The sequence below is a fragment of the Monodelphis domestica genome, chromosome 6 (assembly GCF_027887165.1).
Source record: "Monodelphis domestica isolate mMonDom1 chromosome 6, mMonDom1.pri, whole genome shotgun sequence".
NCBI classification, from domain to species: domain Eukaryota; kingdom Metazoa; phylum Chordata; class Mammalia; order Didelphimorphia; family Didelphidae; genus Monodelphis; species Monodelphis domestica.
The window spans coordinates 143,494,892-143,566,980 of NC_077232.1; the positions used below are offsets into that span (position 1 = coordinate 143,494,892).

The following is a 72,089-nucleotide window of genomic DNA, read 5'->3' on the forward strand; positions in this document are numbered from 1 at the left end:
CACATTGGTGAGCCAGACTACAGGAGGAGATTCTTTCCTTGGATCCTATGGTGGTGAATGGAGTGATTCCTTCCTTGGTCCTTTGGTGAGGAGATCCTCTCTGCTCATTGACACTTTGGTGGGACATTCCCTTCAGCATGAATTCTGGTGAGATTCTTGGCAGTCTTAGCCTTGTGTGCACTGAAAGTTCTCTGCGGATTCTTCAGGGTCTCCTGGCTCTTCGAATTTCTGCTCCCTAATTAGGACTTTAGACTCTAGTGAGATTCACTTTGGGATTCAAATGTGAGGTCTGGAGACATTAGGATTAAACTCAGGGTATTGGTAGCTAAGCAGTATTTTTTGTCTCTTTATCTACATTTTTCTACTTTCAGTCTTTCCACCTCTTTGTAAATAAAGCTTCTAAAAGTCACTTTGATTTAAGCTGTAATATTTTTAAATCAGTGGTGATCACAATGTAACTTTAGAACTTTCATATTAGCATAAAAATCTAAATTTAAATCTTTATACTACCCAGAATTATTTTTTCCTTGAGGAATGGCTGCATGCAATGAAGAAGAGGAGTAGTAGTAGTCTCTCAGTAACTGAGGATGACAATTGTCTTTGTGCGCTTTCATCTGTGATGTAGATGAGTGTGCACAAAAACACTTGTGCGTGAAGGAGATTTAAGTGGAAAAGTTGATGCACAGAGACAGTCCCACTCTCTTGGCATTGGAAGCCTGGGTCCAGCGGCATGAAAAATCGTTACACCTGGAGACTTCCTCAGCTGCATTGGATGGCCATGTTGTCATTTGTGCTCCAACATGCCCTAAGCACTCCACAGTGCCTTGCTGTATCGCCATCTCAGCCGTTGAACCTTCTTATTGGTTTCTTCCGACTGTTCCGCCAAATCAGTCTTCACATGCTGGGTGAGCAAAGCCTTAGTTCACCAGGGGTCTATGACCCGATGGCTACCCTCACAAGGTTTAGCCGACCTGTCGAAGCCGTTGCCCAGGGTGTGGCCGCTGCCTCATGCTAGCAGCTACTGAGAGCCACAAGTGAGAGCTGTGTGTCGGTTGGGGGTCAGAGGCTGGAGAGCTGCCCTAAAAAGGCACAACAAGCCCTCCATACCAGAGATACTACCCCTCCCTGAGCACCCCATACACCCCAATGAAGAAGAGTAAGTCACGAAATTCTCTAATGTGTGTGATTTGTAAGTAAAAGTTCCATGCAGTTTTTTTAGAAACCTGGACATTCATCTTAGAATCAATATAAGTATTGTTTCTGAGGCAGAAGGCTGGTAAGAGCTCGGGAATGGGCATTAAGTAGTATGCCCAAGGTAACACAGCTGAGGCCCAATTTGCTCTACACTGGATCTCAATCCACTAAGCCATTCAGCTGCTCCCAAGTTCCATGAGATTTGTGGACCACCTAGTCAAAAATCAAGGCATACCCTTTCAAAATCATTGCCTTACCAAAAGTATTCTAAACCTTGATGCAATATGTAAATGTGATTTGTGAGAAGACATGCAACCAGCTTTCAAGTACCTCACACACCCATTAAGAGACAAAAGACATAGGCACACAAAATCAATCAATCAGCCAATAAACATTTATTAAGCACCTACTATGTGACAGACACTATGTTAAATGCTGGGGATACAAAGAGGTAAAAGACAGTCCCAGCCCACAAGGTGAAAATGACATCAAGTGGTAGGAGGCAGTAGGTGTCAATGAGTGAGAAAAGAGGGTAGGATAGGATGAGGATAGGGAATTACTGAGAAGTAATTTCCTGTAACTTATAGCCTTAAAGAATTGCCTACAGCACTGAGAGGTTAGTTACCCATGTTCACACTTTGAACCCAGGTTTTCCTGACTCCAAGTCTGAATCACTCCCTACTGAACTATATTGCCTCTGCAGAATTTCTTATATTCAAGCTTTTAAAAAATGATTTTCTGAAAAAGAGCTAAAACAATTGTACAATAAATCAAGCCATTCTCCAATTGATAAATGGGCAAGGGATATGAATAGGCAATTTTCAGTCAAAGAAATCAAAACTATTAATAAGCACATGAAACAGTGCTCTAAATTTCTTAGAATCAGAGAGATGCAAATCAAAACAACTCTGATGTATCACCTCACACCTAGCAGATTGGCTAACATGATAGCAAAGTAAAGTAATGAATGCTGGAGGGGATGTGGCAAAAGTTGGGACATTAAGGCATTGCTGGTGGAGTTGTGAATTGATCCAACCATTCTGGAGGGCAATTTGGAACTATGCCCAAAGGGTGATAAAGACTGTCTGCCCTTTGATCCAGCCATAGCACTGCTGGGTTTATACCCCAACGAGATAATAAGGAAAAAGACATGCAGAAAAATATTCATAGCTGCGTTCTTTGTGGTGGCAAAAAATTGGAATTGGAAAATGAGGGGATGCCCTTCAATTGGGGAATGGCTGAACAAATTGTGGTATATGTTGGTGATGGAATACTATTGTGCTCAAAGGAATAATAAAGTGGAGGAATTCCATGGGGATTGTAACAACCTCCAGGAATTGATGCAGAGTGAGAGGAGCAGAACCAGGAAAACATTGTACACAGAGACTGATACACTGTGGTACAATCGAATGTAATGGACTTCTCCATTAGTGGCAATGCAGTGACCTTGAACAGCTTGGAGGAATCTATGAGAAAAACCACTATCCACATTCAGAGGAAACACTGTGGAAGTAGAAACACCGAAGAAAAACAACTGCTTGAATACATGGATGGAAGGGATATGGTTGGGGATGTAGACTCTAAATGAACATCCTAGTGCAAACATCAACAACATGGAAATAGGAACCTATTTGATCAAGGAACCAAGAAATACCCAATGAAATTGTGCATTGGCTATCGGAAGGGTGGGGAGAGAAATAATGTGATCATTGTAAGCAAGGAATAATGTTCTATATTGACTAAATAAACTAATTCAAATGGGAAAAAATAAAAAAAAAATGATTTTCTGGATTGTGGATAAGCAAGGGGAGCCGAGGTGACTTTCCATAATTAAGAACTAGTTATTTGGCCACATGGGAAATTCCCCAGCTTTCCTCTGTGGTGATATTCAGACCCCAAGTGAGCTGGTCCATTTTTGAGGAATAAGCAATCTTGGATATGATACAATGGAAAGAAACCCTGGGGCATGTGCCAACTTGCAAGATTGTTTCCTGGGCTCCTACTGCGCAGGGCTGTGAACTGTAAAACTGAACCGCATAGAAGTTGGCTTGGAAGGATTAGATACACAAATGAAAATGCCAGGAATAGTGAGACAAGATGGAAGGGTTTGAGCCAAAGGAGCCATGCTCAGGCAAGCGAGAAAAGAGGGTGGATCATTCTTCTGACTAGGTAGTCCTGGGCTAAGTTTGATTACTAGAGGAAGCAGCCCTGCCTCTGGGAAACAAAAAGGCACTAATGAATGCAAAACAGCTGCTCTCCTAAAGAATCTGAGGAAACTTCACATGTTCTGTGGAGAGCATGGACACAGTGGCCCACTGAGAACAGACCTCATTAAATTTTACCCTGGCCTTGCGGCAGGTGGATTGGGCTCACTCCCAGCAGTACTATGAGGGGGTCAAAAAACAAATCATTAAAACATTTAATAATGAGAAGAGCAAGATTGATATCAATGTGACTATATATAAAACTCTGAGATGCAGCTAAAAGGGAAAAAAACATTTCTAAGAATACACATGGAAACAGAAAAAGAAAAGATTAATTAGAGGATTATGTGATGTTTAAAAATTTAAAAGCAAACAATTCCAAAATAAGCACAAACATATGGAATATTAGAGAACACACGCTAAAAATACTAAAAAGCCATAAGTAAAGAAGAACCCAAATTGATTTTTGCAGATGATCTGATGGTACCCTAAAAAGTCAACTAAATATTAACAGTTAAAATTCCAGCAAAGTCTTAGGATATAAAATAAATCATCAATTATCAGTACTTCTATATCCTACCAACCAGTAGAAAGAGAGAGACATAAGAATGTCATGCAAAATAATTACAGAATGTATAACAGTACTTGGGAGAACATCTACTAACGCACATGTGGGAATTACAGAAGGACAACTATGCATCACTCTATAGAAATACAACCCTAAATAATGGGAGAAATTACTAATTACTCATCAATAAGCTGCACTGAAATAATAAAAAAGACACTATTAAGTTAATTTACTAATTTAGTGAAATCAATCAAACTAATGAGGCATTGTTTTATAGAGCTAGAAAAAAATAATCATGAAATTCATCTGGAGGAGCAGAAGCCAAGAATCTCAAGGGCAATAATGGGAGGAAAGTGGAAAATATGGAAGCCTAGCAATTCCAAATCTCAAACTATACTACAAAGCAGAAATCAAAACTGTACTGGTTAAAAATTAAGAAAAATCAATCAGTTGAATATATTAAAGCCACAATATACAGAAGCACATGAAAACGGTAGCAGGGTATTTACAAAACCCAAAGACAGAAGTTACCAGACAGAGTAAGAACTCATTATATGACAAAAATTGATAGAAAAAATGAAAAGTAGTCTGGCAGAAATTAAGCATAAATTAATATCTCATGCCATATGCCAATATAAGCTCCAAATGTAAACGTGTCTTAGACACAAAGGATGACATCATAATCAAAGACGAGCAAGAAAGAAATTATGCTTTGTAGCTATGGATAAAGGAGGAGTTCGTGTCCAAAAAAAGAAATAGAAAGGGTCACAGAAGAAAAAATGAACAATTATGACTATATAAAATTAATGTATTTTGTAGAAAACCAAATCTAGTGTAATTAAAATGAAAAGGTAAGTGGGGAAAATATTTATAGAAAGTTTTTTCTGATAAAGTTTCTGAGACAGAGAGGAACCTGATTCAAATTTGTAAGTTATTCTCCAAGTGATAAAATTGTCAAAGAATATGAACCTATAATTTCCAAGGGAAGAAGTTAATGTTAAAGAGTCAGGAAGACCTGGGTTCAAATCTGACCTCTGATACTTCCCAGCTGTGTGAACCTGGCCAAGTCACTTAACCCCAGTTGCCTAGTCCTTACTATTCTTCTGCCTTAGAATCAAAACTGTCAGAAGATAATGTGTTTTTTTAAAAGAAACAATTAAAGAAACTACTATGTGTAATTTTATGCCAATGAAACTAAGAACTTAAAAGAAAGAGGATTATCTACAAAAATATAAAATACCCAAATGAACAGAATATGAAATAGATTTAAATTAAAAACTAAATAAGTATAAAATTCAAATTTCAAAGACTAGCTATATGAATGTCTTGAAAATAGAGCAGAGTATTAGGAAGTATATAAAACCACTATCATTTACATTTTATTGGCAAATGAAGCATCTGAAATTCACTTCAGAAACAATTTTAGTGCTATTTCCCTTTTCTTTTTCTTCTCTCTTTCAATGTCAGTATAACTGTTGTTTGGACTCTCCTCTGTTCAGAGGTACAGGGAGGAATGTTTAACAACTGACTTTCTAGGTGAAAAAAATATTTGCAAGATGAACTTTTAAGTTTAATTTTTACTATTAATATTTTCTCCATCACTTTCTTAAATCTAGACTATCAACAAAACAATAAATCAATGCCAGAATTGAAGCATTTACCAATTTCTGAAATTTAAATTCTCACACTAAGTGATTTTCACAATCCACTATGAAGTAACTTCAGCACACCACACTGCCCCTATGCCAGTAGCTGATGGGAAATTTCTTTATCCAGTGATGAGAAAGCAAGTATAAGCAAGAATTTACCTAAACATACTCCTACTCTTTAAAATCTGATATGTTGTTATCATTAAAGCCATATCATACAGGACAAAAGAAAATAGAGAAAAAGATCAATGGAACATAACAGAAATATCAGTCATCCACACTACACCAAGGACACCTGAGATGGGTAGTGACTTTTAAAAAGACATTGGAATTCCTTTCTTGTATTTTTACCCATTTTGTTAAATATTTTCCAATTGCCTTTTAATCTGACTCAGGTCACACTGGAGAGTGTTGTAGGAGTAATCCTCGGTGTTGGACATCTCTGATCCTGACAGCACTCACCCTATGGTATTTCAGTGGCTTAGTTATCACTAGCCCTCTAAAGGGTCCTCAAATGCTAATGTAAATGAATAAAACTTGGGGCACTACACTAGCAGCTTCCTCATCAACCCATCAATAGCTACTCCTTGGTTGTGGGCATCCACCAGTTGTGTGTGCTCACATACAGTGCTATCACCTGAATCTAGACCATATCTCTCCATCTTATCAGCACAAGAGACTTTTGTCAACGCTCTGCACAGATCCACCTAGGTAAGAAAGGGGCAGATGTTTGCACAGAACTGCCAGACCTATGTATTCACAGTGGGGATGGGTATTTATGCAGCATATTTATGCAGCTGAGGCACTTTGTAACCAACGCTGGAGTGCAGCATTCTCATTGGCCACCTCAAGATACTATAAATACAGTGCTACAGAGTGAAAAGTCAGATGGGACATCCTCTGCAGGAAGAGGCCAGTGAGGGGCATTTCCTCCCACTCTGGAACCCCTCCCTTCTGGGAAAGGAAACCAAAACAGGGTGTGTCCTCTCTATAAGCCCTTGGTGCTTCTCCTGTTATCTGTGGATATTAGGGAAACAGCAGCAAGACTTGGGTCCACCTCCTAAGCAGGTCTGTGATTCAATTCCAGGGGAAGTTTCCTATCTGATCCTAGATGGTCATAGATTTCAAGCTGCTAGAGACTTTAGGAGCCTTCTCTTCCTCATCAGTGCCTTTATTTCATGGACAGGTGAAGAGACTATGCCAGACTAGGGGAGGCAATAAAGCAAATATAATGCCCCAAATTGGGGAATTCTATTACAAAGTTCCTGTTCAACAAGAAAAGGGAGAAGTTACTGGTACAAAGAATAATAATATGGGACATCAAGTAACTTAAGAATGAGAATTCTAAGGGGCTTGTTATTGTTTTATTTGAAAAAACCTATTATTCTTTTGTTTTTATACCACAAACAACTCCCAGGGAGTCATCTCTTAATACAAAAAAGAAAAAAACCCAACAGTTCAGCAATCCTAATCAATGCATGAAAAAGTTTGACACTTTTTACCAGTGATAGCAAACCTATGACAGAGGTGCCAAAGATGGCACACACAGCGCTCTATATAGGCATGGCCCTCCCCCCCCCAAAAAAAATTGTTACTAGAAAGGTTTCAGAGGGACTTGAGTGGAATTGCTCTCCTCCCCCTTTCCACCATGCCTGAGGGCATTTTCTCATATCTCCCACCCACTGAGTAGCCCAATGGTATGGTGGGCAGCTCACAGATAGGAAAACTGGAGGGAAGCAGAGCACTTAGACCACTCTCCTCCCTCTCACTACACTTGTTGAGGACATTCCTCACTTCACCTACCCCTCCTCCTAGCAACCCAAAGGAAGTGCTTACTCCCTCCTCTGTGTGGGATAAGGGGGGTTGGGGAAGCAGGGCTCACCCAGCACTCGGGGTGGAGGAGAGGCATGGCACTCAGTCTGGGAGATGGGGTGGGAGCAGAACATGGCACTCCATTTTCAAAAGGTTCACAATCACCGATCTATACAATGTTACATCCATAGCCCTTGACCTCTCTTTGGGAGATGCCCTCTCATATCTCTTCTTGGGGGTCAAGTTTGAATATTATGATTTGAAACCATATTTTTTATTCCCACTTTATCTGGGTTCAGAATGAGGAAGAAAGGGAGTATATAGGACAGTACAAAGGTGAATGTGAAAGAGATGGCTACCTCCAAATGGAGGTAGATTGTTTGGGGAAGGCCTAGATGGATGGGAGATGAGAAACACCCACCTAGGGACCTCCCCAAGGTCAGTAAAGCACAAACCCCTTGGGCTTCAGAAATCAAATTTATTTTTATAATTGGAGTAAGGGAAAAGGTGGGTAGGGTTCTAACGCTACTGATCTAGACCCAACCCAACTTCCATGCACCTTGCAAAAGGTTGCTCTTCATTTTCTTCTGTAGGCCCTGCCTATCCACTCCCTGCTCTTACCTAAAACCCCAAATACTATCTGACTATCTGCTAATCTAACTACCTAGATTGTCTCCAAGAAGACTGAGAAGACAGGACTCAGTGATGGCCTGAATCCCCTCTCAAGCCTGGGGTTGGCTTCCTAGGTAACCCAGAGTCCCAGGTGATAAAACCCTTGGGATTACCTTAGCCAACTTAAACTTTGACTAGTAGCTCTTAGACAGGTAGATCTCTGTACTCCATGGAAAAGACAGTCTCCTCCAATGGCAATTCTCCAACCCAAGAATCCCTAAATCTTTCCACAAGATTAGGTTTTCCCAGGGGATACCAGAGCAAAATTCCTCCTTCCAGCTCAGTAGAAAGCCAGAATCAGGAGTGACAGTTAAAAATAGTCAACTCCCAAGATCCTCTTCTCCTTCCAGAATCTTTCCCCAGGGCTTGTATCTAAATTCTCCTCCTTTCCTCTTAAAGACAATCTATGAAATTCTCCTTATCCCTTCTCACTTGTCCCGACAAATGTGGATAATGTTGTCAACCTCATGGGGATATTTTTTACATCAGTGAGTTAATTTTGAATATTTAAAAATAATTTTAAGACCTCTAACATAGTCAGAAGATGGCATAGAGGAATCCTTTCTAAATCAAAGTTATAATTGTCAAAATTCAGAAGAGGATCATAGCTGGAAGAGGAACCTCAGAAGACATTTAGTCCATCTCCCTCTCTGTTCAGCCTATAAATTTTACAGATAAGGAAGTTGACACATGAGGAAGTTAATGAATTTGTTCAGAGTTACAGATATAATTCTTAGACACTGGATTTGAACTCCTTTCCTCTCATGCCAGAAAGTGACCATTCCACTCTACTATCCTGCCTCCAATGAACTTTGACAAATTTTACTGAGAAAATTCATCTGGCCTCAGTGCTATTTTTAAATCCTTGGAAGCTATGACTCTTCTAATTTCAACTCTTCAAATTTCCCTTACACTCTGGGGTCACTTAGGATGTGGATAGCCTGAGATTCGTCATCAGTTCAGAAGTTTCAGAGGCCGGTGGATGACATTTCCCATTCTAGGTGACCAACTTCTGCTCTTCAAACCTTTGCCTGCAGATGAGAACATAGCCCTTGGGCCTTCCCCTCAGGAAGGAAGTTGGCTGTTGATCGGGACCTTTTCAAAATAAAAACCCAAATGTTTGATTTTCTTTCATCTAGGCCCTGTGCTTCCCCCAGAGATCCTAGATACTTTTCACAACTACACCACTTAGGATCAGATATTTGCAACTCAAGAAAAATTTACTTTGCACTTAGATTTGACTTTCTGAAAGGGAATTATGTCCTGCTTGAACCAAAGTGCTATATATTTTTTAAAATCTAATTTTGTAAGAAATATTTTAAGTGAAGAATCCTGAATTGAAAACAAAAAAAAAAAGAGAGTAGCTTTAAGAACATTATTTAGTTTGGGGAACAAAACAATACTTGTGAAAAGCACCTAGTATTTATAAACATACTCAAAAGTTCTTTTAGTGTCTTTTTGACTATTGTTGTTCAGTCACATTGATGACCCTATTTGGGGGTTTCTTGGCAGAGATAAATACTACAGTGGTTTGCTGTCTCTTTCAGGTCCTTTTACAGATGAGGAAACTGGGACAAACAGGGTGATGTGCCTTGCCTAGGGGGTCTTACAAGCAGTAAGGGTCTGAAGCCAAATTTGAACTCAGGTCTTCCTGACTCCAAGCTTTATCCTCTGAGCTACCTTGTTCAGGTATGTTGGTGATCCCATTAGGGGATTTCTTGGCAAAGATACAGGAGTGGTTTACCATTTTTCACCCAGGGTCACATAGCCAAAAAGTGTTTGAGGTCAGACTTGAACTCAGGAAAATGAGGTTTCTTGACTCCAAGCCCAGCACTCTATCCACTGAGCCAGCTAACCACCCCTTTGATATGTTTTTTTAAGCCTTTCCCTTCTGTCTTAGAATTGATATTGAGTATTGATTACAAGGCAAAAGAGCTGTAAGTGCCTCTCTGAAGTCAAATTTGAACCCAGGACCTCCCATCTCTAGGCCTGGTTCTCTATCCCCTGAAGCACTTAGCTGCCCCCTCCTTGCCTATTAAAAGTTGTCTTTGAACCAAGGTTTAGGAAGGAGACATTAAAGACATTCTCTTTAATCATGTCAGGTGGGCTCCTTCTTTTCCACTCTCAGAGCAGCAGCCAGAGGCTTGCCCAGCTTTCTAATGGGTCTCTTTGCCTGGAATCTTTCCCCTGCCTAACCCATACTTTGTCCCATTGTGCATGCCATCTTCCCAATTCACTGCTCTCCTGTTTCAGTGATCTTTCTTCTTTTTTTCCAAACCTTTACTTTCTGTCATAGTAGCAATTCTAAGACATAAGGGCAAGAGCTAGGCAATGGGGGTTAAGTGACATGCCCAGGGTCACCCAGCTAGGAAGTGTCTGAGAGCAAATTTGAACCCAGGATTTCCTATCCCTGGGTCTGTCTTTCTATGTACTAATCCCCCTAGCTGCCCCCAAATGGCTTCTATTTTCATCTTCTCAAAGTGACTGGGATGTTCTGTTTGTAACTTCAGCATCAATATAACACATGTTGTTAAAATAATAAAAATTGTTCTAATTTGACTCATAATAATAAATATAATAATATTAAAACTAATAATAATCCAGAAGTGACAGAAGAAGATGACTCTGGAGCTGGGATGAAGGAAGAGAAAGTTAGTCAAAAGCTGGTATCTTGCCTCTTCCCTATTCTGTTGGAATAGGGTCTGGCACCAACCCTTTCTATAACTAGAGGGACCACAATCTAGTCCTGGATTTCTGTTACCCACCTACAAAGCAGGAAGCCTCTGCCTATGTTGTTCCTAAAGTCAGCTCAAGCAGAATATCCAAGTTCTTTAAGACCCTAGACAATCTGACTGGCAGCTGATGAGAGACAGAGACAGAAACGGGGGGGGGGGGAGGAGAGAGAGAGAGAGAGAGAGAGAGAGAGAGAGAGAGAGAGAGAGAGAGAGAGAGAGAGAGAGAGAGAAAGAGAGAGAGAGAGAGAGGGAGAGAGGGTGAGAGGGTGAGAGGGAGAGAGAGAGAGAGAGAGGGAGAGAGAGGGAGAGGGTGAGAGAAAGAGAGAGAGAGAGAAGGAGAGAGAGAGAGAGAGGGAGAGAGGAAGAGAGAGAGAGAGAGAGAGAGAGAGAGAGAGAGAGAGAGAGAGAGAGAGAGAGAGAGAGAGAGAGAGAGAGTCTAATCTCACTACTGATTGGCATGGAAATGTTGATTTACTTGTTTCTAATCTGAGCCAGTTTGCTGCTCCTCAGGCATCCTGCCAGCCCTCATTTCCAAAGTGCTCACCATATTGGTGCCATATTCAGTGTGGTCATCCAATTGACTTTAGCCCTACTGGAGCCCAGAACTACTGAACTCTATTATCTACCAGCCTCAATCTCCCTCATAGCAGGTCATCACCACTCTTGATGGAGGAGGGAAGTTTAAAACTAAAGCACAACTAAAACTTTCTTTTTTCAGTCATGTCCTTCTCTTCACGACCCATTTGGGGTTTTCTTGACAAACATAATAGAATGGTTTGCCATTTCCTTCTCCAGCTCATTTTTGGGTGAGGAAACTAAGGTATATAGGATTAAATGATTTTTCTCAAGGACAAACAACTAGTAAGCATTTGAGGCTAGATTTAATCTCAAGTCTTCTTGTCTCCAGGTCTAGCACAGTGAGTCATCTAGCTACCCACAGCTAAATACTAAAACACAGAGACTATCAAATTCATCATCCTGGTAGCAGTCAGGAGAGAAGGAGCCAAGTGGGTGAGTTTTCAGTGGTGTCCCTGAAGCCAGGATTCTCAGCAGAAGACAGCCAGCCTGGTGTCAAGCATCTTGAAAGACTGCAGTATGCCAGCTTGAAACCAAGATGAGAAATGTCGGGGAGATGGAGTTCTTCATGTGCCCTCTCTGTTTACACAGTAGAGATACCTCACCCCCTGTGAGTGTGAAGATAGAAATAACTCTCCCTTTGTCCATTTTTAATTAATCTAATCAAAAACTTGAAGTACCCCTATTTATTAGCTAGCTAACCATTAGGTATGAGTTCTCACAAGTCACTTACAAGTTCACACCCCCAAAAGCCACAAGCACTGCCCCCCTTGGACAGTGCTAGGCAAATTGGGAGACTGCAATTGGTTCCTGTGAAGAGGGGGAGAGATAGGAAATGATGTAGAAAAGGGGGACATAGAAGAGACCAACATGGTCAGGCTGCTTTTCCTTCCTTGGCTTTTGGAAAGACTCTTCCCTTAGATTCTGCCTCAGTGAATGGAGCTAAAGAGACACAGTTTTTCTTGGAGTCATTCTGCATTGGTGGAACTCAGCAGAAGATTACACTGGGATTTCCAAGCGGAATTTGAGGGAACCCCTGCCTCCCATGTGGATCTTGAGGGAGCCCCTGCCTGTGGCTGAGCCCAACTTCACTGGAGCAGCACTTAGGGTGATAGGCTAGACAAGGCTCTCTCTCCTTCCTACATTTCCCACTTTCAATATCTCTACCTTATTGTAAATAAAAGCTGCTAACAATCATTTTGACTTAGGGGCTAATATTTTATAAATGGCGACCACTTTTATAACTTCTGTTGAATCAAAACCTAAATTTGTTACTTGAGTTTTTCTAGGAAACTCTCAATCTTCAGAAACTTGGCCTAAGAAGAAACCTGCTTGGGCAGTTTTCATCACCATCCTTCTCCACCTGCCCATTGTAAAAGAGAGTTAGGCTGGTGGTAAAAAGAGAGAAAGAATGGAGACCTCCCCTCTCAAGGCCCAGGTTCCAGGAAAGACAGTGGCTGTTTAATTTGACCAGGGGAGAGAAGAGGGGGAGAGAGTCTGTAGTTCCCCCCCTTCATCCTCCACTCAGCTATGGCTGCTCACCCAAACTGGCTCTTGACTTCCCTCTAATACTATGATATATAGAGCTTCCCTCCTCAGAGAGAGAGAGAGAAGTTACTTTCCCCCTCAAGTTGAAACTATTTCTCCACTTACCCTGGAATCAGTTGGGGAAGACCACAAACTTTATTCTAACTGATCAATTGGGGATAACAGAGAAATGACTGCCAGGGGGCAGGGGGGGGGGCGGGTTGTGAGGAAAAAGGGAAAAAAGATGTCCCTATTCTAGCTATCCCATCCTCCCTCCTCAAGTTGGGGAACCCAGGGCTTGGCAGCCTTGAGAGATTCAGGCTTGGATGGCCCTGGTCTTAGCCCCACTGGGCACAGTTCAGACCCAGGGCACCAGGAGCTGTGAGGTGATCTTGTCAGCTGCTTTGTGTCTTCTCCAAGCTGGCTACTTCAGTTGGGAATTGGGTGGGGGTAAGGATGTCCAGTCACCAGAAGAAAGATGTATGTCTTTTCTCAGGACAAGTCTTGACCAGACCTTTTCCTCAGGTTGTTTTAGGATTGCCAGAGCTAACTGCCTCTCCCACAGAATTTCCTGCTCTCTTAAGATTCCAGAATCTATCTTGGGGCTGCTCCTCCATTGTGGCTAAGGATCCAGCAATTTCCCAAACTGTAACTCCAGTTTTTATGTTTAGAGGTTTCCTCTATCATACATCATAATTTTTCAGTCCGCTTAGTCTTAAGTTTTAGGTAGAACTCATGACCTGAGACTTGAAATAAACTCACAGTGGTGGGCACTGGGGGGGCAGTGGACAGTGAAGCAGGACAGTTGGAAATGTTGGAAATATTGCTAGTGTACATTTTTTTAAACCCTTACCTTCCATCTTGGAATCAATACTGTGTATGGGTTCCAAGGTAGAAGAGTGGTAAGGGCTTGGCAATGGGGGTCAAGTGACTTGCCCAGGGTCACACAGCTGGGAAGTATCTGAGGCCAGATTTGAACCTAGGACCTCCCGTCTCTAGGCCTGGCTCTCAATCCACTGAGCTACCCAGCTGCCCCCTTGCTAGTGTACATTTTGTTGTCACAATTTACTGTATTTTTTACATTTTTCTGTTACAGTTTTGCTAATTTATCAGAAGGTCCAAAAGTTTGACATAACTTTCAATTTGTATTATTTATTTATGATGTTTACCATTGTCTTTTATACATTTGGGAATATAAATTATGTACATGTTAAAATTAGCATCTCAAAGAAGTCCCTTAAACCATTACTGAAAATCAACCAAGTGTATTTTGAGAAACTAGATTCCCAGATTCAAGGATCAAAGGAATAAACCAGAAAAATTATGTCACTGATCATATAGAAAAGAAGCCAATAATTAAACATGTATTTAATTTTTTAAAAACTGTAAACATTCCAGGCAGAGAATGATTCTACTCCTTGATTTCTCCTAGTCACTTCCCTTGCTGGGCTTTCTTCATTAAACACTTGCGGTATATTGATCTGTATCAAGAGGAGGAAGGGAGTGGTGGACAGAGATAGCCTTGGAACCAGGAATAACTGTGTTTGGGGTCTACCTCTGACATGTACTGGCTTTGTGACCTGGGGAATGTCACTTGGTCTCTTAGTGCTCTGGGCAGCTCTCTAAAACAATCATGTTGGCAGAGAATGCCCTGGCCTACCTGGGTCAAATCACAGATCCAGTCCCCTGCCAGCTTGGTAAATAGAGTAAGGACTAGAATGGCCATCTGGCATTTTTTTACATAATTATGATTATCCCAAACATCTCACTTTGAACCTGGAAATGGAAAGGGGTTTCAAAACAGAGGGAAACCCATAATGTATCATGTAAGGTAAAGACTATAAAAAAAAGGAAATGAGAGGCAGCTAGGTACCACAGTGGATAGATACAGTGCCTAGCCTTGTAATTCTTCTTTCTTGGAACTGGTACAAAGATAGAAAGCAATGATTTTTTTTTTAATGGGTAGCATCAAAGCCTGACAGAAACAAAAAGAACAAACAAACTTACTCTAGGTAAATAAATCTTTTCCACCCTCAATGGAACTACTTGTTCTATTCCTGGAATGTTTAATATATATTAATGTTATTAATATACATATATATTAATCTTAGGATGAGTCATTGTTGTTCAGTTGTATCAGATTCTGTGATACATGTTTGGGTTTTATTGGCAGAGATAATGCAATAGTTTATCATTCCTTCCCCAGCTCATTTTATAGAGGAAGAACTGATTTACCTAGGGTCACATACCTAGTAACTCTCTACGGTCAGATTTGAACTCAGGAAGATGAGTCTTCCTGACTCTCGGCCTGGCACCCTATCCAATGTGTAACCTAGCTGAGTCATTCTATTGTTTTTATATGTTTATTCTATCCCTGGCATTGATAATATTTTACCACTTTATCTACAGGGAATTTTCCACACACATAGGACCCTCCAGGAAGCTGCTTAGTTGGATTTGGGTCCAGAAGTGTGATTTCATTGGCCTGGGGAATTTACCAGGAGAAAATTCCTTCTATCAATGTAGATTGGCAACAGTTGTTTAATTTGTAGTCTTCTAAGAGAAACCCTGGGCCCTCAGAAGTTAGGCATTTAAAAGGGATTCGCTCCAAATGGATCATATTTGGCTTCCTCAGATGCAAATGGTGCCTTCAAGGAATCAGAGCAGAAAGTAGTCAGATGCAGTCTACCATTTACAAAGCTGTCCTGATAGCAAACTAGATGAGAGCTGGAATTTGTATGCAACATGTATCATAAGTTCTGCAATATTTCTTTAAGGGCTGGACAGACTCCCCAGGCTGCATGGAATATTCCCTGGGAGACACTGCCCCCTGGTGTCCCAGCACCAGCCAGGAACTGTTAAATTGCAATCACAGCTGAAGGAGAGCTATCCAGAAGAACACCATATAGGAATGGTTTTGTGGGTTGATAGTTTTTACAATTTTTTTAAACATTATTTTATTTGGTCATTTCCAAACATTATTCATTGGAAACAAAAATCATTTTCTTTTTCTTCCCCCCCACCCCCAGAGCCGGCGCATGATTCCACTGGGTATCACATGTGTTCTTGACTCGAACCCATTTCCCTGTTGTTGGTATTTGCTCTAGAGTGTTCATTTAGAGTCTCTCCTCAGTCATATCCCCTCAACCCCTGTAGTCAAGCAGTTGCTTTTCATCGGTGTTTTTAATCCCACAGTTTATCCTCTGCTTGTGGATAGTGTTTTTTAGATCCCTGCAGATTGTTCAGGGACATTGCATTGACCCTAATGGAGAAGTTCATCAACTTCTATTGTACCACAATGTATCAGTCTCTATACAATGTTCTCCTGGTTCTGCTCCTCTCGCTCTGCATCACTTCCTGGAGGTTGTTCCAGTCTCCATGGAACTCCTCCACTTTATTATTCCTTTGAGCACAATAGTATTCCATCACCAACATATACCACAATTTGTTCAGCCATTCCCCAATTGAAGGGCATCCCCTCATTTTCCAATTTTTGGCCACCACAAAGAGCTCAGCTATGAATATTCCTGTACAAGTTTTTTTCCTTATTATCTCTTTGGGGTACAGACCCAGCAGTGCTATGGCTGGATCAAAGGGTATATATTCTTTTGTCGCCCTTTGGGCATAGTTCCAAATTGCCCTCCAGAATGGTTGGATCAATTCACAACTCCACCAGCAATGAATTAGTGTCCCTACTTTGCCACATCCCCTCCAGCATTCATTACTTTCCTTTGCTATCATGTTAGCCAATCTGCTAGGTGTGAGGTGATACCTCAGAGTTGCTTTGATTTGCATCTCTCTGATTATAAGAGATGTAGAGCACTTTTTCATGTGCTTATTAATACTTTTGATTTCTTTGGCTGAAAACTGCCTGTTCATGTCCCTTGCCCATTTATCAGTTGGAGAATGGCTTGATTTTTTGTACAATTGATTTAGCTCTTTGTAAATTTGAGTAATTAAACCTTTGTCAGACGTTTTTATGAAGATTGCTTCCCAATTTGTTGCTTTCCTTCTGATTTTAGTTACATTGGTTTTGTTTGTACAAAAACTTTTTAATTTGATGTATTCCAAATTATTTATTTTGCATTTTGTAACTCTTTCTAAGTCTTGCTTGGTTTTAAAATCTTTCCTTTCCCAAAGGTCTGACATGTATACTATTCTGTGTTCGCCTAACTTTCTTATAGTTTCCTTCTTTATGTTCAAGTCAATCACTCATTTTGAATTTATCTTGGTGTAGGGTGTGAGGTGTTGATCTAAACCTAATCTTTCCCACACTGTCCTCCAATTTTCCCAGCAGTTTTTATGAAATAGTGTATTTTTATCCCAAAAGCTGGGTTCTCTGGGTTTGTCATATACTGTCTTGCTGAGGTCACTTACCCCGAGTCTATTCCACTGATCCTCCTTTCTGTCTCTTAGCCAGTACCAAATTGTTTTGATGACTGCTGCTTTATAATATAGTCTGAGATCTGGGACTACAAGGCCCCCTTCCTTTGTATTTTTTTTTCATTGTTTCCCTGGATATCCTTGATCCTTTGTTCTTCCAAATGAACTTTGTTATGGTTTTTTCTAAATCAGTAAAAAAAAATTTTTGGAAGTTCAATGGGTATGGCACTAAATAGATAAATAAGTTTGGGTAGGATGGTCATTTTTATTATATTGGCTCGTCCTACCCATGAGCAGTTAATGTTCTTCCAATTGTTCAAGTCTAGTTTAGTTTTTACAATTTAAGCTTTGATTTTCCTTGTTGGTTCTATGGCTGAGAAAGAGCTTTTGTGGGAATAGTGAGGTGATCCCAGAGGCACTGGACCTATGATTTCACTGATTACATGGTGTTCCCAAGAGAGGAGAGCTCCCTCTATAATCCAGGTCAGCTCCTTCTCAGCAAATATTCTCAGAGAGTTGCCAAGAACATTGAGAAGCCATCATTCACCTAGGATCACAGAGCTGATGTGTATCAGTCAGAGGACTAAAACATTAATCTTTCCCTTTCAGGATCCACTCTCTATCCACTACCCCACACAGCATTTGTTGGGGTAATATCAAACATTCAGTTAAATGTCTCTGAACATTTATTAAGCATTTACAAGGGGCCAAGTTTATTTGAGTGCACATGCCTGCTAAAGAACAAACTAAGCTCCATCATCTACTTATCCCATCATTTGCCACCCCCAAAAATATCTTGGAGTCCTTGAATAAATGACTATTGCTCTGCCTTGACTTTAAAATGTTCATTTTCCTCTTTTCTCACACAACTCTCTGTCACAAGTAGCAGAGTGTATAGTAAGAAATAATACTTTTGAAAAACTTCTTATTTCATATAATTTGCATTTTGATTTAGCCTGGAGATACCATTTGAAGGACACATAGTGGTTCCCTGAGCTTACTTTCAGAACCAATGCCCATTATCACAATGTGGCACCCACTGGGTTATGTTCATATTCTCAATTACCCACTTGCCCTAGTGGGATTAAGTCTCCAAGGTAGGGAGCTGATCTCCTTGAGATGTTATAGGTAACACTGAGGGGAGAGGGTTTCTAACAGTGAAGCTCCAAAGCTCCCACTTCTTCTTTATGAAGTTGCCTTGTCCTTGGGGGACTGTCTTTCTCCAGGCACTTCTGTTGTCATGTGTGTCTCTCTTGTCTACCACTTCTCCTCCAGTGTCCCATGGTACCACCCCCTGAGGACTCTGTTGTCCACCTCATGGAGCTCCCATTGCCTACACGACTGTCCTGGCTACTTATTCAGCTGGATCAGGGGAAAACAAAAAAGAGAGAGACCATGTGCTCACAGACACATGGTGTTCAGGTGAGAGAATGCAGCTTGCTTGCTACTCACAGCAGTTCTTGCCTCCTCCTTCACCTCCAAGAAGGAGAAAACCTAAAAGGCAAGTGGCTTGTTTGTTTTCTACACCAACTCAGTTCCACCCAAATAATTCATTTTTATGTCACTGCATTCAATGGGAAATCTTATGGTCCTAAGGCTCAGGCACTGATGGCTAGAAACAGGCTTCCAAAGTTCCATATGTTATATTAAGAAACAAAAGGGGAATGTTTGCGAATGTTCTATACCCACCAGAAAGGGCAAATCTGAATATGCTCTAAGGCCTGGGTCCACTTTGGTCAGTATCCCCAATATAATAGAATCAAACAGTAGCTTGAACTGCCTTAATAGGAGAAAGGTTGCCAGGGCTGAGGATCCAGGTAGTCAAGAAGGGTTAGCAAGGTCAATTAACTGCCCAGCTTTCCACCTGAGCCAAAGCTGTCCTGCTTATTTGCAGAACCAACACACAGGTTCTTGCTTCCCCAGCCCTGATTTTCCCTACCACCAAAGGCAAGGACCCGAGCCCCAAGCAGACCCAACAATTTTCTTTTGTCAAATTAATTTGGCAATTTTTTACCATGGAGCCACGCCAAATCTAGAGCTAGGAATGGCAGAATCAAAAATGAATGGAGTCAAAGGAAAGTAATAAATGTTGGAGGGGATGTGGCAAAATTGGGACACTAATGCATTGCTGGTGGAGTTGTAAACTGATCCAACCATTCTGGAAGGCAATTTGAAATCATGGGCCAAGGACTTTAAAGAATTCCTGCCTTTTAATCCAGCCATACCACTGCTGAGTTTGTACCCTAAAGAGATAATAGGGGAAAATATTGCACAAAAAGATTCATAGCCATGCTGTTTGTGGTGGCAAAAAAACTGGAAAATGAGGAGGTGTCCATCAATTGGGGATTGGCAAAACAAATTATAGTATCTGATGATGATAGAATATTATTGTGCTGAAAGGAATGATGAACTGGAGGAATTTCATGTTAACTGGAAAGACCTCTAGGAATTGATGCAGAGTGAAAAGAGTAGAACCAGGAGAACATTGTATACAGAGACTGATATACTGTGGTACAATCGAATGTAATGGACTTCTCTACTAGCAGCAATGCAATGATCCAGGACAATTCTGAGGGACTTATGAGAAAGATACTCTCCACCTCCAGAGAAAGAACTGGGGGAACAGAAACAGAGAAGAAAAACATGATTGATCACATGGTTCATTGGGGATATGATCAGGGATGTAGACTTTAAATGATCACTCTATTAAAAATATTAATAATATGGAAATATGGAAATTTGAACAATGATACATGTATAACCCAGTGGAATTGCTTGTCCGCTACAGGAGGGGGATGGAGGAGGGGAGAGAAAGAACATGAATCATTTAACCATGGAAAAATATTCTAAATTAATTAATTAAATTTAAAATGAAGGGGAAAAAAGAAAAAAAGAAAATGAATGGAGAGAAAATGGCCAAAGCTACAAAGTACTTCTTACCAGTTGGACCTTCTCTTCAATTTCCAATGAAGCCCTAACTGAGAGAACCATGAGGCAATAAACTGCTTATTCTTTGGGACTAAGGAAGCTCATGGAGATAATTCTTTGCTCTGAATTTCCCTCCCATTCTAAATGCTCCAGCAGGACAGTCTTTCCTAAGAAGTCACTCCTCTGGCTGAAGGTGTAAGCCTAGCCACACAGCGCAGACACCAATAGAAAAAAAAACTTACTCCAAGGCTTTGCTTAGCTTTTAGATATCACTCTGTCACCCTCAAGCTTCCCTTGATACCTCAGTGGCCTGGACAAGTAGCTCAGCTTTCCAGCTATCTGACCGTGTTTCCCCAGGGCTCTCCAAGTTTCTAATAGAGCTAACAGGAAAGAACATTGATTTCACATATTTGGTTCCTTGATGGAGAAGGTAGCCTTAGGGAACACTGAGGAAAAATATGTGGTGGGCTGGCACATATTCTGATATGAATGCATGAGATTAGTTTTCTTGTCAGATGTGGAAACACTAAAAAGTCTTCTCAAGGAGGAGCCTGTACCTCTGGAAGGCTATCTTCATGGACCCATGGTCTCCTGGCATACAAAGTCCTCTTCTTGGCTCCTTATAAGCATCAGTAAGAGTCAGGGAACCCAAGTTCAAATGCTGAGTCTGCTGCTAACTAAGCATAGCTTTGGGAAAATCAATTAACCTCTTAAGAGCTCAGTTTCCCCATTTGTAAAATGAGGCTAAGAATACCTCCATATCCACCTCACAGAGTGATGAGGAAAACATTTTGTCCACCTTCAAACACTATATAAATGTATGATTATCCTTTATGGACTTAGTTCCCTCATCTGCAAAAGGAGGGGAATTGGACTAAATTATCTCTAAGGCAATTTCCAGCATTAACCTGTTGATGTGGGATGATACAGGAAGAAATCAATTTGGAGGGCAGCTGTGTCTCAGTGGATTGAGAGCCAGGTCCAGAAACAGAAAGTCTTGGATTCAAATTTGAACTCAGATTCTTCCTAGTAACCCTGGGCATGTCATGTAACCCCCTTTTCTTCTGCCTTAGAACCAATAAACAGTATTAATTCTAAGACAGAAATTAAGGAGTTTTTAAAATTTTATTTAATTAGATGATTTAGAATACATTTCCATGGTTACAAGACTCATGTTCTTTCCTTTGCCTGCCCCCCATAACCCCCCTCCCATATCTGGCACACAATTCCACTGGGTTTAACATTGATCAAGACCTATTCCCATATTATTAATATTTGCACTAGGGTGATCTTTTACCATCCACTTCCACAGTCATATCCCCATCCACCCATGTGATCAAGCAGTTATTTTTCTTCTGTGTTTCTTTTCCCACAGTTCTTCTCTGGATGTGGATAGTGTTCTTTCTCATATGTCCCTCTGAATAGTTCTGGATCATTACATTGTTACTAGTAGAGAATACATTATGTTCAATTGTACCACAGTGTATCAGTATCTGTGTACAATGTTCTCTTGGTTCTGCTCCTTTCACTCTGCATCAATTCCTGGAGGTTGTTCCCGTTCACATGGAATTCCTCCAGTTTATTATTCCTTGAGCACAATAGTATTCCATCACCAACATATACCACAATTTGTTCAGCCATTCTCCAATTGAAGGGCATCCCCTCATTTTCCAATTTTTGGACACTACAAAGAGCTCAGCTATGAATATTCTTGTACAGGTCTTTTTCCTTATTATCTCTTTGGGGTATAAACCCAGCCGTGCTATGGCTGGATGTATGCTATTCTGTGTTCACCTAATTTACTTATAGTTTCCTTCTTTATATTCAAGTCATTCACCCATTCTGAGTTTATCTTGGGATAAGGTGTGAGATGTTGATCCAAACCTAATCTCTCCCATACTGTCTTCCAATTTTCCCAGCAGTTTTTATCAAATAGTGAATTTTGGTCCCAAAAGCTTGGATATTTGGGTTTATCATAGACATTATTACTAAGGTCACTTGCCCCAAGTCTATTCCACTGATGCTCCTTGCTGTCTTTTAGCAAGTATCCTATTGTTTTGATGGAGAAAGGTTCAGGTCTCCCACTAGTATAGTTTTTCTGTCTATTTCATCCTTGAGTTCCACTAGTTTCTCCTTAGAAATTTGGATGCTATGACATTTGATGCATACATGTTGAGTACTGATATTTCCTCATTTTATATACTGCCTTTTATCAGGATTTAATTACCTTCCCTATATCTTTTGACTAAATCTATTTTTACTTTGGATTCGTCAGATATCATGATTGCGTCTCCTGCCTTCTTTTTCAGTTGATGCCCAATAGATTTTGCTATATCTGCTTACTTTTACCCTATGTTTGTCTACCTTCCTCATGTGTGTTTCTTGTAGACAGCAGATGGTAGGGTTTTGATTTCTAATCCACTCTGCTATTTGCTTGTTTTATGGGTGAGTTAATTCCATTCACATTCAGAGTTATGATTACCAGCTGTGTATTTCTCAGCATTTTGATTTCCACTCCTAGTCCTGCCATTTCTTCTTTCACTCTTTCCTTCTACACCAGTGTTTGTTTTTAATCAGCCCCCCTAATTCCCACTCTTATTTTACTTCCCTTTCTACCCCCCTCCCTTCTTATTCCCCTCTTATTTTCTTTACAGTCTTTTTAAACTACCCCCCACCCTCTCCTTCCCCACCAGTTTGTTTGTTACCCTTCTGTTTCCCTATAGGGCACAAATCAATTCTCTGCCCCAAAGCATTTGATTGTTCTTCCCTCGTTGAGTCAATTTCAATACATGTAAGAATTGAGTATTTCCTATCTCCAACCTCTTTACCCTTCCAGTGTATTGATGCTCTCCCCCAAGTCCTGCCATGCACTTCTTTGTGACATATAAATTTACCTCATTTTGTTTCTTTTCCCATTTCTCTTAGTATTAGCCTCTTTTTTTAACTCTAGGTGTGTGTGTGTGTGTGTGTGTGTGTGTGTGTATGTACATATATATTTATGTATACATATACATATTTATTTCTTGGCATTTCATCCTATATAGTTTGTCACTCTTCCCTATAAGTATAATTCTTCTAACTACCCAGGTGATAACAATTTTTAAGAGTTACCAATATCCTCTTTTCTTGTAGGGATACATATCATTTTAACTTATCGAGTCCCTTAAAAAAGATTTTTTGTTTGCTTTGTTTTTGTGTTTTTTCCCTTTCTTAATTACTCTTTGATGATTCTCTTGAGTTCTGTGTTTCGGCATCAAATTTTCTATTCAGATCTGGTCTTTTCTTTACAAATACTTGGAATTCTTCTATTTTATTAAATGACCATACTTTCCCCTGTAAGAATATAGTCAGTTTTACTGGGCAGTTGATTCTTTGTTGTAGATCTAGTTCCCTTGCTTTCCGGAATATCATATTCCATGCCCTTCGGTTCTTCACTGTAGATGCAGCCAGATTCTGTGTTATACTCACTATGGTTCCATGGTATCTGAATGACTTCTTCTTAGCAGCTTGTAATAATTTTTCTTGGTCTGGTAGTTCTTGAATTTGGCTATAACATTGCTAGGTGTTGTCAGTTGGGGATTAAGTACAGGAGGTGATCTATGGATTCTTTCAATCTCCACTTTTCCCTCTTGTTCTAGAATGTTGGAGCAGTTTTCTTGGATAATTTTCTGTAGGATGATGTCCAGGCTTTTTCTATTTTCATGGTCTTCAGGTAGACCAATGATTCTTTAGTTGTCTCTCCTCAACCGATTTTCTAAATCTTCTGGTTTGTGAATGAGGTTTTTCATATTTTCCTCAATTTTTTCATTCTTTTGATTGTGTTTTATAGTTTCCTGCTGCCTTGTGAAGTCGCTTGCTTCTAATTGTTGTATTCTGGTTTTTAAAGACTGAATTTCATCCCTGGCTTTTTAGGTAATATCTTTATGGGAATGGTTTCTTGCTCTCTCCCAACAGTCCCAGAATTCAGGAAGGCTGCTGGATTCGGGGTCTATTGGCTTCCTTTTCATATACTGGAAGACGTTCTGGTATATGAAAGTAAAACCTCAGTAGTACACTGAGTGCTCTAGGTTTGACAATTTCTGTGGACGTGCAGTCGTTGTCTCTCCTAGGTGGAACAGATTATTACACTCATACATGGAGCAAGGGCAAAGTATAATCTAAGTTTCCCTTTTTTGGAGTATGTATTGAAAATATGACACAATAGGCACAGATAAGCTTGTAGAAAAAGCACATCAAATATTATGCATTGACAACTAGGAAAGAAAAAGCTATGTCAAATTCTATAAGTACAAGAAACTGTAGAAATTGCTTCTACATGTAAAACAACTTAAGCTTCTATTTACCCAAACATTGGTTTGGTGAAATGAATTTTGCAAACATTGGTAATGTTACATGCTTGTATTGATGAGTTTATTTATACAAGCAGAAATTTAAATAAGGATGAGATAACAAATATGCAGCCAGAGGGGGCAGCTGGATAGCTCAGTGAATTGAGAGCCATGCCTAGAGACGGGAGGTCCTAGGTTCAAATCTGGCCTCAGACACTTCCCAGCTGTGTGACCCTGGGCAAGTCACTTGACCCCCATTGCCTAGCCCTTACCACTCTTCTGCCTTGGAGCCAATACACAGTATTGACTCCAAGACGGAAGGTAAGGGTTTAAAAAAACAAAAAACAAATATGCAGCCAGAACTTGAAATGTCACTTCATTATCATCATCCTGGTTATTTAAACTATAAATCAGAATGTAATGTGTATGGGAATATTGGTATTTGTTAAAAATTTCACAATAATTGTTGTATTAATGTTTTTGCAAGCCCTTTAATGGTGCAAAATTATGTTCATGTACAAGGCGAATTTTGGTCAATTTAGATTAGGAATTAGAAATCATTTGGAATGTAAATTCTGATATTACATATTGGCTCAGCTTCAACCACACCACATAAACAGTGAGTCAAGAATCTAAAATTTGGCATTAATTTTGGGATCATGTTCCCAGGATCATTTTCTCATATTATTTGGTATGTTATATACATGATCCTCCAAGATTGCTCAGTGAGGATGGTTTTTCTTTAAAGGGATCTCTCCCAACAAAAAAAAAAGAAAAAAGAGGGAAAAGAATCTTAAAGATGTCAGTATTTTCATTTTATAGAACACTTCTGATTCACTTTCAAGTATTCAACTTTGATTTTTATTTTGCACAACTGTTGCCAAAATTTTTAGTACATGGAAAGTACAGTTAATGCTCTGATCCTCGATTACAAAGGTGCACGTATTTTACTATTTCAGGCACCCGAAAGTATGAAACTACAAGAACATGACAGCATTTGTTAAATTTCAGATGACTATTCTGGAAACTGATGTCTGATTGTATGAAAAGGGAATCATAATGAATATCTCATTATGGACCAGACACCCATAGCCACCCACCGATGCATATTCCATATGAAATGGATGTTTAAGGTTGGGGATGCAGGGACATGGTGCTCTGACGCTCTCAGTCACTGGTTGTACTGGCATTAAACTTCCAACCATTTTTCTATGTGGCAGGCATCTAGAAGTGCACACACAGGTCCCTAAGATGCAGAATCAGTACGAGAGAAGGGAAGGATCTATCCTTCGTCTCCAGAGATAGTCTTTTGTTAACTGTTGAAAAATCTGACAGCTTCTTATAGTCCTGACTATGAAAGGTGGCATGATTGACTATTGCACCTCTCCTGTGAGCCATAGAACTTCTACCTCATCGAACCAGGATCATTAGAGTGGAAAATATTTTCTTAATATTTTTATCATTGCTAAGACTGCTACATTTAATTTTTATAAGTAGATAGGAAGATCAGTTTTGTTTTTCAGATTTATCACTCAGTTTTTGCTGATGATCACACTTGATTTTTATATCTAAGTTTTATAATATGATCTGGTTATCACTTTTGTATCAGGATATGATTATGCACCAGTGTGTTTGTATTTGTTAATAATCTTGTCATTGCACATCTTTGTTTTTATGTTAAACAAAAAGGGGGAGATGTAGCAGTTCACACCTATCTATGATCAAGGGAAATAGTTAAAATGTAAAGATTGCCTTAGGAGAGCACATGCTCAGTCCTGCGCATGGCAAGTAAAACCTTTGACCCTTGATCCCAGCATCCCCCAGGATTAGGTGAGAAATCAGGTTTCTTTGTGCTCACCTGGCTGAGACAAACCACACCTAAACCTTGTCATAATTTACAATTACCCAATGGCAATCCACTATGTACTCATCCCTATGTATTGTGTACATTTGCATCTTGTGGAAAGGAAACTAGACTAACAGTTTGTGTGGGGGAAGGGCCAACTGGGAGTGGAAGTTGGGTCTTGTGACTAGCACTTCCTTCCGGCCAGTCTTGGGTCCTGGGGTTGGAGGAGAGAGGAGCTTGTTCAGCCCAGTCTGGAGTGGCATGCTCTTCTTGGTTCAGCCCAAAGACACAGGCTTCTAAAGGTTAGAATTGTTCTTGTTTGCTTTCTGTCTATTGCTAAGATTCTGAATTAGAACAACGAGAGTAGACGGGAGTGGGACAAACCCTCTGCCAGCCTCTAGGGCCTGGCCCTATACTCTGAAGCTAAGGAAAAACTCCAAACCCAACTAGTTATTAAACGTTATGTTATTTGAATTCGCAGTCAGATAAGTGAACTATCTTTGCTGGTCATAGAGGGAGCTAAACTTCAGTTTCAGTCATTCAAAGACAAACCGTCCTTATTGGACCCCTGCTGTTGTAAATGGTTTATGTGTTTTAATATGAATTATGCCGCTATCTGGTTGTAGGCTTGTTTGATCTCTTAGTGGCAATATTGGTATTCCACCTTCAGCCCCATCTATATTTTCTTGCTGAACTACATTGTTATTTTTAGGTATGTCTTGTTGTGTGTTAATACCTTTGCCACATTGTTTCTCTTCAGTCAGTTGCTTCATCATTTCCTTTATTTGCATTATCTCCTCCTTCATGGCTAAAATCGTCACAGCCATTTCATTATCTTTTGCTTTTTTCCCAAAAATTAGATGCACACCTTTTTTTAGGGCACAGTATAATTTGGTTACTACGAATAATGCTCCAGCATATGTGGGAATGAATGAAATCAAGTGATACATACTTATATTCAGCCATTGCAAAGTTTCATAGATGCTAAACAGAAAATAAATATAATCCAGAATCGTGACAAACAATAAGTCGTAAAACATATACAAGAAATATGCAATCCAGGCTAAATAACCCATGGCAAGTAATAGTTTCTTTGCCGTCTTGTATCTTGAAAAGCTTTTTGCAACGGAAAAAAAATTTAAGTCTGGCCCTTTAAGAGTCGCCTCCTCCCTTCTGGAGGAGTGGTTTCTTTTGGGCGTGGTTGCACTCAGCACTGCTCTCAAAATGGTTACTTTTCACAGTCACACAGGCTTTTGAAATGTATGCAGGCCCAACTTCTCTGAAACTTCCAGTTGCTTCCTTTTCCCAAATTCTTAACAAAAATAGGTTGGAAAACCTAGCTGGCTCTGCCAAAAACTGTAATATTTATTGGGAAAGGAAATAGGAAGATTGGAAAACAGGGGATAAATGGGGAATAATGGGAGGTTTGTATGGGGTAAGGAGGAGTTAAGGGGAGAGAGGGAACACTGCTTGGAGAGGCAAGGGAGGGAGATGCCCCCTGCTGAGAGGAAACAGCAGGGGTCCAATAAGGACGGTTTGTCTTTGAATGACTGAAACTGAAGTTCAGCTCCCTCTATGACCAGAAAAGATAGTCCACTTATCTGACTGCGAATTCAAATAACATAAAGTTTAATAACTAGTTGGGATTGGAGTTTTTCCTTAGCTTCAGAGTATAGGGCCAGGCCCTAGAGGCTGGCAGAGGGTTTGTCCCACTCCTGTCTACTCTCGTTGTTCTAATTCAGAATCTTAGCAATAGACAGAAAGCAAACAAGAACAATTCTAACCTTTAGAAGCCTGTGTCTTTGGGCTGAAGCAAGAAGAGCATGCCACTCCAGACTGGGCTGAACAAGCTCCACCCTCCTCCAACACCAGGAAGCAAGCCCCACCCCACCACCCCGCTGGAAGGAAGTGCTAGTCACAAGACCCAACTGCCACTCCCAGTTGGCCCTTCCCCCACACAAACTGTTAGTCTTGTTTCCTTTCCACAATCTCAATAATAATAAATAGGAGCTCCACAGAGAGCCTGATCTCTTTACCTTATCATCCCTCACCTATCTCTGTCTTTCCTGGGGCTTGGCCTCCAGCCAAGCTTAACTTTAACTTCCTCTCTATCTCTCTCTCTCTTCCTGAAAGACCTTTCCTCCTCAATCTCTTATCCTCAAGTGGTTCTTGCTTAGAGTACCAGCTCTAAGGAACCAGCGATTTCTTTCTTGATCTCCTCTCCTCAGGCCAGACTGATCTGTACTTGCAGCCCAGGCTGTAAGGGATCCTGGCTTTTCTTTCAGATAGTCTGCATGTTCATTGCTTACTCCCGTAGGTTAGTTTATAGCTACTTAACTGGTTCAGGTCCTAGAGAAAGCTAAGTAGCTGAGTTTATTCTGTGGAGCTCTATTGTTAAATATTATGTGTGTGTCTGCTTCTCACCCATCTACTTGGCTCCAACCCTTCCCCCAAGGTCAACCTTCTATCTTTCCTTTCGTGGGAGGGCTGCGGGCCAGCCCCCCCCCCTTCCCATTATAGATTTTGTGCTTAGAAAAGAAATAACGCAAAGCTTTCTGGATTTCCTTCAGGATCTAGGGTTTATTAGAGGGTTGGTTTGGGTATAATGTAGAAAAAAATAGATGATAAATGCCCAGAAGGTAGAAGGATGGTGATATGGATTTCCCCCTTCAGACTTCTTCAAATATGTCTCCCCACTAACCCTGCCTTTACTCCCCTCTAATAACTGCTTTAATGGGTGAACCTCTTCCCTTGGGAAAGAGAGCTCTCTCCCTCTTCCACTATGACAAGGAAGTCAATTTAGGATAACTGACACAATTGTGGTTAGGGGTAAGATGAGCAAGACGTCTGCAAATTGGAGTTTATAGGAAAGCAGGTAAGGAAGTCCCTCTCTGTCTAAAATATCTTTTCCCCTCCCTTCAAAGTTGAGAGACTCGGGCTTGTCAGCCTGGTCTCTGAGAGGTTCAGGTTTGTGACCTCTGATCTATCACAGCAGCGCCAATGTCCAGACGACAGGAGCTCTTAAGTGGTTCTTATGGGGGGTGGGGGGGTGATTAGATTCAATGAGGGATTTGAATAGCTCAGGAGAGAAATCTCTGATCAGACTGTCACCTTGGCTGTCTCAAGATAAAGAGAGACCAACTGCCTCTCCTTGGAATCTCCTCCTCCCTCAAGATTCCAAGCCTCCTCCACCATCCCCCACTGTGGATGGAAACCTTTGCATGTCTTCCAAGCTGTGTCCTTCAAAGTCTCTGGATTATTCCTCTATCTCAAGGGCAAAGAAATACATCTTTGAAATCTTGTTCTTCACTGCTATGTAAATGTGGGCTTTGCAAAGGAATATTCTTTAACAGAAACATCACACTTGTCAGTTCTGCAAATGAAACTTGGGAATCAACTCCTGTCGGATGATTTCTGGAGATGAGGTCTGTTGGCTATGATACCCAAATGTTAATGTTTAATATCAATTTCTATTGTACTAATTCTGTCTATATCTGTTACTCTAGTTTGGGCCAGATCCTGTTTTCTATACATCTGCTTTAGGGACTGCCTCTCCCCCTTGTGAGTTGGTCAAGGGTACCGGTCAATGGACTCCGTCCTTCAGGTCTCCAAGGCTTCAGGACCTGAGCACTCACTGCCGACACGCCCCTGGAGACCCTGTGCCTCCTCCCCCCTCCTCCCAGGGATTCTATGCCCCTTATCAGCCATGAAGAAGCTACAGAAGACTGGAACCCTCGCCCCTGCTCCCTTAGATATTTGGAGGAGGACGGCATGAGGCATTGTACCCCCAGAGTGTAGAAGTTTTTCAGGCAGACCATAGGCAGAAAAATTCTTTTGCTCTCACTCTATACCCTTACCTGCCACCGAATCAAAGGTTTGACTTCATTACTAATAGAGGGGGATTTGAGTCGGGACAATGAAGCCTCCTGGAATGGGCGGGAGGATCCTGCAGGTTCGGCTCTTAAGGGGGCTGGTCGGTGACATACCCGGGGATCTGAGGTTGGTTAAAGATCATGTATATGCTCGTCTATAGGCAGGGCCCACTCCCTGCAATGTGCCTGGTAACTTTCACTGTACAGCCTGGGGGCGGGAGACCCCTGCCGGGGGAACCAGACCAACCTGAGGTCACTCCGCAGAGAAGGGGGGTCCAGGGGCTTCCCTCATAGACCTCTCAGTGGCTCATGAGGTCCGGAAAATGACATACGGGAAACCAGGGCACCCTGATAAAGCTGGTGTTACAGGACAAAACTGCTCGGCCCCAAAGGGGGCTGCATTGCCAGCGCGGCTACTGCTCTGCTTCCGAGCCTCTTGGCCTCTCCCCCTCGCCGGTGCTCACCATTTCCCGCGGATCCCCCAGAGGCCTGCTAGTGGCCCCTGCTTCATAAATTGCCTCCCGCCCTATGTCCACTGGCACCTAATGGCAGGCAAACTTTTGGCCTTGCCGTCTCACTGTGCCCACCGAAGGTGAGTCAAGGGTTTGACTCTCACACACACACACACACACACACACACACACACACACACACACACACACACACAAGAAAAGGAGGAATTGAAGTGAGGTAAACGAAGTCATTGACCTAAAACATCTGTTTTTCCCACGGAAAGTAGAATTCAGAACTGAGCTTTCCCGTGAAGGTCAGTCCGCTCAGAATAGTTAGAATCAATGAGAAAAGAACTCCCTTAGGACCGGCAGCTGGGATAAGATACGAGGATGCCCTGTACCTCACGCCACCGACCAATTTAGCTTCGAGATAAGGCTGCTCGCTCCATCCAGGTTATGTCTCATAATTGTTGGCTGTGTATCTTGCACCCTATAAAAAGCTGCACTGTAACCAGTCTGGTGCAACTTTCACTGGGAAGGTTGCCCTGGCCAGTTAGGTACACATTATTAATAAGGGAGCATTGGTTCCATTAATTGAACTTCTGGGTGTCCAGACTGGCTTTATGAAGTGCTCCGCTTCTGTAGGTAAATGCCATCTAAAGTAGCCTTGACCACCTACCTTTAGGTTGCCTTCTTTGGGCCATCAAGCCCCCCAAACACTTAGAACCTAAACAGAGATGGGGATTCTTCCTTTGGCAGAGGCTAAGCAAAATGCTAGTTCAGGACTAGACAAACAGAATGCTGTGCAAGTTTCGTGGCAACCATTAATCCTGGAGCTAAGAGCCAATACTGTGTATTGGTTGGTTCTGAGGCAGAAAAGAGGCAAGGGCTAGGCAATGGAGGTTAAGTGATTGCACAGGGTCACACAGCTAGGAAGAGTCTGAGGCCAGATTTAAACCCAAGACCTGCCAGGTCAAGATCTTAGCTTCCTGAAGGACACTAACAAGTGATTTGCCCAGGGTCACAAGGTCAGTATAGGACAAATCCAAATCCATTTTTTCTTTGACTCTGACAGGTCTCTGGCCATGGCACTATTTTTCCTATTGCTCAGGGAAAATTCTTAGTCTCTGTATCTGAACCACACCTAAGAAGGGGAAGCTTCTAAGAAAGGCAGCTTCTTCCATCTATTCTGGAGCACATACGGCTACTAGAGAGAGCCCCAAACTACTTCCTATCTAAGTTTCTGTGACTTGTGTGACAAATTAAGCCAGGTGCCAACTTCTTGGGTTTCTGTGTGCAGGGCCCAGGACTAGAAAATACCCGGATTAGGATTTCCAAGGTGAAAAGGCAGATAGACATCTGGCCTCCTCAAAGGGCAGCTGGCCCTGTGCAGTGAAATACACCTTCAGCCCAAATGGAATGCTTCCTGTCAAGGAAAGCAGTCAGCGCTGCTGCAGAGGAGGCAGTGATTCTCTCACATTGCCAGGGAACTAAAAGCTGGTTTTATTCAGGTTTGGAAACAATGTTGAAACCACCAGGCTAGGGCTAGAAGGAGAGACCCAGCAAAGGGAATAACAACAAAGCCAGATGGGCACGGCGGATGGTTCTTTCCCACATTCCCTCTCCCAATTACATCTTGAGTAATAAATCCTCCAGGAAGTAGCAGGGAAGCCAGTCAGCCAAATTGGTGAAACTGAAAAAGCAGAAGCTCAAATTGCAGATGATGCTCCTATTTGAAAGGCTTTTCTCTCAGTAGTATTTTCTTCTTTGTCCATTGTCCCATCAGCAAAACCCCTTCCATTTGATTTGGATGTCCTTGCCTTGTTCCCTGCAAACAGAACCCAATCATGACTTACCCTGTCTCAAAATAGAACAAAACCAAATGCTTTCCCCGCCCAGCCCTTTTTATCTTTTTAAAAAAATTTTAAATACTTTCCCATGGTATATGATTCATTTTCTCTCCCTCCTTTTTTCCCTCCCCCCTCTCAAAGCTGACAAGCAATTCCATTCTGTTATACATGTTATCACTTGATACCTGTTTCCATATTATTCATTTTTGTAATCATCTTTTAAATCCAAAACCCCAAATCACATCCCCAGAAAAACAAGTGATAAATCTTATGTTTTTCTTCTGCATTTCTACTCCCACAGTTCTTTCTCTAGATGTGAGTAGCATTCTTTCTCGTAAGTCTCTCAAGAGTTGTCCTGGATCATTGCTTTTAGGAGCAGGGTCAATTACATTTGATCATTCCACAATTGCATGTTCTATGGGTCCTGCTTATTTCACTGTTTAAGTTCATGTAGGTCTTTGCAATTCTTATAGAAATCAAGCAGTTCATCATTCCTTATAGTACAATCATATACCACAATTTGTTCAGTCATTCCCCAATTGAGGGACACTCCCTCATTTTCCAGTTTTTTACCACCCCAAAGAACATGACTTTGAATAATTTGTACAACCCTTTTTTATGATCTCTTTGGAGTACAAGCCTAGTAGAAGTACAGTTGGATCAAAGAACATGCAGTCTTTTAAAGTCCTTTGGGCATAATTACAAATTGACTTCCCAAATGGTTGGATCCATTCACAACTCCACCAGCAATGCCTTAGTGTCCCAATTTTGCCACATCCCCTCAAAAATTTATTATTTTCCTCTATGGTCATATTGGCCAATCTGCTAGGTGTCAGGTGGCATCTCAGGTTTGTTCTGGTTTGCATTTCTCTAAACAGGAGGGATTTAAACACTTTTTCATGTTATTATTGATTGTTTTGATTTCTTCATCTGAAAAATGCCTATTCATATCCCTTCACCATTTGTCAATTGGGGAGTTGCTTGATTTCTTGCACATTTGACTTAGTTCCTTATATATTTAAGAAATTAGACCTTTATCAGAGATTTTTGTTATAAAATTTTTTTTCCTAGTTTGTTGCTTCCCTTCTAATTTTGATTGCATTGGTTTTATTTGAATAAAAAATTTTAATTAATATAATCACAATTATTCATTTTATAATTTGTAATGTTCTCTATCTCTTGCTTGTTCTTAAATGCCTTCCTTTCCCATAGATCTGACAGATATACTATTCAATGTTCACCTAATTTACTTATAATTTCCCTCTTTATATTTAACTCATTTACTCATTCTGAATTTATCTTGGCATAGGGTGTGAGATGTTGATCTAGACCTAATTTTTCCCATGCTGTTTTCCAATTTTCCCAACATGTTTTTGTCGAATAGTGGGTTCTTGTCCCAAAAGCTGTGATCTTTCGTTTTATAGAACACTAGTTTGCTGAGGTCATTTATCCCAAGTCTATTCCATTGATCCACCTTTCTGTCTCTTAGCCAGTACCATATTGTTTTCATGGGCACTGCTTTATAGTACACCAGCCCTTTTTATCTTTACATGCTCTGTAACCTTAATCCCTGAGAAGGATGCTTATTCAATTCTGGGTGACCTATGGACTCTGAGGGGAAAGAAAAAGTACAGTGTCTGGACCTCCTGGGATTTCTATCAGCAAGGAGCATCTTGGCATCTCTGGTGGGGTGAGTAGACAGGAATATGTGGACACTTTGGATTTGGGGGGTTGTTTTTTTTAAATCTTTACCTTCCACCTTATATTCAATACTAAGTTCCAAGGAAGAAGAGTGGTAAGGGTTAGGCGATTGAGTTTAAGCGATTTGCCCAGGATCACACAGGTAGGAAGTATCTGGGACCAGATTTGAATTTAGGTCCTTCCAACTCCAGCCCTGGCATTTTACCCATTGAGCCACCTAGCTGCCCCTATGTGGAGGCTTTGCAAGTATCCAAGGCCAAACCACTAAGAATTTGTGGTTTTAAAGGAGAAATTGTGAGTACTTAGCTGCTGATGATCAGTTCAAAAAGAACTGGGACTGAATCTTGCCTCAGTTGTTAAATATGATAAATATGAAAAGTTTGACAAGTCATCTAATCTCTGAGAGTCAATTTCCCTATATGTTAAATAGGATGTCTGCAGGGATCTAAAAAATACTACCCACAAGCAGAGGATAAACTGTGGGAGTAAAAACACCGATGAAAAGCAACTGCTTGACTACAGGGGTGGAGGGGTTATGACTGAGGAGAGACTCTAAATGAACACTCTAATGCAAATACCAACAACAGGGAAATGGGTTCAAGTCAAGAACACATGTGATAACCAGTGGAATCATGCGTCAGCTATGGGAGAGGGAAAGGTGGGGGGGGGGGGGAGGGAAGAAAATGATCTTTGTTTCCAGTGAATAATGTATGAAAACGACCAAATAAAATAATGTTAAAAATTAAAAAAAAAAGAAAAGAAAAAAATAGGATGCAATAATAACACTTATTTTCTGGGGATACTCTACAAATTTCAAATATTATTATACTCATCTATACTGATTATTGAAATAAATAGGACCAGAAATTTGTAAGGGTTTTCTTTTTTAGTAGGTGAGGGAAATGGAAGGAAGAAAATAAATTAATTGAAAAAAATTTTAAAGAACATTTTCTGCTTAATGTTGGGAAATGAACTGAAGATACTGACTACTTTTCCATTTCCTGAAATTATTCCCTGAATCAAGGTAGTTAGACTAGATGATCCCTTCCATCTCTAAATCCTGTGGTTTGAATTTCTTGATTTTTGCCTTTCCTTAGCTTAAGACAACAGGGAAACACCAACCATATCAGAGCCATTCTTTTCAAGTCTGACTCACCATCTGATTCTTTTACTTCAAATGATTAAGAGGGAACGGAGGTGTGGAATGAACTGGAGTGATCCACTGTTGTCATACATTACCTGCTTTTCTCACAAAGTGAACATTCATTAGGATAGGTTAAGGAGTCTGTTCCACATACAGGGTTTAAGTCTCTTGGACATCCTGGATTGCCATACATTTTGCAGTCCGGCTAGGAAAAGAGAGAATTAGCAAAATGTCTGGGAAATTAAGTTTTCAAATAGCAAGGTATCATAAAATATTTCCTCTTATATTTAAAAATCTAAATCAGTATGTAATTTAAAAAAAACTATCTGCACTCTAGTGCAAATATTAATAAGGAAATGGGTCTTGATCGATGGCACATGTTAAACCCAATGGAATTAATGGAATTAATACAAGAAGGGATAGGGAGATGGGAGGGAAGGAACATGAGTCTTATAACCATGGAAAATTATTCTAAATCATTTAATTAAATAAAAATTTAAAAAAAGAACTATCTGAAGCTTTGCTACTTAATTAGAAAGTACACCGTTGTAATAACAAATCATCTTCAAGCCTTAGAATTTGTCAAAAGATGAATAGGTATGATATTTTAGAAGATCCTTTGGTTTAACAGTAGCTCTTTGGTTTAATATAGCTGTTTTTTGTAACATAAAATAGAAAGTTATAGAAATCCATTATATTCTATAGCTTGGCTTATATTCTGGGCATGGACAGTAAATTGTGACTAATTCTTTTTAATAAAATTTTGGAATATTCCTTAAGAAGCAATTTGATTTACTTTGGTTATAGATAAAGAATTCATAACCAAATGATATAGAAATGATCACAGGAAGTAAAATTTTGATCATATAGTGTAAAAAAGTTTTGTACAAAAGCAATTAAAATTAGAATAGAAACATGTAAATCAGAAGGAAAAAATGTGTCTCATTTCTTTTTTTTTTAAACCCTTACCTTCCATCTTGCAGTCAATACTGTGTATTGGTTCCAAGGCAGAAGAGTGGGTAAGGGCTAGGCAATGGGGGTCAAGTGACTTGCCCAGGGTCACACAGCTGGGAAGTGTCTGAGGCCAGAATTGAACCTAGGACCTCCCATCTCTAGGCCTGGCTCTCAATCCACTGAACTACCCAGCTGCCCCCTAAAGGTCTCATTTCTAAGATAGGAAATTGATTCAAACTTAAAAGAAAAAGAGCCATTCCCTAATTAACAAATTTTTGTAATGCTCTAAATCACTAATAATTAGAGAATGCAATTTAAAACAATTCTGAGGTATAACTTCACCCCATCAGTTTGCACAGATGAGAAAAGAAAAGAAAATTACAAATGCTAGAGAACTTGTAAGGAAATAGTTACATTAATGTAAATTAATCCATTAATGCACTATTGGTGAAAATGTGGTTCTAACACAGAATGGCCGGATCAAGCCATTCTGGAAAGCAATTTGGAACTATGGGCCAAAAGCTATGACATTGTATACTCCCTTTCAACCAGAGATAATGCCACTAGGTCTCTACCCCCAAAGAAATCAAAGAGGGAAAGGACTCATATATACAGAAATATTGGAATCTGTTTTTTGTGGTGACAAAGAACTGGAAACTGAGAAAGTTGAACAATTTCTGATATATGAATGTGATACAAAACTATTTTGCTATAAGAAATTATGAATGGTTGGGACAAAAATTCACTATTTGATAAGAACTGCTGGGAAAATTGGAAGACAGTGTGGGAGAGATTAGGAATTGATCAACACCTCACACCCTACACCAAGATAAATTCAAAATGGGTGAAAGACTTAAACATAAAGAAGGAAACCATAAGTAAATTGGGTAAACACAGAATAGTATACATGTCAGACCTTTGGGAAGGGAAAGACTTTAAAACCAAGCAAGACATAGAGAGAATCACAAAATGTAAAATAAATAATTTCGACTACATCAAATTAAAAGGCTTTTGTACAAACAAAAGCAATGTAACTAAAATCAGAAGGAAAACAACAAATTGGGAAAAAATCTTCATAAAAACCTCTGACAAAGGTTTAATTACTCAAATTTATAAAGAGCTAAATCAATTGTACAAAAAATCAAGCCATTCCCCAATTGATAAATGGGCAAGGGACATGGATAGACAGTTTTCAGATAAAGAAATCAAAACTATTAATAAGCACATGAAGAAGTGCTCCACATCTCTTATAATCAGAGAGATGCAAATCAAAACAACTCTGAGGTATCACCTCACACTTAGCAGATTGGCTAACATGACAGTTATGGAAAGTAATGAATGCTGGAGGGGATGTGGCAAAGTAGGGACATTAATTCATTGCTGGTGGAGTTGTGAACTGATCCAGCCATTCTGGAGGGCAATTTGGAACTATGCACAAAGGGCGATAAAAAAATGTCTACCCTTTGATCCAGCCATAGCACTGCTGGGTTTGTACCCCAAAGAGATAATGGACAAAAAGACTTGTACAAAAATATTCATAGCTGCGCTCTTTGTGGTGGCCAAAAATTGGAAAATGAGGGGATGCCCATCAATTGGGGAATGGCTGAACAAATTGTGGTATATGTTGGTGATGGAATACTATTGTGCTCAAAGGAATAATAAAGTGGAGGAATTCCATGTGAACTGGAACAACCTCCAGGAAGTGATGCAGAGCGAGAGGAGCAGAACCAGGAGAACACTGTACACAGAGACAAACACACTGTGGTATAATCGAATATAATGGACTTCTCCATTAGTGGCAGTGTAATGTCCCTGCACAATCTGCAGGGATCAAGGAGAAAAAAACACTATCCAAAAGCAGAGGACAAACTGAGGGAGTAGAAACACCAAGGAAAAGCAACTGCCTGACTACAATGGCTGAGGGGACATGACAGAGGAAAGACTCTGAGCGAACACTCTGATGCAAATACTAACAACATGGCAATGGGTTCAAGTCAAGAACACATATGATACCAGTGGAATCACGCGTCGGCCACGGGGGGTGGGAGGGAGGAAAAGAAAATGATCTTTGTCTTTAATGAAAAATGCATGGAAATGATCAAATAAAATACTATAAAATTAAAGAAAAAAAGAAAAAAAAGAAATTATGAATGGGTTATTTTTTCAGAAAAACCTGTGAAGACTTGTATGAACTGATACCAGAGCATAATGATCAAAAACAAGAGAAAAATTCATACAATAATAACAATATTGTAAAAAAAAAGATAACTGAAAGACTTAGAAACTCTGGCCAACTAATTCTCTCTCTCTTCTCTCTCTCTCTCTCTCTCTCTCTCTCTCTCTCTCTCTCTCTCTCTCTCTCTCTCTCTCTCTCTCTCTCTCTCCTCCTTGGCTATGACATTAAAATCCTAAGTATTGGGACCAATGAAGACCATTAAATCAACAATTTACATATAGCTACAGAATCTCTATAAGTCGAATTATAACAAGAACATTTTCTGAATACTTGATGATCTGTACCATACTTTTAATTATATTTGCCCAGCAGTATTCTTACACTCCCGGTTTTAGGGGCTTGACCAATTTCATGTATGACTCTAGTCATCAAAGTGTGAAAGAAAAAGACTGGGGAAAGTACTCTCTGAGCAAGGTCTGCCTTTATTTGGTGAGCAAGGCAAGCAAGTCAGAGCTCTGCAGATGCCTCCAGTAAGGTCTGAGACTCTGATCACCATCATGGACGGATTTGTTTTTAAAGGCAAAAAGTGGAATTTACAGTGAGAAAGAAGACTTATAGGGATCATTCTCGATTGGAAGTAACAGGAACTTACAGGTCATGAACAGGACACAGTGACCTGAGCTTCTGATATTCCATTTTTCCACTATTACAAAATTCCAGAGTGGAGTAGCAAAGTCCCTGGATCTCTTACTTGAATCAATTTAATATAAATACCATAATGTGTAATCATATGGTCAGGACTAATATAGTAATATATACACTTAAGACTATTACTCAGATACTACCCTAGAACTACATTCTTAATGGGGTTACATATACAGAATCTTGCCTGGGACTATATTTTTATTACAAATCACAATGTTGCAATTTATCATACTAAAGGGATACTTAAGCTAATATAAATGAGAGGCTGCTTAATTAAATGTCCTTCTTACAAACATTAGTCCATACCACAACAAGTAGAGTATTATGCTTGGAGTTGGGGGAGACCTGGGTTCAGATCCTGACTTTGGCATCCACTTATGGGTATGATCCTGATGAGGTAAGTTACTCTTAGTGTCTCAGGAAATTCTCTAAGATTATTCATTAGAGAGGAGCTGCTAATCTGCATTAATGAAAAATACTATCATACCAAAATTTCCTTCTAGCAACCTCTTCATCCTGGAAGATTATTCCCTGGATCTCACCTCATCAGTATTCTGTTCCTAAGCCCCACCCCTTCTGATTAGAGAGGATGGGGAGCTCTTCAACCAGACCCTCCATTTAGGGAGAAAGCCCAGGTCAGACATTTTTTACTTTCTCACCCAACTAAACTTCTCTGCACTTGTCCATCATACTTACCTGCCAAGTACCTTCTCTCCTGCTCTTCTGCTTCCTTTTGTATGATGTCTTCTTCCATTAGATTGTAAACTCCTTGAGGGCAAGGATTCACTTTTGCCTTTCTTTATATATTCAGCATTTAGCATAGTGCCTTAATCAATGTTGATTGACTGACTAATGAAACTACATGTCCAGTCCCCCCAAAAGTTATAACATTCTCATATAAAATCATACTTGTATGATTTCTAAATTCTCCTCCAGCTTTAGATTCAATAATTCCCATTGTGTGATATCATCACTTGAAGGCTGAGAAAAAAAAATAATTTCCCAAACATTCAAAATGTAACACTTTTTTATGCCTCATAAGACACTAGTGTCTGAAAAGAAGTTAAGGGCTTCTAATGCTTTTGGCTAGACCTACATCTAGATTCCTCACGAGATTCAAGTCTAATTGTGTGCCATTTTCTTTAGCATAAATGAAAACAAGAAAAGATATTTCCTACTTACCATTATTATTTCACCATTGTCATCATAGAAAGGTTCATGGGAAGAAGCCACTAAAAGAAATCAAAGAATATTATTTCAGAAGCAGTCCTTAAATAAGATATTTTCCAGTCATCTTTTATAAGTATTTCATTTTCAAGGTGATCCAAGTCTAGAACCATTATTCTCATTCATTCTTCTAAAGCAGCTCCCCCTCCTCACTCCAAACCCAACCACTGGTTAGAATTTGCTTGCTCTTTCACACTTCCCTGGGAGGCTGGCAGGGAGACCTTTTGTTTCTTCTGTTAGTGAACTTTATGTGTTTAGTGGGCTTAGGAGTTTCAAGCTCCAGAGGAGAGTTAAATATGGGTATTTTTAAAGGTAATAATATTTCTATTTTCAGTGGCTTTGAATTGAAAGAAAAACAACCAAACTGATCCAGCTTTATATAAACTCTACGCCAGCTGGAAACTTTCTGAAGTCTCATTTGGCTCTGATTCCCCTTAATCCTACATTTCATTTTTTACAACATTTGGTATGTCACTGACACCCAATACATAATGATACAAGTTAGCCTAAGACTAACTTGTCTCCTTGTCAAGTACAAGATGGGGAAGGCATGGCAAGGTAGCAACTGTTCATTTGAAAAAGAGCCTGGGGTTTTAGTGGACTACAAACTTGGTAAGACTACAAACTTGGTGTGGCATGGCAGCCAGAAAAATTCATTCAATCTTAAGGAGCCTCTTAGCATTAAAGAAGTGAAAATATAGTTGCCTGGCACAGAGTAGGCAGTTAACAAATCCTCTTTGCCTCCTATGGGATCAGACCACATCTAAAGCATTATCTAGAAGAAGCCATATTTTCTAAGACAATAATAAAATGAAAAGCACCAGAGGAAAGCTTCCTGGAGGATGAAAGCCTCCAGGTCAGGGTCATGAAGATTAGCTGAAGGAACTTTGGGTCATTGCCGGGAAAAGACACAGAGAGAACATAAAGTCTGTGTTCATGTATCCTAGGGGCTAACGCATTGAAGAGGGATTATTAGACCTGTAGAGCTTCATCTCAGAAGGCAGACCATGGGGTCTTGGTTGAAGGGGCAAAGAGGCAAAGTTGGGCTTAGAAACCCTAAAGTGGAACAGATTGGTTGCCTGCTCAATTGAGTTTTCCTTGCTGGAAGCATTCAAGCAAAGGTGTGGAGGTCTTCGAGTGCCTTTTAAATTCTGTTCTCCCAAATGTTCTTCACTACAAGTCCTGAGAATTCACCTACACGTGCTTTTGGTAGGATCATTTTTGTCATTAAAAACACAACTCTGATCCTTATTTTGTCACCATTGTCCCTGCTAAGGAACGGGGATCTGGTAACTAAACATTAGGGAGAGAAAAGCCCTCACATCGAGAAAGTAAAGGAATCAAAGATGAAGAGACCCCTTCAGGAGACTCTTAGCTAGGTACTTGGCTCCTGAAATCTTTTCATCACTGGACAGGACATTTTGTACAAAATGTCAGGTAATGTTCAGTAACCCTGCCTTGGAGGGGGTGGGTCTGGACCTGTGATTTTATCAGTGCAGGGAGCTGAAACTTCAAATCCTCACAATCGCAGCAACTTAAGAGCTTGAAGGACCTTAGAGGAGAGACAGTCGTCTTTGAAGTGAGATTCAAGCCCAGCCTTGACATACTTTGGCCCACCTGATAACCTCTCCTTGCTAAAGGCAACAGTTGTCATACGGAGCTTGGGTTTGGGGTTTGGAAGGAGACCCAATCTAGCCGCCCCTCTTTTAGAGGTGAAGAAACACGCCCAGCCTGAGGGTTTCCTCTAAATTGTCACCCTGCGTGCCTCTTCTCCTAAAGGTGTTAGTCAATGGAAATCTCCTTGCATGCTAGTCGTTTCCCTTAAATTTCCCCCATCTTCTCTGCTGGGGAGAGGGAAGAGGAGATAAGGAGGGACCTGGACAGTCCCAGCTGTGCCCTCTCCTTGCTAAAGGCAACAGATATCTACCAAGCTAAGGTTTTACTATTTGGACAGAGATCTAATCCAACTGCCCCCTTTTTAAGGGTGAAGAAACACACCCAACCAACGTAACGGTTCCCTCTAAGCCTCTTCCCCTCAAGTGTATGGAAATCTTATTGTAGGCTAGTCGTGTCCCTTAAATGCACTCCCCCCTATTCTCCAATGGGAGGGTAGGAGGGAAGAGGAGGCAAGGAGGGACCTGGCCAGCCCCAACTGTGCCTCTACCTGTGAAGTTCTTGGTCAGAAGCATCACGAACAGGGGGAACACAAGAAGAAGCCGCTTCATCTTCCCACAGCGGTAGCGCTCTCGCGCTTTCCTGGCTAACCCTTCAGCACTTTCAGAAACACTTTCTGGCTGAGGACGTTGGCGCTCTCCAATTGACCACTCTACGGGAAAGATGCAGCTATATACACTCCACACCTACCCTGGATCCCCTCCGGACTTGGGCGCCACCCAAACGTCATAAAGAGCATCGAGCCGATGAGGTGGGGGGTGGAGTGGGGTTGAGGGGATTGAAAAAGAGGGAGAGAAGAGTGTAATCACGACTGTAACCTGAGCTCCCAGGCAGTGCCTCCACTTGGGACAGAATTGAGCCCGTTATACTCAAGACAGGCAGCAACTGGGAGGTTACCTGAGATAGAGGAAAGATTTCATTCATTCCAGATAATATGTCCTGGGCTATTGTGGGGAGCTCTTCGCAAGCGCCTTAGTCTACTAATAAAATCTAACGTGCAGCTTCGACACTTCCCAGCTGTGTGACCCTGGGCAAGTCACTTAACCCCCTTTCCCTAGAGCCCTTACCGCTCTTCTGCCTTGGAACCAATACCCAGTATTGATTTCAAGGCAGAAGGTAAGGGTTTAAAAAGTAAATAAAATAAAATAAAATCGAACGTGCAGCCTCGGGTTTAACGAGAGCCTGTGTGCCCTTGGGTATTTCCCCAAAGAGGTTATTTGGAGAAGAAGTTAAATCCTATTTGAAGAGGTTTTTTGTTTTATTTTTTGGAGAGGGGGGTGAGGTGGGGTGTCAGGGGCTGAATGTAAGGAGAATAGTAAACAAAGGTGTTTCCTTTTGTTTTGTTTTGTTCTACTAACAATAGAACCTGCCCTAAAAATAGCCTGTTTCATTCGAGGGTCAGTGCACTAGAGAGGATATGTCGTTCCTGAGAGTGAAGGGTCAATAGATTTAGAACTGAGAGATCTTAGAAGCCATCCTCTCCATCTTCCTCCTATTAGAGATCAAGAAATTGAGTCTCATCTTTCAAGGTTGATGTCCTTATGGGTACAAGATGTCAAATGCAGTGAACTGGACTGAATAAAGCCTGGAACCACCTCCAGATGGAGAATTTTTTATCTCAATCATCACGTTTTATATTTGTACATTCTGCCAGCATACTCTGGAGTTCAGCAGGGCTAATAGTGGTTTGCTGATCTTTTTTTTTTTTTTAACCCTTACCTTTTGTCTTGGAATTAATACTGTATATTGGTTCCAAGGCAGAGAAATAGTAAGGACTATGCAATGGGGATTAAAGTGACTTCCCCAGGGTCACACAGCTAAGAAGTGTCTGAGGTCAAATTTGAATCCAGGATCTCCTGTCTCTACACCTGCTCTTAACCCAGTGAGCCACTTAGCTGCCCTGCTGATCATCAAAAAACAAACAAACAAATAAACTTTTATTATGAATAAATCTAATATTAAATAGAAATAGAAATAATTGTATTGACTTTACACTATTTGCAAATAAATTGAGTTTTACATTTAATTTAAATTTTAAATAAAATTAAAGTTCTTTCTGTAAAAAGTAAAATGAGAGAAATTGAGTCTCAGATGAGAAGTGACTTGCCCCAAATCACAGAGGCACAGGTAGCATAAGCAGACTTTTGAATACAGCACTCAAATGTTAATTATTATATTATGTTAGAAAATCCCAAGTCAGTAAAGATATTGGCATAATGGCTTCAATAAAGTCTTGGGCTATAAAATTGATCAATGAAAATCAACAGCATATCTGTAATGATAAAATTCAAGAGGCAATGATAATGGAAAACAGGATATCATCAAGATCACGGTAAAATATATAAAACATAAGGGAGACAAGCTACCAAAGTACAAGAAATATTTGTAAAATCTTCAATTATAAAGAGCTTCTTAAATAAAGAACAATTTAAATGACTGGGCCATTCCATAAAAATGACAATATTACTAAGGTTAATTTATGGTTTTATTGCTATACCAAACTATCAAAGGAATACATTACAGAAATTAATAAAACCAAAATTCATTTGGAGAAACAAAAGACCAACAGAAGTAATAATAGGTTAAAGAATGAAGAATATTTCCAGATCTTAAAATATATTATCAAGCAGCAATCATCAAAAGCATTTGATTTTGGTTTTTAAAAACCAAATAGTATGACCCAGCCATAGCACTGCTGGGTCTGTACCCCAAAGAGATAATGGACACAAAGACTTGTACAAAAATATTCATAGCTGCGCTCTTTGTGGTGGCCCAAAACTGGAAAATGAGGGGATGCCCATCAATTGGGGAATGGCTGAACAAATTGTGGTATATGTTGGTGATGGAGTACTATTGTGCTAAAAGGAATAATAAAGTGGAGAAGTTCCATGGAGACTGGAACAACCTCCAGGAAGTGATGCAGAGCGAGAGGAGCAGAACCAGGAGAACATTGTACACAGAGACTAATACACTGTGGTATAATCGAACGTAATGGACTTCTCCATTAGTGGCGGTGTAATGTCCCTGAACAACTTACAGGGATCCAGGAGAAAAAAACACCATTCATAAGCAAAGGATAAACTATGGGAGTGGAAACACCGAGGAAAAGCAACTGCCTGAATACAGCGGTTGAAGGGACATGACAGAGGATAGACTCTAAATGAACACTCTAATGCAAATGCTATCAACAAAGCAATGGGTTCAAATCAAGAAAACATCTAATGCCCAGTGGACTTACGCGTCGGCTATGGGGGGTGGGGGGGAGGAAAAGAAAATGATCTATGTCTTTAACGAATAATGCTTGGAAATGATCAAATAAAATATATTTAAAAAAAAAAAAACCAAATAGTAGATCAATGGAACAAACTCAAAAGGAATGAACCAAAAATAAGTCAATAATCTAGTGTTCCACAAACTCCAAAAAAATAATAATAATTTAGGAAAGAACTCCCTAGTCAAAAAGAACTGAAGGGAAAACTGCAAAACACTATAGCAGAAATTTTAGATTTGTATCTCATACCATATTCCACAATTAATTCAAAATGTATTCATAACCTGAATAATAAAGATCATACAAAAAAATAGAGAAGTACATCATATAACTTTCAGAGATTAAACAAAGAAGAGTAGCAGTTTCAAAAGATAATAAATCATCTTGATTATAAGAAACTGGAAATCATCTGCACAAACAAAACTAAGATATGCAGAATAAGAAGGGTAGAGGTTGAATCAGAAAAAAACAACTTTGTATCAAATTTCTCTAAAAAGTTTGATATTCAAGATCTATAGATAACTTACGAACACATATAAAGACCAATATAATTCCTCATTAGAGAAGCAGTCAAAGGACATGAACACAAATTACTGAAAAGAATTTTGAATGATTAGCTGTATAAAAGAATGTTCAGAATCACTAATAACAAAAGAAATATAAATCAAAACAATCCTTAGATTTCATCTCCCACCCAGCAATTTGGCAACAATAACAAAACATATGAATAGTCTATGTTGGGGAGATTATGGGCGGATAGGCACTCTAGGGTATTATTGGTAGAGTTGTGATATATGATTGATTTGTAAAGCAGTTTGGAATTATGCAAATAAATTGCCAAAATGCCCATACTCTTTAGCTTAAAGATTCATTGATAAAAAGAAAGTCCCTATATTCAGCAAAATATTTATAGTAGCACTTTTCATGGTAGCAATGAACTGAAAATAAAGTAGATATCTATTAATTAAGAATAAATTAAGCCAAACGAAATATGGTTCATGAACATAATCTAATCTCATCATGCTGTAAGAAAAGAAAAATACTTGAACTAATGCAGAAGGAAGTATGCAGAGCCAAGAAAAGAAAATACACAATGATTATAATATTATAAATGACTAATAATTTTATTTTATTTATACAAATATATTTTCTTTTACCTATTACATCTAATAACAAATTTCCACATAAGTTTTCTGAAGTTATATGATCCAAATTGTCTCCATCCCTCCTTTCCTTCCCCTCCTGGAGCTGTTAAACAGTTCAATCTGGGTTATAAATATGTTATTGTGCAAAAAAATTATCCATAATACAATAGTACAAATGGAAACAATAAGAAATGAACATTATGAAATTACAAAATGAACCCAAAGAAGAGATATGAGGAAATGCCTCCCCAGTATCTTTGCAAATGATATAGGAGATCTATAGATATGAAACTCTGAATAGATTTTCATATTTTTAATGTATTGATAAGTTTTGCTAATTACTTTTTCCCTTGCTCTTTTACATCTCTTTTAAAAAATTACTCATTATATGGAATAGCTTTCTGGAAGGTGGAAGAAGGAGAAAACATACAAACAATTGAGTGCAAACAAGCTTTATGCAGGACAAATTAAAGATAATCAATAGAGGGAAGGTATTAACATCAAGGGGGATCAGGGAAAGTTTCTTGTAGAATTGAGGATTTTGGCTGAGACTTGAAAGAAGACAAGAAAGTTAGGGGGTATCGATAAGGAGAGAGAGTTCCAGACTTGGAGATACCAACTGAAAATATCTGGAGTTCAAAGTCTAGTTTTCAGGAAAAGTTAGGAGGCCAGGATCACTGCTCTCCAAGTGTACATGGGATGGAATGAAAGGTGCAGGAAGACTGAATGATCCAGATTATAGAAGGTTTTAAAAGTCAAAAATGGGATTTTATATTTGATCCTATACTCAATAGGGAGTCACTGGAGTTGACTGAATGGAAGGTTGAAGGGTGGGATAATATGACCAAATTTGTACTTTTTTAGGAAGACCAATTCAACCAATGAGAGGAGGATGAATTGAAGTGGGGAACTGAGGCAGAAAAACCAACCAGTTGTCTCTTGCCATAGTCCAGACATAAAGTGATGACAGCCCAAACAAAGGTGATGGCAATGTCAGAGGAGAAATGGGAAAATAAATTAAAGATGATGTAAATAGAGAAACAATAAGACATGGCAGCAGATTGGATATATGGGGTAGAGGAGAAAGGTGAAAAAGAGGAGTCATTGAGCATTGCAGCTAGTTTGTCAGCCTGGGTGAGTAGATGGTGATACTCTTCACAGTAATAGAGAAGTTCAGAAAGGGGTTGGGGTGAGAAGGAACAAAGCACTCAGTTTGGGGCATGCTCTTTAAGATGCTTACTAGGGAGGCAGAGTCAATATGGCGGCCTAGAAGGAGCAAAAGTTCAGACCTCTGAATACCCTTCCTAACCAATCACAAACTGAATGCTCCTAGGGGACTGAAAATCAAACTTAACAAGACAGTGCCAAGGAACCCTCCTGCTGGACTTAATTCAAAAGGTACGCCCCCCCCAAAAAAAAGCCTGAATCCGAGAATATTCGGGTTTAAGGGGAAGTCATAAGGAAGGTCCCAGGACCCATCCCCCCCTCCCACCCAGAGCGCTGAGACTACAGTGGCAGCAAGAACTTCTGGGTGAGCAAAGGTGCTAGTTTGGAGGGTAGACCTTGTGGGCAGGGCTGTGCCAAGTTCAGAGCATCCAACACAGACTGAAGGGAAGGAGCTAGAGAGGGAGTATAGACCTGGCAGCCTGGTCAGAGCTGTGGACATCCTCCATATTTGCTCCAGCCTTCCAGGAGGTTTTGGACTCAGAGCACACCCAGCCCAACTAAGCTGAATTTAATCCCATAAAAAGTCTCCAAAACTCAGGGAAGCCCAGGCTCCACACACATCCTCATTGACTGCTGGACTTTAATCTAATCAAAAGCCTCCAGAGGACAGGGAAGCTCAAACCCCCAACAACCCTCCCCCAGAGACTATACTGAGAGATCTTCTGTTAAAGCTCCAAGAGGGGAGAATGACAGAAGTCTCCAAAACAAAAAAAAAAAAATTAGAGGAGCAAGAGCACAGACAAATACGGGAAGTAAAGAAAGGGTGAATATGAGCAAACAACAGAAAAAGAAGAAAGAAACTACAATAGACAGCTTCTACTCAGCAAATGGAACAGAGGGGAAGAGATCAGCAAATGATAAATCAGAAATCCCAGTGAATTGGATACAGGCTGTGAAAGAACTCAAAACACAATTAAGAGAGGCTGAAGACAATTGGGAAAAGAACTTAAAAATTAAGATAAGTCATCTGGAAACAGAGGCACTTAAACTAATAGGAAAAAATAGTGTCTTGAAAGCCAAAATCAACCAGCTGGAAAATGAGGCAAAGGAGATGAAAGATGAGGTAAAGAGGATGAAAGACAACCTTCAAAGAAAATAAGACCAGAAGGAAAAGGATGACCAAAAAGCCAGGGATGAGATCTAGTCTTTAAGAACCAGAATACAGCAACTGGAATTAAGTGACCTCACAAGGCAGCAGGACACTATAAAACAAAATGAAAAGAATGAAAAAATTGAGGAAAATGTGAAGCATCTCATTCACAAAACAGATGATTTAGAAAATCATTCAAGAAGAGACAATTTAAGAATCATAGGTCTACCAGAAGACCATGACAAAAGAAAAAGCCTGGACATAATACTACAGGAAATTATTCAGGAAAACTGCCCTGATATCCTAGAACAAGAGGGGAAAGTGGAGATTGAAAGAATCCACAGATCACCTCCTGTATTTAATCCCCAACTGACAACACCCAGGAATGTTATAGCCAAATTCAAAAGCTATCAGACCAAAGAAAAGATATTACAAGCTCCCAAGGAGAAGCCATTCAGGTACCATGGAAACACAGTGAGGATAACACAGGATCTGGCTGTATCCACACTGAAGGACCGAAAGGCATGGAATGTGATATTCCAGAAAGCAAGGGAACCAGGTCTACAACCAAGAATCAACTACCCAGCAAAACTGACTATATTCCTGCAGGGGAAAGTATGGTCACTCATCATAATAGAAGAATTCCAATCATTAATAAAGAAAAGACCAAACCTGTAGAGAAATTTTGATATCCAAGCACAAAACTCAAGAGAATCATCAAAAGGTAATTTAAAAAGAGGGGGAAAAGAAAAACAAAACAAAACAACAAAAAGAGACTCAATAAGTTAAAATGATATGTATCCTTATAAGAAAAGATGTCAGACTTCCAGGTAATCATGGCTACAATCTAGATGCCACACGCTTCCTCTCTCCAGCACCAAACGAAATAGACTACATCAAAGGAGCATAAAAATCACCTTTGGAGGAACAGAAGGATTCCCCAGTACTCCCCAGTATCCCACAGAGGCGAAGGTACGTGGGGTTTGAACATTTCCACACTAATAAGAAGGAGGTAAAGCTTGCACAGAAACGTGAACTGAACCACCCTTACCCCCCCACCTCCCCCACCAAACCAGAGTGAGCTACCGGAGCGCTCACTGGGACAGAGAGTGAGTGGGGAATGTCTCTGTCTGGGGGGGAACTCCAGGGTCCTTGGGATCTGGGGACTGCCAGGAAAAAATGTCTCAGGGCGGTTTCACAGGAGAATCCTGCACTGAGCACCGGGGGCCCAGGGAGCTGTACTTGGGGCAGTTGCGCTGAGCATCTGGGCAGAGCTAAACACCAGGGGAAGACCACGTGCTGATTATCTGGGCGGAGCTGATCACCTGGGTGGTTGCTCTGAGAACAGAGAGGCCTGCGCTCTAAGAAACCTCAGAGGAGGGGAAGAACTAGTCTGAGGCAACCTAAATTCACAGAAAACCCGCCCATATTACCCAGACCCCAGACCAAAAAAGAAAGGGGAATAAAACCACCAAAGGGATGGCTCACATGGCCCAAAATCAAGGCTCCAGGAAGAAATGGGAAAAGGTGACTATTGAAAACTTTTATGGTGGGAGTACCCAAGGAAAAGAAGAGAATGAAGATGAAATCCAAAAAAAATCAGAACATGCCTCCCAAAATGGAAACTATCAACAAGCTCTGGAAGACCTCAAACTGGAACTTACCCAAAAGATGGAAACCTGGAAAGAAAAATGGAAGAAAGAGATCAGCAGTCTGACAGATAAGACTGCTCAATTGGAAAAAGAGCTGGAAACATCCAATAGAAGGGCAGACAAAGCTGAAAAGCAAAACCAGTCCCTAACGACCAGAATTAAGCAACTCGAAGAAAGTGAGATCATAAAACAGCAAGAATCAATAAAGCAAAGCCAAAAAATTAATGAATTAGAAGAAAACATAAAATATCTCACTGAAAAGGTCACAGACTTGGAAAACAGAGGAAGAAGAGACAACCTCCAAATTATTGGTCTCCCAGAAAAACCAGAGATAAACAATAAACTCGATATTATTCTATAGGAGATTATAAAAGAAAATTGCCCACACGTTCTGGAGCAAGGAGGCAAAATAGAAATAGAAAAGGATTCATAGAACACCCTTTATACTAAATCCCCAAAAGACAACCCCTAGGAATGTAATTGCCAAATTCAAGAACTTCCAAGAAAAGGAGAAAATCCTACAAGAAGCCAAGAAGAGGAGCTTCAGATATAGGGGGACTCCCATAAGGATCACACATGACTTAGCGGCTAACACACTAAGAGACTGCAAAGCATGGAACACGATATTTAGAAAGGCAAGAAAGCTGGGTCTCCAACCAAGAATCAACTATCCAGCAAAACTGACTATATACTTCCAGGGGAAAGTATGGGCATTCAAGAAAATAGAAGATTTCCAAGCATTTGCTAAGAAAAGACCAGAACTTAGTGGAAAAATTGATATCCAAGCACAGAAAGCAAGAGAAACATGAAGAGGTAAATATGAAAGAAAGGGAAAAGGAGCTAAATCTTATCTTTTTCTTTAAGTCAAACTCTCTTCTATAAGGACTACATTTACATCAAATTATATATATTAATATGTGGGGAAAATGTTTTGTGTAACTCTCAAAAATTGTATGCATCATAAGAGTAGTTAGAAGAAACATGCATAGGGAAAGATTGGGGCATTAAGAAGATTTGGGGAAAGTGGGGGCAAAGAAAGGAAAAGGGAGGGGGGAACTGTCGATAATACTAAGATTTACTTCAAGAAATAGGGGGGACTTAATAGAATAATCTTTCCCATATAAAGATACACATGGGAAGGGGAGGGGAAGAACTCTCATATGAGGAGAGGAAAAGAGCATGAAGTGGAATTACTTAAACCTTACTCTCAGTGAAATCAAATATGAGAGGGAAGAACATCTAGATCCAGTGGGATCCTGAATTCTATCTTATCCAACAGGGCAAGAAAGAAAGGAAAATTAAGGAGGGGAGGGGAGGGAGTACAAAAAGGGAGGGAAGGAGAGGGGGAGGGAAAGGGAGCATAAAAATGGAGGGGCTAGAAAGGGAAGCATATCAAGGGAGGGGACTAGGGGGACTGACCTAAAGCAAATCACTGGTTCAAAAGGAGATAGCTAAAGAAGAAAGGTCAGAACTAGAGGAAGATATCAAAATGCCAGTGAATCCACAAATGACAATCATAACTTTGAACATGAATGGGATTAACTCACCCATAAAACGTAGACAAATAGCAGATTGGATTAGAACCCAAAACCCTACCATTTGTTGTCTTCAAGAAACACATATGAGGTGGATTGACACTCGCAAGGTTAGAATTAAAGGTTGGAGTAAGACCTTTTGGGCCTCAACTGATAGAAAGAAGGCAGGAGTTGCAATCATGATATCTGACAAAGCCAAAGCAAAAATAGACCTGATCAAAAGGGATAGGGAAGGTAAATATATTCTGTTAAAAGGGAGTATAGACAATGAGGAAATATCACTAATCAACATGTATGCACCAAATGGTATAGCATCCAAATTTTTAATAGAGAAACTAGGAGAATTGAAGGAGGAAATAGACAGTAAAACCATATTAGTGGGAGACTTGAACCAACCACTATCAAACTTAGATAAATCAAACCAAAAAATAAACAAGAAAGAGGTAAAAGAGGTGAATGAAATCTTAGAAAAATTAGAGTTAATAGACATATGGAGAAAAATAAATAGGGACAAAAAGGAATACACCTTCTTTTCAGCACCACATGGCACAATCACAAAAATAGATCATACACTAGGTCACAGAAACATGGCACTCAAATGAAGAAAAGCAGAAATAATAAATGCAGGCTTTTCAGATCACAAGGCAATAAAAATATTTATCAGTAAGGGTACATAGAGAGCCAAATCAAAAATTAATTGGAAATTAAATAATATGATACTCCAAAATCGGTTAGTTAGAGAAGAAATCATAGAAACAATTAATAATTTCATTGAGGAAAATGACAACAGCGAGACATCCTTTCAAACCTTATGGGATGCAGCCAAGGCAGTACTTAGAGAAAAATTCATATCCCTGAGTGCATATATTAACAAATTAGGGAGGACAGAGATCAAGGAATTGGAAATGCAAATCAAAAACTTGAGAACGAGCAAATTAAAAACCCCCAGAAGAAAACCAAACTAGAGATCCTAAAAATTAAGGGAGAAATTAATAAAATCGAAAGTGACAGAACTATTGAGCTAATAAACAAGACTAGAAGCTGGTACTTTGAAAAAACAGACAAAATAGACTAAGTACTGGTCAATCTAATTTAAAAAAGGAAAGAAGAAAGGCAAAATAATAGCATCAAGGATGAAAAGGAGGATTTCACCTCCAATGAAGAAGAAATTAAGGCAATCATTAAAAACTACTTTGCCCAACTATATGGCAATAAATATACCAACTTAGGTGATATGGATGAATATTTACAAAAATACAAATTGCCTAGACTAACAGAAGAAGAAATGGATTTCTTAAATAATCCCATATCAGAAAAAGAAATCCAACAGGCCATCAAAGAACTTCCTAAGAAAAAATCCCCAGGGCCCGATGGATTCACCAGTGAATTCTATCAAACATTCAAAGAACAGCTAACTCCAATACTATACAAACTATTTGACATAATAAGCAAAGAGGGAGTTCTACCAAACTCATTTTATGACACAAACATGGTACTAATTCCAAAGCCAGGCAGGTCAAAAACAGAGAAAGAAAACTATAGACCAATCTCCCTAATGAATATAGATGCAAAAATCTTAAATAGGATACTAGCAAAAAGACTCCAGCAAGTGATTAGAAGGGTCATCCACCATGATCAAGTAGGATTCATACCAGGGATGCAGGGCTGGTTCAACATTAGGAAAACTATCCACATAATTGACCACATCAACAAGCAAACCAACAAGAATCACATGATTATCTCAATAGATGCAGAAAAAGCCTTTGATAAAATACAACACCCATTCCTACTAAAAACACTAGAAAGCATAGGAATAGAAGGGTCATTCCTAAAAATAATAAACAGTATATATCTAAAACCATCAGCTAATATCATCTGCAATGGGGATAAACTAAATCCATTCCCATTAAGATCAGGAGTGAAACAAGGATGCCCATTATCACCTCTACTATTTGACATTGTATTAGAAACACTAGCAGTAGCAATTAGAGAAGAAAAAGAAATTGAAGGCATCAAAATAGGCAAGGAGGAGACCAAATTATCACTCTTTGCAGATGACATGATGGTCTACTTAAAGAATCCTAGAGACTCAACCAAAAAGCTAATTGAAATAATCAACAACTTTAGCAAAGTTGCAGGATACAAAATAAACCCACATAAGTCATCACCATTTCTATATAATTCCAACACAGCTCAGCAGCAAGAACTAGAAAGAGAAATCCCATTCAAAATTACCCAAGACAAAATAAAATACTTAGGAATCTATCTCCCGAGACAAACACAGGATCTATATGAACACAACTACAAAACACTTTCCACACAACTAAAACTAGACTTGAACAATTGGAAGAACATTAACTGCTCATGGGTAGGACGAGCCAATATAATAAAAATGACCATCCTACCCAAACTCATCTATCTATTTAGTGCCATACCCATGGAACTTCCAAAAATTTTTTTTACTGATTTAGAAAAAAACATAACAAAGTTCATTTGGAAGAACAAAAGATCAAGGATATCCAGGGAATTAATGAAAAAAAATACAAAGGAAGGGGGTCTTGCAGTCCCAGACCTTAAACTATATTACAAAGCAGCGGTCATCAAAACAATTTGGTACTGGCTAAGAGACAGAAAGGAGGATCAGTGGAATAGACTGGGGGCAAGCAACCTCAGCAAGACAGTATATGACAAACCCAAAGATCCCAGCTTTTGGGACAAAAATCCACTATTTCATAAAAACTGTTGGGAAAATTGGAGGACAGTGTGGGAAAGATTAGGCTTAGATCAACACCTCACACCCTACACCAAGATAAATTCAAAATGGATGAATGACTTGAACATAAAGAAGGAAACTATAAGAAAATTAGGCGAACACAGAATAGTATACATGTCAGACCTTTGGGAAGGGAAATACTTCAAAACCAAGCAAGAATTAGAAAGAATTACAAAATGCAAAATAAATAATCTGGATTACATCAAATTAAAAAGTTTTTGTACAAACAAAACCAATGTAACCAAAATCAGAAGGGTAGCAACAAATTGGGAAACAATCTTCATAAAAACCTCTGACAAGGGTTTAATTACTAAAATTTATAAAGAACTAAATCAATTGTACAAAAAATCAAGCCATTCTCCAATTGACAAATGGGCAAGGGACATGAACAGGCAATTCTCAGCCAAAGAAATCAAAACTATTAATAAGCACATGAAAAAGTGCTCTACATCTCTTATAATCAGAGAGATGCAAATCAAAACAACTCTGAGGTATCACCTCACACCTAGCAGATTGGCTAACATGACAGCTATGCAAAGTAATGAATGCTGGAGGGGATGTGGCAAAGTGGGGACATTAATTCATTGCTGGTGGAGTTGTGAATTGATCCAACCATTCTGGAGGGCAATTTGGAACTATGTCCAAAGGGCGATAAAAGACTGTCTGCCCTTTGATCCAGCCATAGCACTGCTGGGCTTGTACCCCAAAGAGATAATGGACAAAAAGACTTGTACAAAAATATTCATAGCTGCGCTCTTTGTGGTGGCCAAAAATTGGAAAATGAGGGGATGCCCCTCAATTGGGGAATGGCTGAACAAATTGTGGTATATGTTGGTGATGGAATACTATTGTGCTAAAAGGAATAATAAAGTGGAGAAGTTCCATGGAGACTGGAACAACCTCCAGGAAGTAATGCAGAGCGAGAGGAGCAGAACCAGGAAAACATTGTACACAGAGACTGATACATTGTGGTACAATCGAAGGTGATGGACTTCTCCATTAGTATCAATGCAATCCCTGAACAATCTGCAGGGATCTAAAAAAAAAATACTACCCACAAGCAGAGGATAAACTGTGGGAGTAAAAACACCGCTGAAAAGCAACTGCTTGACTACAGGGTTGGAGGAGATAAGACTGAGGAGAGACTCTAAATGAACACTATAATGCAAACTCCAACAACAGGGAAATGGGTTCGAGTCAAGAACACATGTGATAACCAGTGGAATCATGCGTCGGCTATGGGAGAGGGAAAGGCGGGGGGGGGGGGGGGGGGAGGGGAGGGGAGGAAAAGAAAACAATCTTTGTTTCCAGTGAATAATGTATGAAAACGACCAAATAAAATAATATTAAAATTAAAAAAAAAAACAATGGAAAGCATAGGAATAGAAGGGTCATTCCTAAAAATAATAAACAGTATATATCTAAAACCATCAACTAATACCATCTGCAATGGGGATAAACTAAATCCATTCCCATTAAGATCAGGAGTGAAACAAGGATGCCCATTATCACCTCTATTATGTGACATTGTATTAGAAACACTAGCAGTAGCAATTAGAGAAGAAAAAGAAATTGAAGGCATTAAAATAGGCAAGGAGGAGATCAAATTATCGCTCTTTGAAGATGGCATGATGGTCTACTTAAAGAATCCTAGAGACTCAACCAAAAAGCTAATTGAAATAATCAACAACTTTAGCAAAGTTGCAGGATACAAAATAAACCCACATAAGTCATCAGCATTTCTATATAATTCCAACACAGCTCAGCAGCAAGAACTGGAAAGAGAAATCCCATTCAAAATTACCTTAGACAAAATAAAATACTTAGGAATCTATCTCCCGAGACAAACACAGGAACTATATGAACACAACTACAAAACACTTTCCACACAACTAAAACTAGACTTGAACAATTGGAAGAACATTAACTGCTCATGGGTAGGACGAGCCAATATAATAAAAATGACCATCCTACCCAAACTCATCTATCTATTTAGTGCCATAACCATGGAACTTCCAAAATTTTTTTTTTACTGATTTAGAAAAAAACCATAACAAATTTCATTTGGAAGAACAAAAGATCAAGGATATCCAGGGAAATAATGAAAAAAAAAAACAGAGGAAGGGGGCCTTGTAGTCCCAGATCTCAGACTATATTATAAAGCAGCGGTCACCAAAACAATCTGGTACTGGCTAAGAGACAGAAAGGAGGATCAGTAGAATAGACTAGGGAAAAGCGACCTCAGCAAGACAGTATATGACAAACCCAAAGATCCCAGTTTTTGGGACAAAAATCCACTATTTCATAAAAACTGCTGGGAAAAGTGGAGGACAGTGTGGGAAAGATTAGGTTTAGATCAATACCTCACACCCTACACCAAGATAAATTCAAAATGGGTGAATGACTTGAACATAAAGAAGGAAACCATTAAGAAAATTAGGCAAACACAGAATAGTATACATGTCAGACCTTTGGGAAGGGAAAGACTTCAAAACCAAGCAAGACTTAGAAAGAGTTACAAAATGCAAAATAAATAATCTGGAATACATCAAATTAAAAAGTTTTTGTACAAACAAAACCAATGTAACTAAAATCAGAAGGGTAGCAACAAATTGAGAAATAATCTTCATAAAAACCTCTGACAAAGGATTAATTACTCAAATTTACAAAGAACTAAATCAATTGTACAAAAAATTAAGACATTCTCCAATTGATAAATGGGCAAGGGACATGAACAGTCAGTTCTCAGCCAAAGAAATCAAAACTATTAATAAGCACATGAAAAAGTGCTCTACATCTCTTATAATCAGAGAGGTGAAAATCAAAACAACTCTGAGGTATCACCTCACACCTAGCAGATTGGCTAACATGACAGCAAAGGAAAGTAATGAATGCTGGAGCAGATGTGGCAAAGTGGGGACACTAATTCATTGCTGGTGGAGTTGTGAATTGATCCAGCCATTCTGGAGGGCAATTTGGAACTATGCCCAAAGGGTGATAAAAGACTGTCTGCCCTTTGATCCAGCTATAGCACTGCTGGGTCTGTACCCCAAAGAGATAATAAGGAAAAAGACTTGTACAAGAATATTCATAGCTGTGCTCTTTGTGGTGGCCAAAAATTGGAAAACGAGAGGATGCCCATCAATTGGGGAATGGCTGAACAAATTGTGGTATATATTGGTGATGGAATACTATTGTGCTAAAAGGAATAATAAAGTAGAGGAATTCCATGGAGACTGGAACAACCTCAAGGAAGTGATGCAGAGCGAAAGGAGCAGAATCAGGAAAACATTGTACACAGAGACTGATACACTGTGGTACAATCGAACGTAATGGACTTCTCCATTAGTGTCAATGCAATGTCCCTGAACAATCTGCAGGGATCTAAAAAATACTATCCACAAACAGAGGATAAACTGTGGGAGTAAAAACACCGATGAAAAGCAACTGCTTGACTACAGGGGTTGAGGGGATATGACTGAGACTCTAAATGAACACTCTAATGCAAATACCAACAACAGGGAAATGGGTTTGAGTTAAGAACACATGTGATAACCAGTGGAATCGTGCATTGGCTATGGGAGAGGGAAAGGTGGGGGGGGGGGGTGGAGAGGAAAAGGAAATTATCTTTCTTTCCAGTGAATAATGTTTGGAAATGACCAAATAAAATAATGTTTAAAATTAAAAAGAAAAGAAAAGAAAAGAAAAGAAAAGAAAAGAAAAGAAAAGAAAAGAAAAGAAAAGAAAAGAAAAGAAAAGAAAAGAGGTCATTGGTAACTCTTAAAAACTGTTGCTATCACTTTGGGGCTGAAGGGCTAGCTAGGTGCTCCACTTGCACCCATGGGCTAATCTCCCACTGATCGATTCCCAAGGAGGTCAGGGGCTATTGTTTGTCCCATTAATTTTCTCCTACACAGGACTTTGTACATTGTAGGTCCTTAATAAAAAGTTGTCCAGTAGGGGGTAAAAAAACTGTTGCTATCACCTCAGCAACTAGAAGAATTACACTTAGAGGGAACAATGACAACCTGTATAAGATGAAAGGACAAGACATAAGTAGGTATATAGATATATGCATGCATAAATATATATACGTGTGTATATATATACACATATGTATATATATATATATATATATATATATACAACTAGAGCTAAAAAAGAGGTTAATACTAAAAGAAATGGGGAAAGAAACAAATGGGGGTAAATTTATATGTCACAAAGAAGCTCATGGCGGGAGGGGGTAGAACATCGATATACTGGAAGGGTAAAAAGGTTGGAGATAGGAAATAGTCAACTCTTACATGCTTTGAAACTGACCCAAAGAGGGAAGAACAATCCAATCCATTGGGCCAGAGAATAGATTTGCACCCTATAGGGGAGTAGAAGGGTAACAAATGGACTGGTGGGGAAGGAAGCAGTACAAGGGAGGGAGAAGGGGGCAATTTTAAAAAGACTACAGGGAAAATAAGAGGGGGGGGGGAACAAGAAGGGAGGGGGGTAGAAAGGGAAGTAAAATAAGGGTGGGACTAGGAGGACTGATTTATAAACAAACATTGGTGTAGGAGGAAATAGTGAAAGAAGAAAAGGCAGGACCAGGAGTAGAAATCAAAATGCTGGGAAATACACAATGAACAATCATAACTCTGAATGTGAATGGAATGAACTCACCCATAAAATACAAGTGAATAGCAGAGTGGATTAGAATCCAAAACCCTACCATATGCTGTTTACAAGAACGTGTTTACATGAGGAAGATAGATATGCATAGGGTGAAAGTAAGAGGACTGAGTCAAATCTACTGGGCATCAACTGATAAAAAGAAGGCAGGAGTCACAATCATGATATCTGACAAAGCAAAAGTAAAAATAAATCTAGTTAAAAGAGATAGGGAAGGTAATTACATTCTGATAAAAGGCAGTATAGACAATGAGGAAATATCTATACTCAACATGTATGCACCAAATGGCATAGCATCCAAATTTCTAAAGGAGAAACTAGAGGAGCTCAAGGATGAAATAGACAGAAAAACTATACTACTGGGAGACCTGAACCTTCCTCTATCTGAACTAGATAAATCAAACCAAAAAATAAATAAGAAAGAGGTAAGAGGAGTTTAATGAAAGCTGAGAAAAATTAGAGTTAGTAGACACATGGAGAAAAATAAATAGGGACAAAAAGGAATATACCTTCTTTTCAGCAGCACATGGCACATTCACAAAAATTGACCATGTATTAGGGCATAAAAACATTGCAAATGAGTGCAAAAGGGCAGAAATAATAAATTCAACCTTCTCAGATCATAATGCAATGAAAATAATAATTAGGAAGGGAACATGGAGAGGTAAATCAGAAATTAGTTGGAAATTAAACAATACAATTCTCCAAAACTGGTTAGTTAAAGAACAAATCGTAAAAACAATTAGTAACTTCATTGAAGAAAATAACAATGATGAGACATCCTTTCAAAACGTATGGGATGCATGCAAAATCAAGCCATTCTCCAATTGATAAATGGGCAAGGGAAATGGATAGGCAGTTCTCAGATAAAGAAATCAAAACTATTAACAAGCACATGAAGAAGTGTTCTACATCTCTTATAATCAGAGAGATGCAAATCAAAACAACTCTGAGGTATCACCTCACACCTAGCAGATTGGCTAACATAACAGCAAAGGAAAGTAATGAATGCTGGAGGGGATGTGGCAAAATAGGGACATTAATTCATTGCTGGTGGAGCTGTGAACTGATCCAACCATTCTGGAGGGCAATTTGGAACTATGCCCAAAGGGTGCTAAAAGAATATCTACCCTTTGACCCAGCCATAGCACTGCTGGGTCTGTACCCCAAAGAGATAATGGACACAAAGACTTGTACAAAAATATTCATAGCTGCGCTCTTTGTGGTGGCCCAAAACTGGAAAATGAGGGGATGCCCATCAATTGGGGAATGGCTGAACAAACTGTGGTATATGTTGGTGATGGAGTACTATTGTGCTAAAAGGAATAATAAAGTGGAGAAGTTCCATGGAGACTGGAACAACCTCCAGGAAGTGATGCAGAGCGAGAGGAGCAGAACCAGGAGAACATTGTACACAGAGACTAATACACTGTGGTATAATCGAACGTAATGGACTTCTCCATTAGTGGCGGTGTAATTTCCCTGAACAACTTGCAGGGACCCAGGAGAAAAAAAACACCATTCATAAGCAAAGGACAAACTATGGGAGTGGAAACACCGAGAAAAAGCAACTGCCTGAATACAGAGGTTGAGGGGACATGACAGAGGATAGACTCTAAATGAACACTCTAATGCAAATACTATCAACAAAGCAATGGGTTCAAATCAAGAAAACATCTAATGCCCAGTGGACTTACGCGTCGGCTATGGGGGGTGGGGGGGGGAGGAAAAGAAAATGATCTATGTCTTTAACGAATAATGCTTGGAAATGACCAAATAAAATATATTTAAAAAAAAAAAAAAGAAAACAAGAAAAAAAACGTATGGGATGCAGCCAAAGCAGTACTCCGGGGGAAATTTATATCCTTGAGTTCATATATTAATAAATTAAGAAGGGAAGAGATCAATGAATTGGGCATGCAAATTTAAAAAACTAGAAAGCGAACAAATTAAAAATCCTCAGATGAAGACTAAATTAGAGATCCTAAAAATCAAAGGAGAAATTAGTAAAACTGAAAGTCAAAGAACTATTGATTTAATAAATAAGACTAGAATCTTGTACTTTGAAAAAACAAATAAAATAGACAAAGTACTAGTCAGTCTAATTAAAAAAAGGAAAGAAAAAAACCAAATTGACAGTATCCAAGATGAAAAGGGAGACCTCACCTCTAATGAAGAGGAAATAAAGGCAATCATTAAAAACTACTATGCCCAATTATATGGCAACAAATATGGCAATCTAGGTGAAATGGATGAATACTTACAAAAATATAAATTGCCTAGACTAACAGAGGAAGAAATAAATTACCTAAACAACCCCATATCAGAAAAAGAAATTGAACAAGCCATTGAAGCACTCCCTAAGAAAAAATCTCCAGGACCAGATGGATTCACAAATAAATTCTATCAAACATTCAAAGAACAACTAATCCCAATATTAAACAAACTATTTGACAGAATAGGCTGAGAAGAAGTTCTACCAAATCTTTTTTTTTTTAATTTGGTCAATTTCAAACATTATTCCTTGGTCACAAAAATCATTTTCTTTCTTTTTCTTTTACCTTTACTCTTTTTTATATTATTTTATTTGGTCATTTCCAAATATTATTCATTGGAGACAAAGATCATTTTCTTTTCTTCCCCCCCCCCATCTCTCCCCTAGCTGATGCATGATTCCACTGGGTATCACATGTGTTGTTGATTCGAACCCATTTCCATGTTGTTGGTATTTGCATTAGAGTGTTCTTTTAGAGTCTCTCCTCAGACATGTCCCCTCAACCCCTGTAGTCAAGTAGTTGCTTTTCATCAGTGTTTTTACTCCCACAGTTTATCCTCTGCTTGTGGATAGTGTTTTTTCTCCTAGATCCCTGCAGATTGTTCAAGGACATTGCATTGACACTAAGGGAGAAGTCTATTCCCTTCGGTTGTACCACAGTGTATCAGTCTCTGTGTACAATGTTCTCCTGGTTCTACACCTCTCACTCTGCATCACTTCTTGGAGGTTGTTCCAGTCTCCATGGAATTCCTCCACTTTATTACTCCTTTTAGCACAATAATATTCCATCACCAACAGATACCACAATTTATTCAGCCATTCCCCAATTGAAGGGCATCCCCTCATTTTCCAATTTTTGGCCACCACAAAGAGCGCAGCTATGAATATTCTTGTACAAGTCTTTTTCCTTATTATCTCTTTGGGGTACAGACCCAGCAGTGCTATGGCTGGATCAAAGGGCAGGCAGTCTTTTAGCACCCTTTGGGCAGAGTTCCAAATTGCCCTCCAGAATGGTTGGATCAATTCACAACCCCACCAGCAATGAATTAGGGTCCCTACTTTGCCACGTCCCCTCCAGCATTCATTACTTTCCTTTGCTGTCATGTTAGCCAATCTGCTAGATGTGAGGTGATACCTCAGAGTTGTTTTGATTTGCATCTCTCTGATTATAAGAGATTTAGAACACTTTTTCATGTGCTCCAAATTCATTTTATGACACAAACATGGTACTGATCCCAAAGCCTGGCAGGTCAAAAATAGAGAAAGAAAACTATAGACCAATATCCCTAATGAATATAGATGCAAAAATCTTAAATAGGATACTAGCAAAAAGATTCCAGCAAGTCATCACAAAGGTTATCCACTATGACCAGGTAGGATTCATACCAGGAATGCAAGGATGGTTCAACATTAGGAAAACTATCTGCATAATTGACCATATTAACAAGCAAACTGACAAAAATCACATGATTATCTCAATAGATGCAGAAAAAGCCTTTGATAAAGTACAACACCCATTCGTATTGAAAACACTAGAAAGTATAGGAATTTAAGGACCTTTCCTAAAAATAATAAACAGTATATATCTGAAACCATCAGCAAACATCATCTGCAATGAGGATAAACTAGAAGCCTTCCCAATAAGATCAGGAGTAAAACAAGGATGCCCATTATCACCTCTATTATTTAACATTGTACTAGAAACACTAGCAGTAGCAATTAGAGAAGAAAAAGAAATTGAAGGTATTAAAATTGGCAATGAGGAGACCAAGCTATCACTCTTTGCGGATGATATGATGGTCTACTTAAAGAATCCTAGAGATTCAACCAAAAAGCTAGTCGAAATAATCAACAACTTTAGCAAAGTTCCAGGATACAAAATAAACCCACATAAGTCATCAGCATTTCTATATATCTCCAATCCATCTCAGCAGCAAGAATTAGAAAGAGAAATTCCATTTAAAATCACCCTAGACAATATAAAATGCTTAGGAATCTATCTGCCGAGATAAACACAGGAACTATATGAACACAACTACAAAACACTCTCCACACAGCTAAACCTAGATCTAAACAATTGGAAAAACATTGATTGCTCATGGATGGGATGAGCTAACATAATAAAAATGACAACCCTACCCAAATGAATTTACTTATTTAGTGCCATACCCATTGAACTACCAAAAAACTTCTTTACAAAATTAGGAAAAAAAATAAAGTTCATTTGGAAGAACAAAAGATCAAGGATATCCAGGGAAATCATGGAAAAAAAATGCAAAGGAAGGAGGCCTTGCAGTCCCATATCTCAAACTATACTATAAAGCAGTGGTCATCAAAACAATACGGTACTGGCTAAAAGACAGAAAGGAGGATCAGTGAAATAGACTTGGGGTAAATGACTTCAGCAGGACAGTCTATGATAAACTCAAAGATCCCAGTTTTGGACAAAACCCACTTTTTGATAAAAAAAAAAACTGCTGGGAAAATTGGAAGACAGTATGGGAGAGATTAGGTTTGGATCAACATCTCATACCCCACACCAAGATAAACTCAAAATGGGTGAATGACCTGAATATAAAGAAGGAAACTATAAGCAAATTAGGTGAACACAGAGTAGTATACTTGTCAGATCATTGGGAAAGGAAAGACTTTAAAACCAAGCAAGAGCTAGGAAAAATCACAAAATGTAAAATTAATAATTTTGATTACATCAAATTAAAAAGGTTTTGTACAAACAAAACTAATACATCCAAAATTAGAAGGGAAGCAACATATTGGGAAACAATCTTTAGTACAAAAACATCTAACAAAGGTCTAATTACTCAAATTTATAAAGAGCTAAACCAGTTGTACAAAAAATCAAGACATTCTCCAATTGATAAATGGGCAAGGGACATGAATAGGCAATTTTCAGTTAAAGAAATCAAAACTATTAATGAGCACATGAAAAAGTGCTCTAAATCTCATAATCAGAGAGATGCAAATCAAAACAGCTCTGAGGTATCACCTCACACCTAGCAGATTGGCTAACATGATAGCAAAGGAAAGTAATGAATGCTGGAGGGGATGTGACAAAGTGGGGACACTAATTCATTGCTGGTGGAGTTGTGAACTGATCCAACCATTCTGGAGGGCAATTTGGAACTATGCCCAAAGGGTGATAAAAGTCTGTCTGCCTTTTGATCCAGCTATAGCATTGCTGGGTTTGTACCCCCAAAGAGATAATAAGGAAAAAGACATGTACAAGAATATTCATAGCTGCGCTCTATATGGCGGTCAAAAATTGGAAAATGAGGGGATGCCCTTCAATTGGGGAATGGCTGAACAAATTGTGGTATCTGTTGGTGATGGAATACTATTGCATTTGTGCTCAAAGGAATAATAAAGTGGGGGAATTCCATGGGGACTGAAACAACCTCCAGGATGTGATGCAGAGTGATGCAGAACCAGGAAAACATTGTACACAGAAACTGATACACTGTGGTACAATTGAATGTAATGGACTTCTCCATTAGTGGCAATGCAATGACCCTGAACAACTCCAAGGAACCTAGGAGATAAACCACTATTCACATCAAGAGGAAACACTGTGGGAGTAAAAATACCAAAGAAAAACAACTGCTTGAATACATGGGTTGAAGACATATTGTTGGGGATGTAGACTCTAAATGAACATCCTAGTGTAAACAACAACATGGAAATAGGTTCTGATCAAGGACACATATAATACCCAATGAAACTGCATGTTGGCTGCGAGAAGAGTGGGTGGAGGAGAAGGAAGGAAATAATGTGATTATTGTAACCAAGGAATAATGTTCTAAAATGACTAAATAAACTTATTCAAATGGGGAAAAAAAGATGCTACTAGACATCCAAAATTCAAAATGGTCAATAAGCAATTAGAAACTTCAGACTAGAGGTCAGGGAAGAGGGCAAAGCTGGATAAATAAATCTGAGAATCATCTGTATAGCAATGATAGCCAAGCAGCAAGGAAATGGCAGAATCAATTGTGGAACCCAGGCCTTCCAATTCCAAAATTCAGTGTCAGGATTCTTAATTAGGTCTAGGAGGTCCAGGCCTTTTTAACAAAGTAATTCAGTTTTTCTCTCATGGGGCTTTTTAGGTTCCCTGGAGTTTCTTTGGTTGAGTTGGTCAGGTAAACTACTGTATTGTAAAAATTAGACTCGAACTCTGGAAGTTCTGAGTAACTGAGGAAGAGCAGCCAGGGTCCCTGCTAGAAGAAGGAGTCACTACAGTAAAAAGTGGTACCTTGGCACATCAATTGGAAATAAGTGGAAAATGACCAAGAACATGTTGCAGCATCTTTTGGGAGCAACTAGAAAATACAGGGACAGCAAGGTAGTGAGTGACATGGGCAGAATGTAGGATCTGGAATCAGCAAAATTATCTTCCTGAATTGAAATCTGGCCTCAGACACTTACTAGCTACGTGACCCTGGGCAATTCACTTAACCCCATTCGCTAGTTTCCTCATCTAAAGTGAACTAGAGAAGGAAATGGCAAACCACTCAAGTAGCTTTGACAAAAAATCCTAAATGGAGTCATGAAAAATCAGGCATGATTGAAACAACTGAACAACAGAAACTTACAGAGAGAAAGGAACCTGAATATTCAAGGCTACAATTCAATACAACAAACGTTTAATAAACATTTACTGTGTGCAAGGTGTAGTGTCAAGCCCTAGAGATATACTAGCTAGAACTGATATTGAGCTCTTTAAGGTTGACAAAGCACTTTTCATATATTAACTTATTTGAGACTCACAATAACCCTGAGAGGCATTATTACCCTCATTTTACCAAGGAGAAAACTAAGGCAGAGGGTTTAAGTAACTTTCCTAGAGCCAAGCAGCCAGTAGATGTTTGAGACAGGATTCTATTTTAGCTTTTCCCCATTCTGGTGCTAGTTCTCTGTTCTGCTACATTACCTAGGTGCCAAAAAAGAGAGGACCTAATTAATAAACAATGATTAAGCACCTACTATGTGCCAGGCACTGTGCTAAGCACTATTTAATAATTATTATAGATAAATGAATGTGGCAGGATGTCCTATAATAAAAAGTTAATTGAAGTTATTTTATGTTTTCTAGCAGATCTTCAATTTTGGGACCTATTATCAGCATGTACCCCTTACAAGAAAAAAATACTTCTGGTTCCCTATCTGATATAGGCTAGAGAATTTTATGTAACTGGCAATCCCTAGTATTTGATTTTTTTTTAAACCTTTAACTTCCATCTTGGAATCAATAATGTCCATCAGTTCCAATGCAGAAGAGCAGTAAGGACTAGGCAATGAGAGTCAAGTGACTTTCCCAGGGTCACACAACTAGGAAATGTCTGAGACCAGATTTGAACTCATCTCCAAACCAGGCTCTCTCTCCATTGAGTCACTCAGTATACTTTTGAGATAAGACTGCTTACTAGAGTATTTCTGTTTGCTTTTTCTTGTTTTATTTTCATTGGCTCTTCAGTAAAAGTTTCCTTCAACTACGAAGTGTGTAGCTTGCAAGTGGGAAACTGATTGGCCTCCATATACTAGGGAATAGACTAATCCCACATTTTCCCCTTCTGAGTGTGTTCTACAAGGCAGAGAAATGATGAATTCCCTCTCCCTTCTCCAACAAATACGTTCAGGTCCAGAATGTTCTGACTTGTGACATCCATATAATTGTATGTTTGTGTGTATGTACATAAACTAGAGAGTGGAACCTGAGAATTATAAAGGGTGAAAAATCACAATAAGTCCTGAAAAAAATGTTGCATTGGCATATTAGACGTGACCAGAAAAGGTTGCTTTGTTATCCAACAATGAAGCTACAGCTCTTTATGAAGAACTCTGAATTATGACTCTAACACTAAGGTTCTTTTGAATTAACTTTAGGAAAAGGCAGGTACTGGGCACTAAAACCTTTCAAAAAGTAAGGAATCATGGTCAAATTTAAAAGTGTATGCCAACTCCCAACATGTAGCCTCTCAAGTCATAGTGACCCAAAAAGGATCAGAATGAGGCAAACAGCTCAAAATTGAGTCCTTATCACCCAAATCTTCAATATCTACATCAGGACCTGTCCCAAAAGTTGGCTGAGTATCAGCTTAGATTGAGTTCCTTGCTTTATCTTTGTGATGTAGCTTCCAGGGATGCTAACTGGCAGTGACCCAACAAAACATTTACAAAAATTCTCTAGAAGGCTTGTTTGCTTCTCCATATTTTTATCGTTCAGTCATTTTCATTCATGTCCAATTCTTCATTACCCCATTTGAGGTTTTCTTAGCAAAGATATTGGAAAAGTTTGCCATTTCCTTGTCCAGCTCATTTTGCCAATGAGGAAACTGAGGCAAACAGGGTAAAATGATGTGCCCAGGATCACACAGCTAGGACGTGTCTGAGGTTGGATTTGAACTCATCTAGACCCAGCACTATTCATCTAGCTGCCCTAATTGCTTCTCCATTGCCTTTCACCTTTTCAACCTAGTTTCTCTTTCTAGTTGCGTTCAAGAGTCAGAGTAATTAATAAAAGCTAAAATATAGAAAATGATGCTCTTCTTCAAATGTCCTCCAGGCATTTTTAATTTTTGTATTTTAAGGGATAGATTATTAATTGAGTGGGATGGTTTAAAGGTTCTATCACCTGATGGCAAGCAAATGGACTAAATGACTTCTCCCACAGAATAAAAGTATTGTTATATTTTTCTACTTGCTGATCATTTTCTACCTCTTGGATTTACCCATGTAAGGTCTGCCAATTGCTCAAATAACTTCTGTTTCAGAAGCTCTATGATGACCTTATCACTCGCTAAATTGAAAATAAATTATATATATTACTCAACTATCCCCAGAAGTTTCTCACTCCCCATTCAGAATCCTCAAAATTCTTTAGTTTGCCTGTCATTCCTTCCAGTTAAGCATTTCCCTTTTGAAGTCTGGATATATTGAAGTCTGGAAGGATTACCATGTTAATTCCTGAACACTTAACTCTGAGCAAGGAAATTTGTCATATAGCTTTCCTTCCCCCCCCCCCAAAAAAAAACTGGAACACTTAGGGAAAGGCTAAACAATTTATAGTATGAAAATTTAAAGGAACAGGGGCAATGGGGAATTTAGAGCAGTATGATAAGGCATTTGGATGCATTGATTAGCAGTGAAGGAAGCAGAACCAAGGGTCCAGAATCCTCAGGGATTATAATCTCATATACAGAAGCAGCCCTAAAGGCAACTAAAAGCAGATTATTTCCAGTGGTTGAGCATAACGGAACTCATTTCCTTCCTCTTGTTTGAGAAGTAGAAGATGATGGATGTAGAATGTGTAGTATCAGGTTTTTTAGTCTTTTTTTTTTTGCTGAACTCATTTTCTTTGTTACAAAGGAAGTTTCAATTTGAGGAGTATTATGGGAAATTGCTGTAGTATAAAATAATTTTTTTAAATATCAATAACATTTTAAAAAATGTTATAAAACAGTAGAGGGAACTCACTCTCTCAGGCCATGAGGTGAAAAGGAAAGCTTGAAAAGTTGTACATGGGATTGAGCACCATAGCTATTGGCTAGTTGCCCACTTAAAGACAGCGCATTTACCAGGGCATGGAGCACCAGAGCAGTGTTTCTATTTAGGTGACCTACTAAAATTACCATATCTCACTAGGACAAAGAATAAGGATCCATACAATCTGGATTTCAATTCTACTTCTGGATCTGTGTTTTTAGGGTTCCCAGGCTTTCTTTTCAAATGTATTTTGTTGTTATTGTTATTCCTTCATCTGAAGACGTCTCTCTTAGTCCAGTAAATGCTGTGTCCTTTCTGTGTGCTTATTTGTTGTTGGATTTTGGGGGGTTTTTTTGGTTTTGTTTTTGGTCCAGACGTATGATTTCCTCAGTATATTACACGCCTGGTGTGGAACTTCCCTCCTGTAATCCAGATCTGCGATTTATAGGTAAAGTAGTCTTAGAGAGCTGCCTAGGAGCACTAAGGCATTAAGCGTCTTGCCCAAAGTCACCCAATCAGTCAATAAACATTTATTAAGCACCTACTACGTGCCAGGTACTCCACTATTTTTCTTCTGCATTTCTGCACCCATAGTTCTTTCTCTAGATATGGATAGCATTCTTTCTCATAAATTCCTCTGAATTGTCCTGGGTCATTGCATTGCTGCTGGTAGAAAAGTCTATTACATTTGATTGTGCCACAATGTATCAGTCTCTGTGTACAATGTTCTCCTGGTGAGGGAGGCCAGAGCAGGGAATTGCCTAGCCTTGGAAGTCCAGGAAGGCCTGAACAGGGAGCTGCCTGGCCTTGGAAGTTCAGAGCCACAAATATGCCAAGATCCCAGCTGGACTGGGTACCAGGTAAGAACGTAGAGTCCAGGAAGACCCTGTAACATAAAAATGTCAAGGTCCCAAGAATAGTATGTAGCAGATAAGGGCTGAGGGGAGCCATACATACCGGCAACATTCCAACAATGGTATGCAATAGATAACGGACTGGAAAGAGGAAGGGAGGGGGGCTATCCATGCTGAAGAGTATTTAAGGCCGAGTCTTCAGGAGGGAACTTGGAACTCTGATGGCAGAGTTTCCACTGGTGCACAGCAGTCCCATAATAAATGACCCTTTGCCTGATTGCATTGTCTATGGGTCTTCCTTGGTGGTGGGCAAAATCCCAGATTCCAACACTAGTTATGCTCCTTTCCCTCTGCATCAGTTCCTGGAGGTCTTTCAGTTCACATGGGATTCCTCCAGTTTTTTATTCCTTTGAGCACAATAGTATTCCATCCCCAATAGACACCACAATTTGTTCAGCCATTCCCCAATTGAAGGGCATCCCCTCATTTTCCAATTATTTGCCACCACAAAGAATGTGGCTATAAATATTTTTGTACATGTATTTTTCCCTATTATCTCTTTGGGGTACAAACCCAACAGTGGTATGGCTGGATCAAAGAACAGGCAGTATTTTTTTTAAGATTCTCCATTTTTAAGATGTTAAAAGTAAAGGCTAGAATGCCTAAATTATTTCAGATCACAAGACTTTAAAATTGGAAGAAGTTTAAAATTGGAAGAGATTATCTAATCCATTCCCCCTCATGTTATAGAGGAGGAGCCTGGAGTCAGAGGTTTCACATTCTAGTAAGTAGCAAAATTGGGATTTCAAACTAAGGTCTTCTAACTACAAGTTGGATGTATTTTTAAAACTTAACCAAGATAAAAAACAACTTAAAATATTTAGCAACTGGTAGCAGAAAAATCTTTTTTGTAGTTGTTGTTTGGTTTTTTTTTCAAGAGAAACCATTGTTTAATTTTCAATATGAGCATTTATACCTTGAAAATCAGCAAATACTATGTCATTTTAATTTATTGTTTTGTTTATTATTTATATTTATGAACATTAAGGAGATATTAATAATATAGATTAAACTTCAAAATGTGCCACCAATAATTTTTTTCCAAAAAATATTAAACATTTGTCAGCTCACCCAAAGAAGAAATTCATTACCCCAATAGGGCAAATTACATTTTCAAATAAGTTTAGTTGCCAATAAGTTTTCCCTTATGGCAAAACAATATCACTTTAATTCATCCTGTGACCACATTAACTAGGCTGCCATACTGTAAGTGCCCAGAATATCCTCTTGTATCTTCTCTCTTAATCTTATTTGTACTTCAAAAGCTTATTCAAGTCTCACATCCACCAATAAGCATTCCCTGACAATTAATGAGTACAGGGGAAGCTTTTTAAAGAGATGACTTACTTCTCTTTGGTTTTCCTTTGATCTCATATAATGACTCACATTAATTATGAGCTTGGAGGTCTGTACTATAGATAAAACCTTCTTCCCTGAAGCCTACCTGGTAAGTGCTTCTTTACAGTCTCTTTTATTCAAATTAATTTTTTTCAGTTAATAAAATATGCCTCCCCAAGAAGTTCCATGGAGACTGGAACAACCTCCAGGAAGTGATGCAGAGCGAGAGGAGCAGAACCAGGAGAACATTGTACACAGAGACTAATACACTGTGGTATAATCGAACGTAATGGACTTCTCCATTAGTGGCGGTGTAATGTCCCTGAACAACTTACAGGGATCCAGGAGAAAAAAACACCATTCATAAGCAAAGGATAAACTATGGGAGTGGAAACACCGAGAAAAAGCAACTGCCTGAATACAGAGGTTGAGGGGACATGACAGAGGATAGACTCTAAATGAACACTCTAATGCAAATACTATCAACAAAGCAATGGGTTCAAATCAAGAAA

At 39.3% G+C, this 72,089-nt stretch overlaps 1 protein-coding gene across 1 annotated transcript; it reads right to left on the reverse strand.

Annotated features, from left to right (window-relative positions):
• Positions 1 to 32,225: 32,225 nt before the first annotated feature.
• On the reverse strand, positions 32,226 to 42,861 carry SPINK2 (serine peptidase inhibitor Kazal type 2). Its single transcript, XM_007496403.2, has 4 exons — positions 42,668 to 42,861; positions 40,459 to 40,508; positions 35,537 to 35,646; positions 32,226 to 32,574 (listed from the first exon to the last, which is right to left on the reverse strand). The coding sequence occupies exons 1-4, from the start codon at positions 42,726 to 42,728 to the stop codon at positions 32,529 to 32,531; spliced, it is 267 nt and encodes an 88-aa protein (XP_007496465.1). The 5' UTR covers positions 42,729 to 42,861; the 3' UTR covers positions 32,226 to 32,528.
• Between the last annotated feature and the right edge of the window lie 29,228 nt (positions 42,862 to 72,089).

What these genes read in the sequence shown, in the direction of transcription:
- SPINK2 (XM_007496403.2), bottom strand. Translation starts at nt 42,728, where the DNA reads ATGAAGCGGCTTCTTCTTGTGTTCCCCCTGTTCGTGATGCTTCTGACC. An exon ending in ACAATGGTGAAATAATAATG is followed by an intron (nt 35,647 to 40,458) that starts GTAAGTAGGAAA and finishes CTCTTTTCCTAG; the next exon opens with CCGGACTGCAAAATGTATGG. An exon ending in TCACTTTGTGAGAAAAGCAG is followed by an intron (nt 32,575 to 35,536) that starts GTAATGTATGAC and finishes TTCTGTTTGCAG; the next exon opens with GGAACAAGGCAAGGACATCC.